This window comes from Lactuca saligna, chromosome 3 (genome assembly GCF_052625555.1).
Source record: "Lactuca saligna cultivar CGN05327 chromosome 3, ASM5262555v1, whole genome shotgun sequence".
NCBI classification, from domain to species: Eukaryota; Viridiplantae; Streptophyta; class Magnoliopsida; order Asterales; family Asteraceae; genus Lactuca; species Lactuca saligna.
This window is the reverse complement of record NC_136419.1, coordinates 6,103,182-6,170,356: the sequence shown is the minus strand read 5'-3', so window position 1 is coordinate 6,170,356 and position 67,175 is coordinate 6,103,182. Positions and strand designations below refer to the sequence as shown.

The following is a 67,175-nucleotide window of genomic DNA, read 5'->3' as shown; positions in this document are numbered from 1 at the left end:
TAAGCTTGGTGCTTATAGTTTTTAGTTTTGGGTTTCAGGTACTTCCACTAGCAAAGGGAAGGACTCGGGATGATCGCATAACACACACCACAGTTTCAGCCTGGGATCGTTTTAGACTTTGATATTTTCTAATATGATTTTGATATTGTATTTGACATGATGTTTTGAGATACATGGTTCTTGATTTTCTTTATGATGATGGATGGATTATGGTTTTAATAATGACTTTAAAAACGAAAATTTTGGGCTGTATTTTTGGGACGTTTCACAATCGGTTGTGTTAGTCGGGGATGATTAATATCGGTAAATGTTAGTAGTAAATAATCTGGCTTGACGCTCATTGATCGGGTTAGTCTGGGATGATCAATATTTATTTTTAATGAACTTTTTTATCCCTAAAAAATCATTGTCTAAATCGATTAATCCAACCTCAATCGACCGACTAGCTACCACTAATGGCTACCAAAATGTGATATATAAAGAAGTGTTGCGCGATTAATTATGCACAATCAATCATGTGTTATGTGTATTTTAAAGAATCCAAACTTTTCATTTTTTATTTTTACTAATTTAGTTTCTGTTAACATGACTCTTATTCATAATTGTATAAATGTAAAATATTTGCACAAAAGAACTAATCGCCTCTAGAAACTAATTTCTGAAAAAAAAATATTCACACCCGACGCTTGGCGCGGGTAAACGACTATATATATATATATATATATATATATATATATATATATATATATATATATATATATATATATATATATATATATATATATATATATATATTGAGAGAGAGAGAGAGAGAGAAAGAGAGAGATGAAGGTTCAATTGAGAAAAAAAAAGGTTGAGAATGACATGATTATTCTCAGCCACACATTTACTTTGCCGCAAAAAACTTATACGTACCGGCAGAATGGGTAACAGATACACATGCGTTTTTCAACCAAGCATGTTTCCTTAAAGTATGGTAATCATTACCTTAATATACACAAAAACATGTTTGTTTGTTTGTTTGTTTGTTTGTTTTTTAGAATGTTATTTTTATCGAAAATTTATTTTAATTATATCAAAATTCATATTTTTTTATTTTCTATAAATAGACAACTATGTTGATATAGTTTTGAGATAAAAAAAATTTATTTTTTTAAAATTTCAGCTATCGTTATTTATAAGTGAATCAAAACGCATCAGGTTTTTATTACAGTACATTCGTTATTCACTTATAAATAAAACATATGCTTAACTTTTTTACAGTTTAAATATCGTAATATATGAATATAACACGTTATAAAGTTTTGTTATCTAAAATATATTTTTTTACATCATCTTTCGTCACATGTTATATTAATATATAAATAAAGCGTGTATTAGTTATCGCCATATGTTATATTCATATATTAATAAAACATGTATAAGATTTTTGTTAGAGTTCATTAGTTATTTATATATAAATAAGTAGTATGTTAAAAAAGATGAAGTGTTTTGAAAATTTAGGCTACTTATTCATATAAGAATAACAAATGAACCGTAACAAAATTATGATAAATGTGTTCTTCGTATATTAATATAACTTGTGAGGAAAGTTAATATACGTTCTAAGCTTTGTATATATTATATGTTATATTTATATATGAATGATACTTAATCTGTAAAAAATATTAATCATATTTTTTATTTATAAGTGAATAACGAATGTACTGTACTAAAAATCTGATGTCTTTTTATTCACTTATAAATAACTATAGCTGAAAAAACTAATTTTATTTTATTTTATCTAAACTATATCAATATGGGGTCTATTTGTAGAGAATAAAAAATCATGAATTTTGGTATATTTAAAATCATTTTTCGATAAAAATAGATTTTTAAAATTTAAAAAACGAAAAAAAAAACTATGTTTTTGTATATATTAAGGTAATGATTATCATAGTTTAAATAAACATGTTTTGTTGGAATACACCTGTGTATTTCTTTCTCATTTCCGTTGGTACGACCGAGACTTTTGCGACAAAATAAATGAGTGGTTGTGAATAATTTCCACATTCTCAACATTTTTTATTTTTTTCAATTGAATTTACCTCTTTCTCTCTCTCTCTCTCACACACACACACTCTCTCTCTCTCTCTTTATATATATATATATATATATATATATATATATATATATATATATATATATATATATATATATATATATGAGAAAACTAAATATGTGGCTGTCATGTATATAATGTTAGGTATAAACTATCAAAATCGACTTTATTTTGATTAAAAAACATATTTTTCTTTATTTTTTAGCTTCCTATTGCCTTTAAACTTATATTATATTTTATTTCGTGATTTATCTTCAATATCTATCTATTTCAAATGTGTTTTTTATTAGACCTTTAATAGGTTTCATAACTTCCTTCGATACCTATCTTATATATACTTGTATGGGTTTTTTTTATGATGTCTTATGGAAAGCGATTTATTGAGTTTTTTTAATGAATAATTCCAATCTTTCAACGTATTTTCTATATTAAATTTAAATTAGAAGACCTACAAATAGTTGGTAAAATATTTTTATATATGGTTTGTGGTGCTCTTATATATGGTTTGTGGTGCAAAATCAAACTTATAAAATTCCATAAAAATATATACAAAGCTTAGCATAAGTTCTAATAGAGGATACAAGAAAGATGGTAGAGAGATTCGATAGCATTTTGTTAAAAATATATAGTTTTTTGATGGTTTTATACCTACCATCAGGTACATGACAGCCACATATTCCCTAAGCCTATATATATATATATATATATATATATATATATATATATATATATATATATATATATATATATATATATATATCCTTAACGGTATATAAGCTTAGGTACCCAAACCCACCATAATACATTGTTTTGTTTGATATATTCATTATATTGTTCTTAAACATTAATTCCTAACTTGATTTACTTTCAAGATTTTAAAATTTCACTATTATATTCCTTTTACATCACATCTTTTTGCCGAACACCTTATATGCTATATATATTATAGTTCAAAATGAAATTATGTAATAGAAAGATAAATGTGAAATTTATAAAAATATTGGAAGTAAATCAAGTTAGAAGTTGAATTATAAGAATATTGGACAATTACAGTTTATATATATGATACAAAACGTTGTAGTATGATGAGTTTGGGTACCTAAGCTTATATACCCTTAAAGGTATATTCACTTTTCCCCATATATATATAGAGGAGGGTTCAATTGAGAAAAAAAAGGTTGAGAATGGGGGAATCATTCTCAGCCACTCATTTATTTTTGCCGCAAAAGCCTCCGTCGTACCAGCAGAAATGGGAAAAGAATAGACATGTGTTTTCGAACAAAACATGTTTCCTTAAACTATGCTAATCATTACCTTAATCTATACAAAAACATAGTTTTTTCGATTTTTTTAATTTTTAAGAAGCTATTTTTATCGAAAAATGATTTTAAATATACCAAAATTCATGATTTTTTTATTCTCTACAAATAGACATCCATATTGATATAGTTTTAAGATAAAAAAAAAAAAATTTATATGTTCAGCTATCGTTATTCATAAGTGAATAAAAATGAATCAGATTTTTACTATATTATATTCGTTATTCAGTTATGAATAAAAACTATGATTATTTTTTTATTTTTATTTTTTTTACAGTTTAAGTATCATTCATATATGAATATAGCATATAATAAACATATTATATTCATATTTAAATATTAGACAATGCATTCACTTATGAATATTACATAGTATATTCACTTGTGAATATTAGATGATATATTCACTTATGAATATTAGATAATATTTTCATATCTGAATATTACATAGTATTACATGGTATATCACATGTGAATATTACATAGTATATTCATCTGTGAATATTAGATGATATATTCATTTATGAATATTACATAGTATATTCACATATGAATATTACAAGGTATTTTTACAAATATATATAATTTTTATATGTTATTCATATATGAATAACATACAGACTTGCATATTTGGTTTTTTGTTTTAATAATCATATACTGAGAAAACACATTCATATATGAATATAACGTGCTAATTTAGTTCATGCATTTCATCAAACAGTTGGAGTGCATACAATTTAACTTTTTTTAAAAATCTTACAAACATGATTTTTTGACTATTTAAGTTTACAAAAGAGTAGATTGATAGAGAATTATATGAAATTTTTCAAAAAAAAAAAAAAACGATTTGATATTTTTCTAACCTCAATTTTCAAGTTTTATTTGATAATCGATGTTGAATGAATGATATGAAGAGGATTTTTGTTGATTATCGATGATTTTGATCTAATAACGTTGGAAGTATAATTAATCATAGATGTTGAAGATCTGATCGTATTCAAGCACAATTGAAGGTTGAATTAAAAGAACCAAAAACGAATTTTTGTTGTTAACTGTTGAATCGTGTTGATTATTGACGAAGATCGATGATTGATTAACACTGGATGATGTTGATTATGGTTTAATTGAAGAAATCTGGATGATTGTTGAAAGTTAGAGAAGAAATTTGGATGATGAACGATGAATGAGTTTGAACTACAGATACGTATTTGAGATTGAAGGTTGTTCTCATATTTACAAGTTTGTCACCGTGTTTTTTTTATGCTTGAATAAAATGAGTGGCTGAGAATGATTCCCCCATTCTCAACCTTTTTTATTTTCTCAATTGAACCCACCTCTCTCTCTCTCTCTCTCTCTATATATATATATATATATATATATATATATATATATATATATATATATATATATATATATATTAACACTATCCATTATAGATAGTATTTGAAGTCAAAATTAAAATAATAAAAAAAAAAAAAGGCTCATGTGGCATTTATTTTAACTTAAAGTCGTAAAAGTGATAATCGACTGTAACTAACTTGTGTGATATGGCAGAGTCTAGCAACATTCTATCAACATGTTCATAAATTTTGAACAAACTAAAGAAAGTTATTATAAAACTTATTTTATTTTATTTATCACAATCTCGATGAATTTTTTATAAAACTTACAATTTCTCTTTTGATTACTCTCACTCTCTGCGGATATATATACATATTCTCCGCGCTTATCCCAAAAACAAACCGCCTTCTTCGATTTGCTCTCTCTCTCTCTCTCTCTCTCTCTCTCTCTCTCTCTCTAGTTTCCTCTGAACTCTATTTTATAAACCCTCTTTGCGCTTGTTCTTCCATCTCTGCGATGGATTCATCGATTTTAGTCACCGGTGGTGCTGGTTTCATAGGCACTCACACTGTTGTGCAACTTCTTAATCAAGGATTCAGGGTTACGATCATCGACAATCTTGATAATTCCGTCGAAGAAGCAGTTCATAGAGTCAGAGAATTAGTCGGTCCCGAGCTCTCACGTAATCTTCAATTTCATTTGGTAAATGTTCTCCACTTGTTCGTGATTTATTTTTCGACTGACTGTGTGTGTCGTTAACGAAAATGTCAGAACTATCAGGAAACGAAACTACATTAAGACTCGAATTTTTTTCTAGTTACGTAGGTTTACGGATTTCTTTATGGTGATGAACTCTTGGAATACAAGTGAGGGTTATAAACATTCTTAAAAATCAATTTAAATAAAAGAGTTATTTGTTGCTTTAAAAGTTTGAAGCGTTAAGCATGTAATTCTGCGTGATTCACCTTATGATCGTGAGTTTAGGTTTAACCGTGTATGAATTTTATGTTTTATTGGTAATTGGAACTGGTCGGTAGGGTTTACCCTAAAAGCTGCAACCATCTGTATTCAAGGATTCTACTGATTGCAACTGTTTGCTAGTAAGGTCTGAATTCATACGTTTTTACTAGTATCTGGAAATATCCGATCAGTAAAACATATTACAGGAGTCGGTACACATTAGGTCTTAATCACTAGTTTCACGAAATTGTTAATCTAATTTATAATATATAAACATGTAATTTTGTAGCGTATGGCCTATGCTTCTAATCCAATCCTATATCTATATTATCTGCAAAACAGAGATGAACATCTGATAGAATCAGATATGAATATTGAAGATCATATTTATTAAGGAATGTTGATTATATTTTGGTGGTATTTGTTGGTTGCAGGGCGATATCAGGAATCAGCAGGATTTGGAGAAGCTGTTTTCCCAAGCTAAGTATGTAAAATTTGACATAAATGTGTTTAGTGGTATAATAAGGTTTGTGTAATTCCTAATAAGAGTAGTAAATGGACTGTGTTGTAATTATAGGTTTGATGCTGTGGTACACTTTGCTGGGCTGAAAGCTGTGGGTGAAAGCGTGGCCCACCCATTCCGTTACTTTGATAATAATTTGATCGGGTCCATCACTTTGTACAAAGTCATGGCCAAATACAATTGTAAGAAGGTACGTATCTTTTTCACTGATCTTGTATTCAAGATATATTCGCCTAATTTTAAATGTTGGCATGCAATGCAGTTGGTTTTCTCATCATCTGCAACAGTTTATGGACAGCCGAAGAAAATTCCATGTGTTGAGGACTTTGAACTCAAGGCAATGAACCCATATGGGCGCACAAAGGTAGTAGCCAATGAAGAGTTTATATAATTGATACAAATGTTTGAAATTTGATTGTTTATACTTTGTACTTGTTATGTATGTGTGTTGGTTAGCTGTTCCTTGAAGAGATAGCTCGAGATATTCATAATGCAGATGGGGAGTGGAAAATAATACTGCTGAGATACTTCAATCCTGTTGGAGCTCATGAGAGTGGGAAACTCGGTGAAGATCCTATTGGGATCCCAAATAATCTGATGCCTTACATACAACAAGTAGCTGTTGGAAGATTACCAGAGTTGAATGTTTATGGTCATGATTACCCCACAAAGGATGGCAGTGCTGTATATCTATCTATCTATTCTTGTTAATTGTTATAGCTTGCTACTTCCATTCCATTGATTTTTCTTAATCTTTACAGATCCGGGATTACATCCATGTGATGGATTTGGCTGATGGCCATGTTGCAGCACTGAAAAAGCTTTTCACAAAACAGGATATAGGTGAGAGAAAACAGTCGCTAGTTATATTTCAATTTATTGTGTTGCTGACGTGGATTGTTGTTTAGGTTGTTTTGCCTGCAACCTGGGGACCGGTAGGGGGACCTCTGTGCTTGAAATGGTGACTGCGTTTGAGAAAGCATCTGGAAAGGTTGTTCTGGTTTTTATATATAAATATAAATATATATATTCCTACATGACTAGGAAGGAATATTAATAATTTGTACAGTTATTATGAAATGACATACGCCTGCTGATATTTTTAGAAAATCCCAATTAAACTGTGTCCAAGAAGAGCTGGAGATGCTACAGAAGTTTATGCGTCGACTGATAAAGCTGCAAAAGAGCTTAATTGGAAGTAATTTCTTTGCTCTAAACTGTGCAAATATGTTTTTTTTGGTAAAAGGTAGAGTTGGATGAATTATGTTATATATATTTTTTGTTGGTTGTAGGGCAAAATATGGGATTGAGGAGATGTGCAGGGATCAATGGAATTGGGCAAGACAGAACCCATGGGGATACCAGAAGCCGCCCACCAAAAAAGGAGGCTGATGAAGAATGGTTGAGAATTGCTGGAAACTACTTAATAATCAAGGTCTTTTAGCGTATATTAGTACGAGTCAAAATGGTCAAAGCAGGTAATCTGAAGATGGATTAATTGCAAGAATAGTTTTGTGAATACGTTGGTTGGTTTCAACTTTCAAGCAAATCAAATGACATGACGCAAGTCCATATACTATATCAAAAGAGTCAAAGTGTGCATTGCGATTACGTGGTTTTAAGTTTTATGTTTTAATTAGTTGTGGAGGATTAATAAAATTTGGGTTAATGAAAAGTTCAAAACTTTACTTCACCATTATATATATATATATATATATATATATATATATATATATATATATATATATATATATATATATATATATATATATATCCAACTTGGCACATGTATCTGTCTCTTTAATAATTAAGGTTATACAGTGTGGTCGCTATTATGAATTATCTAGTTTGTTTGGCGTATCACGACTCCTTGTTTTTCAGTTAGGCAAGGCAAAGGCTATTTTGGCGCAAGCGTAAAAACCTAACGATATTTGATCTTATCCATTCTTTCTGCATTCATTATACTAAGCGGTGATGGAACTTTCCACGTTTTTCTTTGTTTAATCATTTTACAAATAATTGAGTTGTTTAAGATGATGATTAAAAGAGAGATCCATGGTTTTTTCAATAATAATAATAGTAATACTTTATTTATTTATTTATTTATTTATCAAGCGCTACATATTTGATTTTTTTGTTTGATATGCTTTTATATTAGCTCAACTATTTAACCTGTTAATTAAAAATCAAAGTATATCCTAAATCTATTCATCGCACGCCTAGCTATGAATTGGTCGAAATTGTTATGTTAGATTAAAGGCTGAAACTGTAGGAAGTGCTTTATACGTCTCCATGTTCATATTCACATTAGTTTTCATCATTATCTTATCAAATTGAAGGTAATAATGTCAAATTTGTCTGAATCCACCTTCATCGTTATCTCATATTCATTTCAATTGTTTCTTTTTATTCTTTTACCGAAAAAAAAGTTATAAAAGGTACACCACACATAGACTGCGACTCAAACAGATATACGTAACTTTAAATTACAAAAAAAAAAAAAAAAAAAAAAAGGTATCGCCGATAAAATACATCATACTTCTCACTATTTGGTGATTATGATTTTTTTTTTTTTTTCCAAATCCACGGATTCTTGAAACTTCTTTAAAGTATAATAGGGATTTTTTAGAACTTTTTAAAAGTACAAATATGTATATTTTATAGGTAGGTAAAACCGCAAAATTTCATAATATCTACCACCGTTTGTTTTTCAATTTTTTTTAACAAACCATATTTTTTGGTTTAATCATTGAGAGTGATTTTTTTAAACCACCGTCTTTTTCCGGCAATGAATTGTAACAAAAGAAACCATACGAAAAAAAAACCTATAAAAACGTGTAAAAACATAATTTTCCAACATCATCATCTGAGGATTAAAAGATTGGTGGTTTTCCTGTATTTACATAGAAACCTCACTACAATAATTCTAAACTACTCTAAAAAACGAAACTCTCAGCCTAATCTAACATAACTACAAGAACATATGAAAACTTGTTACAATCCCTAGAACAAACCCTAATCTGAATAAAACTGAGAGAGAACGAGAGTGACAAACTGATCGAGTGAATAATGAACCCAACATCAGTCATCCAAGCCTTAAGTACCCGGGTCACACCGGATCCTGAGATCCGCGTGTAAACCCGGACGGATTCGTAATATATACATCCAACCCCCTCAACACTTTATAAATAAACTTGCATAACCTTACAACAACAAACACTACAAAATATATCAGATTTATAAATGATAACAAAATGTTAGTTTGATTATGAAAAATATTATTTAATTTAGCAACCCCCTCATTAACCATTTTGAAAAACAATTACTTTGAAGAAAAATGATCAATCAAACATAGTTTATCACTAAGAATCTCATGTTGTGAAGAGATAAGAGACTTAATGAACATATCTACAACCTGATTAAAAGACTAATCTTAACCAATTTAACAATTCATTTTACAATTTTCTTTCTTATGAAATGAACATCAATTTCGAAATGTTTGGTCTTATCATGAAAAACATGATTCATAGCCAATTTAATGACAAAATCATTATCACAAAAAATATTTACTGGAACAACATTCTTAAAATCAATATCATATAAAACTTTTAAAACCTAAATTAATTCACAAGACAATGAACCCAAAGCCCGATATTCAGACTTTGTAGATGAACGAGATATAGTAGACAACTTCTTGCTTCTCCAAGAGATAGGAGAATCACCAAAATAAACCACATAACCACTCACAAACTTTCTAGAGAAAAGTTTCTTAGCCTAATCAACATCTGAATAACGTTTTAACAAAAAAGAATATGACTGAGACTTCAAATAACTAATACCTTTACCAGGGCTGAGTTTAAGATACCTTAACAATCTCATTGCAACTTGCAGATGAGCTGTAACATCCATAAAATTCAGGTCAATTTTAAACATTTTAAATCATTCAAAAACCAATAATTTCTACAGACATGTTTTCAAAATGGTTTAATGTCAGAGTATCCCATAATTAAATCATAAAAACATAAGGAGGTGCACGATCACACCTTCTCTTTTCCGCGATCATCAGAAATAGCTGAAACAAAATCAACAATTGTAAGCCCGTAGCTTAGTGAGTTTCCCCAATATACCAACGCCATACAATCATAATCATATCATATAAACAAACAACATGCATAATAAGCCATCATTTTGACTGGACCGCCTCGCAGGCCTTCAGTCTATCTGGACCACTCTCTGAGCCTTCGACATGTCCAGACCGCCTATCAGGGCCTTCAGCCTATTCGAACCACTTGTCGGGCCTTCAGCCTGACTAATATGCCCTCCCAGGTCTGTAGTCTATCCGGTCCGCCCAGGGTATGTTGGCCTTCAGCACAAAGCTTGTCCGCCTCAACCCAACCCCAATCAAACAATCATGTGCACATAAATATCATACGCTAGCATGTATATAATAGTCAAACCGATCTAACAGATCACTAATCATAACAACATCTTATAACTAGGATACCGACCTAACCGGTCACTAACATAACATTATCCTATATACTAGGATACCGACCTAACCGGTCACTAACATAGCATTATCCTATATACTAGGATACCGACCTAACCAGTCACTAACATAGCATTATCCTATATACTAGGATACCGACCTAACCAGGTCACTAAGCATATCACCATCCTAACTACCAGGATGTAAATCAATAAGCATATCATGCAAAAAAACCCGAATACAAATCCGAAAAGGGCTGACATTAGTGCCTTCGACCCTGTTAGCATAGTGAGGACAACTCACCTCATAAGTAGCTCGGAATGATAATCTCAAACTCCTCCAAATACAATTTCTAACTCCAACACTTATATCCACCAATGATCTGATGGGTTTTGAGCACTCTAACAACCTTAAGGTGCACATACAATCCTAAATGCTTTGGATCTAGATTTTCTCTAATTATACATGCGATTTGATTTTCCAAATCATTATCCTAACCAGCATAAAAGACATGGGTATTTGTATAACAAAACTAGTTAGATGACATACCTTTTCTTGTAGCTTGATACCTTGGACCTTTAAGAGCCTAACACCCCACATGTGATTCCTCAAATGCTTCACAAAACACCACCAACAATGGAGGAATTGAGAGAGAATAACTTGCACACAAAACGGCTATGACTCTTCCAAAGATCACTAGTAGTCGATTTCATGAGCTAAGGTTACACCCATGTAAACCCTAATGTGCATGACCTTTCATCTTACTTAGACTCCATGGGTTAAACCTCCATGGACTATCCATGGACTACCATGTTCGTTTAGTCTAACCTAAATAACCATAGACCCACACCATAAGAATCATTGATTTACCAAATCAATCCCCTTACATTTAATTAGTCTCTTTTGATTACTAAATTAATTCCAAATTAATTCTTGACCAATACTAATTAAATAATATAATTTCATATTAATATATTAGAACTTATAATATATTAATAAATTATAAATAACATTTTTTCAAAAGTCCATCCTTACAAATTGTTCCAGTGAAATGTAACCGAAATGGACCATACTACTTTCGGATCAAGTACATACCAAATATAGTTATGGACTTAGACACATTATCCAACAGTCTCCCACTTAGATAAGTCTAATAACTATAGTTGCAAGTATGACTTTAGGAACCGACTAGTGCGGACAACTCACCTCACAAGTAGCTGGAAATGATAATGTCAAACTCCTCCAAATACAGCTTCTAAGGCCAACACCTACATCCACCAATGATCTAATGGGTTTTGAGCACTCTAACAACCTTACGGTGCACATACAAGCACATACAACCCTAAATGCTTTGGATCTATGTTTTCTCTAATTATACATGCCATTTGATTTTCTAAAGCATTATCCTAACTAGCATACAAAACATGGGTACTTGTATAACAAAACTTGTTAGATGACATACCTTTTCTTGTAGCTTGATACATTTGACCTTTAAGAGCCTAGCACCCCAAATGTGATGCCTTATATGCTTTAAAAAAACACCACCAACAATGGAGGAATTGAGAGAGAATAACTTGCACACAAAAATTGTATGACTCTTACAAAGATCACTAGTAGTCGATTTCATGAGCTAAGAGACTCCTTTTATAGTGAGGCAAGGATTAGGGTTACACCCATGTAAACGCTAATGTGCATGACCTTTCATCTTACTTAAGTTCCATGGGATAAACCTCCACGGACTATCCATGGGCTACCATGTTGGTTTAGCCCAACCTAAATAACCATAGGCCCACACTATAAGAATCATTGATTTACCAATCAATCCCCATACATTTAATTAGTCTCTTTTGATCATTAAATTAATTCCAAATTAATTCTTAACCAATATTAATTAAATAATATGGTTTCATATTAATACATTAGAACTTATAATATATTAATCAATCATAAATAACCTCTTCTCAAAAGTCCATCCTTACAAATTGTTTCGGTGAAATGCAACCCAAATGGACCATGCTGCTTTCGGGTCAAGTACATACCAAATATAGTTATGGACTTAGACACCTTATCCAACATGATTCACTTCCATAAATTCCCAAATTACCAAAATACCCCCAGAAGTCAAACTAGTCAACCCTTGGTCAAAGTCAACAGTTAAGGTCAACAATCCATGTTGACCCAACTCGTCGAGTGCAGCCCATTGACTCGTCGAGTCCTTCCAGATCTCGAGAAATCGTAAAAACCCTAGTTGACTCGACGAGTTTCCAAACAACTCGTCGAGTCCATGCATGTCAAAATGTTGGGAAAACCCAAACTGACTCGTCGAGTCCAATGCAGAAACCCACAACGGCCAATCTTCATCCGACTAGTCAAGTTGATCATGTAACTCGTCGAGTCCCTTCAGTTGATTTCTCATTTAGACGTTTTTAAGCTACCCTAAAGCTCCAAAATATAGATCTAAATTCCTAGGACATGGTTTCCACATAAAGTTGCAAACTTTACGTGCATGCATGGTCCTAGATGCCAAAACCAAGGTAAAGGAAAGGTTTAACCCAAAGAGAAGGGCCAAGCTTGCTAAATCTAATAGCTTTATGGTTATAGGGACTTAGAGGAGTCCAGATCTAATAGCTTTAGGACCCTAAGCCTATGCATGAAGAGATCTAGCTAGAGAGGAGTCAAGGTAATGACTTGTTACCTTCAAAATGATGCCAAGATGAAATAGAGTCAAATCTACAAGCTTCACTTTGCCCCAAGCTCCTTAGACTTTAAGCCTTCTTCACAAAAACCACTTTCCAAGCTTTTTTACACACAAAAATGAAGAGTATTCGAGATTAGGGTTTTCTGAGCTCAAGAGGAACGGTATGGGAGGCTAATAACCCATTAAATAGGGTGCAAAACACTGGAAATTAGGGTTTCGTCTTCCAGCTCCTACTTGTCAAGTTGGGGTCCTCTAACTCATCGAGTAGACCCCTTAAATGCATGCGGTCTAAATCATTTCTACACGACGAGTTGGGGAATCTAACTCGCCGAGTAGGTCTAAGAACATGACTATAAACTTTAAACTTTATAGCTGGGAGTCGGGATTTTACATGAGCTTTAGTGGGTTTATGCATATAGTGGCTTAAGATTTGAACAAAGTATGCAATATCTCGTCTAGTAATCATAAGGTAAATAAGTTTTCCAACAAGTTTCTAAAAGTCAGTTATAATCTCCAATAAAACACCATTATTATTATCATAAATAATATTTAACTCAAGAGGAGTCTTAACAACTTTGCAATCTAGCATACAAAAGTCATGAAGTAACTCCAAACAATATTTTCTTTGAGACAAAGAAACACCATTTGGAACATCCAAAACTTCAATACCTAAAAAATATTTTAATTTTCCCAAATCCTTTATAATTTACTGAGACTTCAGAAAAACTTTTACTTTAGTTATTTCATACTCACAATTTCCAGTAACAATGATATCATCTACATATACCAACAATATTATAACTACTTTTCCATAAACTTTAACAAACATAGAGTAATCATTATAACTCTGTTTAAAACCAAAACTAACTAAAGAATTACTCAACTTTTCATTCCACTTACCTGGAGCCTTTTATAACTATACAAAGACTTTACCAACTTACAAACTCTATTATCATTTTTACTATGATATTCAGGAGGTAAAACCATATAGACATCCTCTTCAAGAGAACCATATAGAAAACATTCAAATTGATATAAATTCCAACCATAGTTAATAACTAAGGTAATAACCACATAAATAGTAACAATTTTGACTACAGGCGTAAAAGTCTCCTCATAGTCAAGGCCAGCCCTTTGGTTATAACCTTTAGTTGCAAGACAAGCTTTATACCTCTCTATTTCACTATGGTCCTTATATTTAATTTTGTAAATCCAAAGACAACCAATAGGCTTTATATTTTTGGGTAAATCAGTTATTATCCATCTATTATTCTTATACAATGCTTCCATTTCTTGATTCATAGCCTTAACCCATTTATAATTAAGGGAAATCTCATATTAGATTGAGGTTCAACAATTTTACCAAGATCGGAAACAAAACACTTATTATCAGAAGTCAAATTAGATTAATTAAGAGTTTTTTCAATGCCATATTTATATTTACCTTCTATAACATAATCATTAAACCTAGATGGAAGACGAGTTTCTCTCACAGTACGTGTGAGACCAATAGATTGAGTATTAAGAGATTTAGATTCTAAATGACTACTTTCCTCAGTTCTGATAAGAGAACCAGGAGAGCCAGGAGAATCATCAGAACTAGGACCATACCCATTAGATAAAGGCACATCCCTTCAAACCCTAACCTAGTATCTATAATTCCTTTTGTAGGACTTGTTCTATTAAGGTTCAAAGGAGAACTAGCACCATCTAACTAATGATCCGGTATCTGAGTTCTATTAGAAAACCATCATCAACAAGGTTTTCAGAATGTAAAGGTTCATCATAGGAAAACGGATCAATCCCACTAGAATCATCACTAGCCTTACAAAAACAAAACTTTGCATTATGAACGAAAAAACAGTCTCATAGAATTTAACATCCCTGGGAAAAAAACAAGGAATTAGAATCAAGACTTACACCTTTATAACCTTTCTTTTATAAAAAGTAGCCCATAAAAACACACTTTGCAGAAAAGTTATCATTATTATTTAAGTTAGTCGAAAAACACAAACAACCAAAATCACGAAGATTATCAAAATTAGGAGACTTTTTATAAACCAATTCATAAAGAAAAGAGCCTTTCAAAACAAAAGAAAAAGTTCTATTAATCAAAAACACTGATGTAAGAATAGCATCAAACCAATACTTTAATGGAACTTCTGATTGAAACATTAGAGATCTTGAAACATTAAGAATGTGTTTGTGTTTCCTTTCCACAACCCTGGAGTGTAAACATAAGAAGTCTGATGAACAACACATTTTTATCGTTAAATGTTTTAAAACGAAAATTTATAAATTCAGTTCCATTATCTGTCCTTATGGTTTTAATAACAACTTGAAATTGATTTTTTAACATGTTAAAAATGTAGCATAATTTTGAAAAACTTTTTCCTTAGGCTTAAGGAGAAAAACCCAAATAGCCATAGTGAAATCATCGATAATAGTCAAGAAGAACCTAAAACCACCTATACACTCAATCTGATATGGTCCCCACATGTCTAGATGAATAAGCTCACCAAGAACCTTAGTAAGATGAAGACCATTATGAAAAACATCTCTATTCTTCTTAGATTTATGACAAACCTCACAAGGAGGTAAAGAAAAATTATTAAAATTAAGTTTATTTTTTAGTATGTTTAAGGCTTGATCAACAGGATGACCAAGTCTACTATGCCAAGTAAACTTAGAGACACAACAAACATTTTTTGAAATCGATGACTTATTACCTGAAATATAGGGATCAAGATAATAAAGCCCCCCACCCCCAGATTGATTACTAGTCTCCACTGTCCCCTTGGAATATGAATCTTGAATATGAAAGTTATGTTCATTAAAAATAACTTCACATTTGCTGTCTTTGCACAACTTATAAACAGATAGCAAATTAATATTGAAATTAGGAACATCAAATACATCAAACAGAGTAAGGGAATTTGACAGTTGCATGTTCCTAATTTAATTAATTTGAGCAGATGAACCATTTAGATGACTAATCTAGACACATCAACAAAATCTTGAAGACGTGACTCAAAACTAATCATATGTTGAGTAGCTCCAGAATCAACAACCCAATTTGAAAACTAGTATTAAGAAAAGAGTTACATGAAATACCTGTTATGTCGGCATTGACAGACGTCTCATCCAACCCTTGCTTATTTTCTCCAATGAGACTGAGAAACTTATCATATTGCTCATTAGTTAAAAAAAACGAGAATCATTACTGTTGTTATTAGTTCTAGACCCAAGGGATTCAATCTGTAAAACAAAAGTTGAATTACTAGAATTTTTTTTACTATTAATTTCAGACCTTGGCTTAAAGTCCTTAGGATATCCTATTATCTTGAAACATTTGTCTTTAGAGTGACCTTTAATACCATAATTTTTACACTGCGGTATTTGACCTTTAGATTTAGATATTTTCTGATCAAAAAAGTTTAGACACAAAGAAGACAAAGTGTCAATGAACAATCACTAACAATAATCGGAGCCTTACAGCTCTAATACCGTGTAAAAACTTGTAAAAACACAATTTTCCAACATCATCATCTATTATGTCATTTGAGGATTAACAGATAAGTGGTTTTCCTGTACTTACATAGAAACCTCACTATAATAGTCCTATACTACTCTCAAATTGAAACTCTCAACCTAATGTAACATATTTACAAGAACAGATGAAAGCTTGTTACAAACCCTAGAATAAACCTTAATTTGAATATGTGAACCGAGAGAGAACGAGAGTGATAGCAAACTGACCGAGTGAATAATGAACCCAACATCAGTCATCCAAGCCTTAAGTACCAGGGTCACACTGAATCCTAAGATCTGCGTGTAAACCCGGAGGAATTCGTGATATATACATCCAACCCCCTCAACACTTCATAAATAAACATGCACAACTTACAACCACAAACACTACAAAATATATCCAATTTATAAAAGATAACAAAATGTTAGTTTGGTTATAAAAATATTATTTATTTTAACAAAAACTATGGTAAGATTTGTGTTTTCTTGAAGGGAAAATGGTAAAATTATGTAATATAATTTTTATTTTGTATATATATTTAGTCATTAATGTAACACCCGGCTAAAAATAAAATATACTGATTTTTTTAAAACCTGTGTACTTCATACAAGCTAACATAGAAGTTGTTATCATTTACATTAAAAGATAATTTTACAAGATTGGGTTCGAGCCGGGTTTATAAGTTTTATACAAAACATTCAAAAGTTTAGTCATTAGAAGAAATACACTAACAATTTTTTTATAAAAAACATTCAAAAGTTTATTTATTAAAAGAAACACACTATGGCTACTCCATTAAGTTCTTTCTCTTATACATAATGTGTGTACATGCAATCAATAAGCAATCTACAATAATAAACTTAAGGTTTAGTGAGTAACATTTCATATAATTTAGGAATTTCGATCATAAAATCATCTCTTGCATCAACTGGACTCACATACCCCTCATTGGTATAATACATAAATCTCATATATTTTATACTAATATGATTTAGTAGTAATGTCTCATATCAAGAGTTTATTTATCTAAATCAATCACATCTTGCATATCATCTCAACTATATCAAGATCATCTCAATGAATTTCTCATCTATAAGTAATCAAATCACCCTTCATGGGTTTACTAATCTTAACTTGTAATTTATGTTAGTCTCTATCTTTTGCAATTAACATATATTTTCAACATAATTAACACAACAATATAAACTTGAAATCTATTTAAACATGCCAACAATCACGAAGTCAATATATAGTGAAATTAAAGTTTACTCACCTTGTCCCTTATGGCTTATTTGGATGATATCCTAACTTTGGAACCTCCTTGCTCGATCATTCCTCTCCATTTCCTAATCACATAATTATCTCATAAACTTCATTAACATGATCAATTACACATTTTAACTCATAAACATTAATTCTCATTTGTAAAACCATCTCATTAATTCATCATAAACGGAATTTATAAATATACCAATCAATAAACACTCATATCAAGTTTAATTTACCTATTATATCATTACATACATCATAATCTAACATTTAGAGACTTAATTCATTAAGTTCTATTTCTTCAAGAGTCATAGTCTTCACTATGAAACCTAATCATCATGAATCAAATTTAACATACAAGGTTCAATAACATTATATTAAATTATAATCAAGTCATAATATATTAAATAACATCCTAATTTCATCAATTGAACTCAAACTCTTCATTTAGGGTTTCAACCAAAACCTTCAAACTTTGCCCTAATTTCACAACAAAAGTGTTATAAATGATTATCCATACCTTGATTCAACAGATTGGAGTTCTATGCCTTCAATCTCTTCAAAATTGGAATTAGGAGGGTTAACTAGGTGTAAATCACTCCTTAGTGTAACTTTAAAGAGAGTTAAAATCGAAATCTATTGTTTAAACGCGCAACTCACTTTTACGTGTGTCACGTCGTGAACATCTTTTTGTGACACTTCATTCTTACGACTAAAACAAAATTAGTCGCTAATAATATAAGGTAACATACTTTCTCACGTCATGGTTTATCTCTTCTCACGCCGTGACATCTTGAAAGTAGTTTGTTGTCAATACTCGCTTACATAATTCTCATTACCGTAGTGAGCCACGTCGTGACAGACATCCTATCACATCTTGAGTTTGATAAAATGCGTTTCTTCTCATTTTGTTCACTAAGCTTGACCACATGTACCCTTAAACTAAATTACTTATTTTAAGCTATTAAAACACAATACATATCTACAAAATCATAGTCATAGATTGAATCACAGTTTACAAAAACAGGTATTATAATTAATATTTTTTTTCTATAATTGACTATTTAATTTTTTGTTTACATTTAGTCCTTATAACTGACTATGCCAGATTAAACCGACAAGAATAATATAACTGACTAATATAACTCTCAGTTTGTATATATTTAATCATTAATGTTTTTTTTTGTTACAAAGTAAGTCTTTGTTGAGTTTGTACATATTTAATCTTTATAACTGGTTTCTTCAGGTTTTACATGCGACATCGTATGTGGAAAAATCATTAATTATGTGCTCTCATACGTGGATCAAACTATAATGGTGAAATAATATACATTTTTGAGACTGGAGGGTATCGGTGGGGAGTAGTGGTGAGCATTTGGACCGACCCGGACCGGACCGGCTCTTGGACCGGACCGGTTATGGAGAATTTTGTGGACCATGGACCGGACCGGATGAGTCGTGTCCGTGTCCGTGTCCGTGTCCGGGTCCAAGTCCGGGTTTTCCGGTTTTTGGACATGTTTGGACCGGTACAACTTTAATTGCATAGAGTATATGTAATCTAAATTGATGTATAATATTATAACTTGCAAAATTAATATGTTTCCGTTTCATGCCTAACTAATCTACATTGATGTATAATATTATAACTTGCAATTTGCAAAAATTAAATTTCCAAATAAAAACAAGTAACATATAAATCAAGTTCACCAACAAAAGTTAAACAATTTTAAGACAAACATATAAAAGTATTATCGTAACAACAAAAATCATAGTTTAAACTTTATAATCAATCAAACTAACAAACTTTATAAACTAATAATCTAATCTTCCACTAGCCTCTTCCCCATATCATTATCATCCATATTTTTTTCTCTATATAAACACAAATGAAAATGTTGTTAGTATTTAATAAAAAATAATAATTGTATAAAAAAAGAATAAAGATTGTAATTTTTTTACCCACAGCTATATAATCATCGTTCAAGATGTCATCAACGTTGTCAACTATCGGATTTGTAGACTTTATCACCCAATCTTGGGTGCATAACAAAGCTTCAACTATCAATGTCGATATACTAGTCTGATACTCACTTACAACTCTACCACATGTGCTAAACGCGGATTCGGAATTATAGTATAAAATAATACTAAAAAGCTGAAATATTTCAGCTTTGATAGCTCTATTTTGAAGGATTGTAACTCAGTGAATAAAATACCAAAATAAACAAAATTATAGTCTAAATTCATCTACAAACTGTAAACTAAATGTTGGAAAAAACTGGAGGTCAATCCGACTTAAAACGAATGAGTTATTGGTGTTTAAAAAACGTCACAGATTACAAAATCTTGCTGAAAAGTTGAATTTTTTCAACTTTGATAGCTCTACTTTGAAGAATTGTAACTCAGTGAATATGATACAAAAATAAACAAAATTATAGTCTAAACTCATCTACAAATTGTAAACTAAATGTTGGAAAAGATCTCTGGTCAATCCGACTTAAAAGGAATGAGTTATGGGTGTTTTAAAAATGTCACAGATTACAAAATCTTGCTGAAAAGCTGAATTTTTTCAGCTTTGATAGCTCTACTTTGAAGGATCGTAATGCGGTGAATATAATACCAAAATAAACAAAATTATAGTCTAAATTCATCTACAAACTGTAAACTAAATGTTGTAAAAAACCGCATATCAATCCGACATAAAACGAATGAGTTATGAGTGTTTAAAAAACATCACAAAAATCTTAATCGTGTCCAACCGGTTCTAAACCCGGTAAAAACCGGACCGAACCGGGAAAAAAACCGGACCGGACCGGAGAGAAATCTGAGAACCGAGAACCGGCCCGGGGGTCCAAAAAAACGGTCCGGTCCGGTCCGGTCCACCGGTCCAAATGCTCACCCCTAGTGGGGAGTTCCTTCACTTTTTGTGGGCCACACCATCATTTTCCTCACTTTCCTTTCCCTCACCTAAAACCCAATGAATGGGTGGAAAGCTCCTCTCACTATTTTAAAAAATATATATATTTTAGATATATATTATACTCATTCTGTAGGGAATTAAAAACCATAAATTTTGATATATTTTTATATTTTTTTTAGTAGGTATACAATTTTGTGAATATTAAAAAAAATAAATAAATAAAAACTGACCAATAAAATCAAGAGAGAGAGTACGACACCCCTCCCCCACCTCTTTTCCACGGGTGGCTCCCCTGACCCACCATATGGTATTCCAATGAGAGGGAAGCCCTCCCACTCCCCTTTTCCGCTCCATATCCTCCGGCCTTATAGTGAAATTCATATAGAATTTAAAGTTTATATAGTAATTTAAAACAATCAAAGTCTTAAGGGTTGATGGAATTCATACCTCCCACACAAAAACCTGATCCTTAGTACGGATCCGGTCAAAACCAATGTTTGATCAAACTAGATCAAATAGAATCGGAATGAGATTAAACCAGTAAAAAAAGGATCAAACATTTTCAAAACTACCAGGAAAACCAGATAGGATTATCATTAGACTGGATCATGGATGACGTAATCTGAACTAAATCGATTAAGATATGATTCACAATATGTTCACCTCAACCTCCCACCATCCTAACGTACATGTCATCTCATTGTCAGATCAATTTTTTTCTATTCTCTCACTTTCATCTCTCCAATCCTAAAGGCCAAAACCCATAGAAAATTCATCCCTCCCAACCCGAGCTCGTGTGCTACTGGTATCACCCATAACTCGAGCTCCATCTAAAGCTACTATGTGCTCCCTAATAGTTAAATTAGAAAAAAAATATTATTTTTAACAACTAAAAAAATTCAAATTACATTAACATTTATAGAATTTCGCCTTATTATTATTACCAATAGTTTGAATTATTACACCATTGTACGACTATACAATCATTTTTAAGTTGTTCAAAAAAAAAGTATAAATAAGCAAATGTTATAAATAATAGTTGAAATTAGAGTTTACGTCATATTTGTCACATAGACCATGAATGCCTCCGTGATATCTATAACAAATGATCATTTAAATTTTGATTTTATGCTCATTTGGTCAAACAAAAGTGCTCTTCACTGGTTAAACAAGTGAAACGTATCTTTGGCTTCACACATATCGAAGTGCAATAAGTGGACGACATAAAATAATCCAACTCAATATCAAAACAAATAAAATATCATTGCAATTTAGACCATTTGTTATAGATATCACGGAGGCATTCATGGTCTATGTGGCAACTAACCACGACCACGAACACCATCCCGGTTTCTCATTGTGGCTCGTGGTCGTTGTCCATTGTGGTGTAGACAACGGCATATCACAACCAATCAAAACCATTTGCACTTTGACTCGCTGCTTGACCCTTGTAACGCCTGTTTTTTTTTTTAAATTTAATTTTTACCTATATAAATACCACTCCGAACTTTCTTATTTTTCATACAAATTTTCTCTTATTTTATTCACATTGACACATTTGTATCGTTATAAAATTTAAAAACCATGGCTCCCAAAATGATGAATTAGTCGGAAGAGGAGAAGTTAGCACTAGCATCAGTGTCGGTTTCCGAATAAGAAGATAGTCAAATCTTTAGAAATTTTTAGGAAAAAGTTCGAAGAATTTTCTATGGTTTAATGGGTTGTGCAAGTCGAAATCCCAACAAAATATGTTTGAAGTGGTGCGATATGAAAGTAAAATATTGTCAATTCAATGAAATTTACGATATGGTAAACAATCAACACGAAATGATATCAATGTGGTTAGTGTAGCCCTGCATCAATATGAAAACACAACTCATACACCTTTTTCACATGTCAAAGTTTGACTAAAGTTGAAAGATTGTCCAAAATAAAAGAGTAGTTTAAAAAATAAACTAGGATTGTAGGCTTAGTTTATTTTATGTTTGATATTTTTATGTTTTCTTGCATCCTATTTTAAATCGTTGTTGTTGTTGTTGTTGTTTTATTTATTTTTTTAATTTTTTTTTAAAGTTAGTGTAACTTATTTTTTTACTGAATGAAAAATAGTTTTTTTTTTTTTAAATATATGTTTTATTATATTTATTATTTAAATTTAATTAAAAAATAATATTGAGTGGTGTATAAATGATATGCATCCTATGTTTATAGTGGTTGGATGTGGTGATAAAATGATACCTACGGTTTTAATAGTTAGAGCATCTCCAATATGAACTTAAATTCTATTATTGAAGTTTTAATAGTTAGAGCATCTCCAATATTTATTATTTAAATTTTATTTTCTTCCTTATTTATATTTTTATTTATTTATTTATTTATTTATTGACTAGTTAAATAATTCTATCAAACAGTTAATAACATTTTATTTATGAAATATAAATTTATAATGATAATATTTATTAGAATAGTTTGTATTAAAATATGATGTATATATAGAAATGACAAACATTTAAATAGATAAAGATAGATCTGTTAAAATTTATAGAAAAGGTTACAAAAAGAAGTTAACATTGAAGAAGTCATTTAAATAGATGTTAAAATTAATAGATGATAATGTTACAATAATAATAAGTCATCTTATCCATTTAAGATGTATAACGGATGTATGTCATGAATCAATAATATGCGAAACAAAGATAACTTGAAATAAAGAGGAAAACGAATCAATTTATAACGAGCAATCCGGCGTATGGCCTGACCCGGAGGCAAAAGAGCACGACCCAGGATTTGACCTGGTCAACGATTCCTGCAGAAGACCCGGCCCAAACTATTTATCTAGAAATCAGGTCCAGTGAGGCCCGCAGGCTTTTCCTGTGCAGCCCTTGGGCCAAAATGCTCATTTTTGTCAAGCAAATTTTATTTTACGTTTTTTCGTTCATTGAAGTGTCATAATTAAGTCTCCTACAAGTTAGTTAAAGGTAGCACGAATAAACAATGCATTAAAATGATTCATATCAATTAATTTTAAGAAAAAATTATAAATATAGAATCAGAAATATGTATAAAATAAATTAAATATACTCGGGATTAAATTAAAAAGTATATACTGCTTTTTTTTTCCTTCGGAAATTCATCGAAAAAAGTTTGTAAATCAGCGTAGCGATTAAAGTAGTATGCCTTATTTGACGAAAACTAGGTAGTAATGCATTTTCAATAAAGTTAATCGTTTGGCGGCCTGCTAAAGAAATCAAACATGCACCATGTATTTGGGCATGTCCTAGTAAATTACTGGTATTTTTATTTTACATGCACCCTTATTACTTGAAAAAAGTAATATTTAATGTATTTATATTCCATTAAATTTTATCAAAACAAAACAAAAATACTTGATCCTAACGTCATTAAATCGTCATATCATCATGTATTGTAAACAATACATTTACGACATTGAACATATTTTGTGCAATCTTATATTTGATGTACACAAAATTCTCCTAAACCTTGGATTTTTAATTTATGCCTTGGTTACTACTTTATAGTAATTTAACATTTGTAACCATAAAATTGTGTATTGTAGCTTATAAATTAGTTTATAAACTAACTTAAGATAACTTATTGATAAACTAGTTTATAACAAATCTCATACCTGGTCTTATAGCAATGCATATGGCTCAAAAATCGTCACAAAAGTTACGAATTGAGATTTTACCATCGAGTTCGGGTATTTGTGCCATCACTATTAAAAACTTCAGAGGATATTTGGATATGCTTTTTTTTTTTTTTTGCAAAGTGAAATAACAAGAATCAAATAATTTGATAATTTGTGGTTAATTTTATATTTATTTTTAAAATTGGTTTTTTTTTTTTTCCAACAACTCCTTATTTATAAAATGCATTTTTTTGGACCGACAAAAGATTTACAAAATAAATATAGCAAGGTGCTAGACAAAAAAAAAAAAAAAAAAAAAAAAAAAAAAAAAAAAAAAGGAGAAATACATAGTGTTAATGACACAGGTTAAGTTTTGAAGCTCACACCTTCTTACGTCTATTCATAAACCAAAAAACATCGAGTCGCAAAGAAGAAATAGTAGTCTTTTGTGGTTTGACCGTTTCGAAAGTTGATCGTTGCGAAACTTCAAAATAGCTAAATACATTGTAAGTATGACAAATTGACTCTTTCCTTCAACATACAATTATTACAAATTCAAATTATAATGACACTTAGGCTTGAGGGAGTGGACTCGCCGGCCCTCTCGCCAAAACACTCGCTGTCAATATTTACACCATCACTATGAGTCGCTAAGAGACTCACTAGTGACGAATCGTTACTTTAGTAGCGAGAAGAGAGAAGAAAAAAGATTGACTGTGATTGGTTGAGGCTGTTTTCTTTTATTATTATTATTATTATTTTAAAAACAAAATCTAATAAATTCCTCTCAGTACAATTCCTTACATTTTTTAACCTATACATGCTAACCTTACTAGACAATATAAAAACTTATGTGACTACAAGATTTTACATGATAAGATGTTAGGAGTATTACTATTTTCCTTAACCTTATTAGATAGGAAAATGATACAAATGCCTTACAAACTTTTTAAGATTTACCTGTTGAGTCCCTAAAGTTTTTGCTGGGTTTTATGGGTCCCTAAACTAGGATATGACATGCTCTTTTAGTCTCTATGAACCTATAATAGTCAGTTCACTAACCTTTTAGATAAAAAAAAAACATATATTGTGCCCCTATAAAGCCAAAAAAATAAGTTCGGGGATCAATACAAATTGAATTTGAATCAACTTTAGAAGAAAATTAAAGGGTTTTTTTTTTTTTTTTTGGTACAAATTGATCCCTAACTTATTATTTTGGTTTTATAGGGGCACAATATAAGTTTTTTTTGATCTAAAATGTCACTAAACCAACTATTACAGATTAACAAAGACTAAAATAGCAGATCATATCCTAGTATAGAGACCATAAAACCCGACAAACATTTTAAGGACTCAACAGGTAAACTTTATAAAATTCGTAGGGCATTTATGTCATTTTCCTTTCCCTATTAGATATACATTCAAACACTTCAATTTTTTGAATACGTAATTGTAACATAGAAAGTTTACTAACCTTTTAGATAAAAAAAAAACATATATTGTGCCCCTATAAAGCCAAAAAAATAAATTCGGGGATCAATACAAATTGAATTTGAATCAACTTTAGAAGAAAATTAAAGGGTTTTTTTTTTTTTTGGTACGAATTGATCCCTAACTTATTATTTTGGTTTTATAGGGGCACAATATAAGTTTTTTTTTTATCTAAAATGTCACTAAATCAACTATTACAGATTGACAAAGACTAAAATAGCATATCATATCCTAGTATAGAGACCATAAAACCCGACAAACATTTTAAGGACTCAACAGGTAAACTTTATAAAATTCGTAGGGCATTTATGTCATTTTCCTTTCCCTATTAGATATACATTCAAACACTTCAATTTTTTGAATACGTAATTGTAACATAGAAAGTTTACTAACCTTTTAGATAAAAAAAAAACATATATTGTGCCCCTATAAAGCCAAAAAAATAAATTCGGGGATCAATACAAATTGAATTTGAATCAACTTTAGAAGAAAATTAAAGGGTTTTTTTTTTTTTTTTTGGTACGAATTGATCCCTAACTTATTATTTTGGTTTTATAGGGGCACAATATAAGTTTTTTTTTTATCTAAAATGTCACTAAATCAACTATTACAGATTGACAAAGACTAAAATAGCATATCATATCCTAGTATAGAGACCATAAAACCCGACAAACATTTTAAGGACTCAACAGGTAAACTTTATAAAATTCGTAGGGCATTTATGTCATTTTCCTTTCCCTATTAGATATACATTCAAACACTTCAATTTTTTGAATACGTAATTGTAACATAGAAAGTTTACTAACCTTTTAGATAAAAAAAAAACATATATTGTGCCCCTATAAAGCCAAAAAAATAAGTTCGGGGATCAATACAAATTGAATTTGAATCAACTTTAGAAGAAAATTAAAGGGTTTTTTTTTTTTTTGGTACGAATTGATCCCTAACTTATTATTTTGGTTTTATAGGGGCACAATATAAGTTTTTTTTTTATCTAAAATGTCACTAAACCAACTATTACAGATTGACAAAGACTAAAATAGCAGATCATATCCTAGTATAGAGACCATAAAACCCGACAAACATTTTAAGGACTCAACAGGTAAACTTTATAAAATTTGTAGGACATTTATGTCATTTTCCTTTCCCTATTAGATATACATTCAAACACTTCAATTTTTTGAATACGTAATTGTAACATAGAAAGTTTACTAACCTTTTAGATAAAAAAAAAACATATATTGTGCCCCTATAAAACCAAAAAAATAAGTTCGGGATCAATACAAATTGAATTTGAATCAACTTTAGAAGAAAATTAAAGGGTTTTTTTTTTTTTTTTTTTTTTTGGTACGAATTGATCCCTAACTTATTATTTTGGTTTTATAGGGGCACAATATAAGTTTTTTTTTGATCTAAAATGTCACTAAACCAACTATTACAGATTAACAAAGACTAAAATAGCAGATCATATCCTAGTATAGAGACCATAAAACCCGACAAACATTTTAAAGACTCAACAGGTAAACTTTATAAAATTTGTAGGACATTTATATCATTTTCCTTTCCCTATTAGATATACATTCAAACACTTCAATTTTTTGAATACGTAATTGTAACATAGAAAGTTTAAGAAAATGGCACTTGTATGTCCAAACTTTTTGAAAAAATGTCTTACAACTTTATAAAATGACACGTGTTCTTGTTTTGTGTAACCATAAATCATAATATATCATCTTGCGTTCTAAAAAGTTGGTATGATTTTTATAAAATCGACTAAGAAAATAGAAAGACAATTAATTGCTCATCGAGTTGACTAGTTTTTGGTGTTATTATATTGAATAAAAACATTTAGCAATTTTATAAAAACCAATACGATTCAAATAAACATTTCGAATGTGAAAAGAATTGTTTTAAGCCTATAAACATTTGACATTTGAGTTTAGATTAGATTTTTAAGGGGTAAAAGTGAAAGGGATCCACCTTCTTCTCCTCAAAACTCTCTTTCAAAATAATTATCACCCTCTCTGTAACAACCAGTAAACGACCTCCTGCAAACACCATCCTCCGCCCAATGTCATCCGAACAAAAAGTATCATGGTCGGATTCTTTCTCCGAAGCCCAAACCGCCATCCAAACCCTCTCCACCATCCTCCCCTCCATTCCTTCCACCATCTCCTCCTCCGACACCCCCTCCTTAGCCCTCCTCACCGACCAAGAACTCGCCACCCAAGTCTCTGACCATCTCCGGCAACCCGACTCCGGCGCCGGAGACAATCAACTCTGCCGCTGGCTATACGACACCTTCAACACCTCCAAAGTCGACCTCCAACTCGTCGTCCTCCGCTTCCTTCCCATCATCGCTGGAATCTACCTCTCCAGGATCCCCCTCCGGAAACCACTCGCCGGATTCGAAGCGGTTTTGTTGGCCATTTACGCACACGAAACCACCGCCCGTAACGGCCAGGCAATCACCATAAACCTCCCGGATCTCTCTCATCCGAGCATTTACCATGAAAGCAAACCACAGCTCCATAAGAGCTCGTCAACCGATCTTAACCTAGTCGTGATCTCCCCTGGTCTGGATCCTCAAGGAACAATCCGGTCAACCAAACGAGCCCGGATCATCGGAGTTGGTCTCGAACTATATAATAGCAAAATCGTTGACATGCCGATCCAATCGAAACTCGATTTCTGTGAATTTTGTATCATTTGGGCAGGCCAAGATGGAGAATTCTATAAAAATTTCCCAAACGACAATCGAGAAGAAAAGGGGAAAGAAGACGACACCAAGAACGAAAAGCAAGAAGGGAGGGTTTTGCTGCCATGGGAGATGCTTCAACCAATGCTGAGAATATTATCGCATTGTTTAATGGGTACTTACAAGAACAAGAACCACGAGTTGCATGAGGCTGCATGTCGTGCTTGCAGGAGTCTTTATGCTAGGGCATTACACGATATAAATCCGAAAGCGATTTTGGCTATTGGGAGTCTCCTTAAACTTATTAATTTTCGGAAAACGGGTGTTGATCATACTGAGTTACCCGTTACTAATGTCATCAATCTTTAATTCTTACACTAATTAACTTGTTAATAATTCAAACATTTGTATAATCTCAAGTAGTTCGTACAATAATATTATACTACAAGAATGTCATTTTCTGTAACCTGTTCCCTTATCCTACATTAGACATAGATTAATTATACTTCTTGCAAAGACCATATAATTCATTGACTGCATTCTTTATAATTATTAGGTTTATAGTCTTACTCGATTGTTCTTAAACAATAAGAAGGTTGAGTTGATACTTACAGAAGGAATTGAAAAAGGTTAGATGAAAGAAGGCAGTGGCGTTTCGGTAATTCCACGGCAACCAGCGGCGGCTGTTTCTCCTGGTGCCGCCTACTTGTCTCCGGCGATGGGTGTTCTGACACCATCACCATTCTCGTTTTCAGTCGCTTCTTCTCGATGGAGTTCTTCTAGACCTTCGATTCATATTTCCATTCTCGTTCTCAGGGCAATGGTGATGGTTTTTTCTTTTGCTTCTTCTCTGGCGCTCGCTGCCACCATGTCTGATAACAATCAGGATGGATTCCAAGAACACACAGAATTCATGTAAGTTTTAATTTATAATCTTCGCAAATTGTAAATTAAAAGGGTAAGAACAATGGACGTATAATCGATTGCAGATACAGCTTTGTGGTGACCACTGTGATTTTCTTCTATTCTGCATATCAACTGTTCAAAGGTATCAGTGACATTTCCTATAGATGCGTTCTTATATCGGACAAGATCTCAGACTACTTAAGCTTCGTTCTGGATCAGGTAAATAAGTCTTAAAACACTTGAAAACTCTCTTCAATGGTGCCTGTTGCTTCTGCGCTATAAACTAAAGCATATTACTATATGAAAACCAGTTGTCTGGGTACCTCCTTGTTTCATCTTCTTCAGTGACAGCAGTAGCTCTCCAAAATACATCATCATCGCTAAAGAAAGCAGCAATAGTTTCTGTTTCCATGTCAGTTGCTGCACTTTTGACAACCGCAGTTTCTGCAATTCTCTCCGGATACAAGCTCAGCAAAAGAATTATGTGGTGATGCCAAAGTTTGAGCGATCATATAAGTACTCCTTTGATTCTAAATAATTGGAGATGGATTGTGAATTCTTTTTCCTCTTAACTATTGATCCATTATTTGTTTTCAATGGATTAATAATGTAAAACTGGATTCTGCATATCGAAGTGCATTAATCAATATGGGATTTGTCTCTAATTTAATCCACCTCATCATTTCACCTGTCCTGTTTTAAACAAAAGATTCTCAAAGTTCTAACAACAATAAACAAACGAGGATGTTAAGGCTAGCTAGTAGCTACCTAAGGATATTTTATTTTTATTTATTTATTTATTTTTAAGAAAGATTATAAGTTTAAAACTACTTGGACTTACCACTAAAGGTGAACGGCATCGGCTCGGGAATGGTTGAGGGATGCTCTAGGTACCTAAGGTAACAAGAACCCTATGGGTTGTGTCCCACTATCGAGACTTTTGAGCCCACTTCGGGTTATGCTTCCCGTTTTTAATTACGTCTTCAACTTCTTGTAATATGTGTTGTTTTATTTGTACCAAAATGTAATCGTTTTAATGTGGATTAGGCAGTCTCTAATGGTCACAACGAGAAGGATTGTGGTCTATGTGGCCATGATCATGGTTCGTGAACACCACCACGAAACTTTGAGATCGGGCGTGATCGTGGTGGTTCGTTGTGCATTCGACAAGTGCAACGGCCTATAAAGAGATGTTTGAACATTTTCCTCTTTGATTTGCTTTGATCATTTTTTTGAAAAGTTTATTTATCTATTTATTTATTAAAAAACAACCATTTACATATATAACTACCACAATACCAAGGTTCTAAAAAGTTTGTCATGACACGTCATGACTCCAAGGCTTGTACTTGTCACCAAACTTTAACAAAGTACCGCCATAAGTGATATATTTATATAAAAATGAATAATAGTATATATATATATATATATATATATATATATATATATATATATATATATATATATATATATATATATATATATATATATAGTAACATCCCAAAGTTCAACAAATTTGAAACTTTTCAAAACAACCATTTTGTCTAGTAAGTGTTATAAAACCATTGTTTCAAAACATTATTTAAAATCAGAGTTTCCTAAGATCCAATTAGTTGTAAAACCAAGGATGTGTACGGTCACCCATTCGTCTTGCCACGGTCCACTGAAGTACCTGAAACCATAAACCAAAATTGTAAGCACAAAGTTTAGTGAGTTGCCCCCAAAGTATCATTGTTAGGTGCATTTTGTGCATATTTTTTGCACCTTTTAGTCCAGTTTGTGCATTCGTTTAGCATAGTTATCTTCCATTTTTCTTGCATTTCATCAAAGTCGTGTTAGTCTCTAGAACAACCTTATTTGCACGCTTTTACAGGCTTTTCAGGTAAACTTGAGGTTGAAACGTGTTTGGGAGGTGCCAGGAAGCACAAGTGAATATTCCAGGATGATTGGATGCAAAACGGAAAAGTTTCAAAAATCAAGATTGACCCTGGAAGCAGGAGTGTACACGGGGCGTGTTCGATTTGCACTGAAAAACGGACACGGAGCGTGTTTAACCAAAAAGGAGTCGTTAACCATGTTGAACACGACCGGTGTTATTTTAGTCTATTTCGACACGGGGCGTGTTTGACCAAAAAGGAGTTGTTGACCATGTTGAACACGACTCGTATCAGTTTAGCCTATTTCGACACAGGCTTTGTTCGATACAAAAGCTGCCTTTTGATAGTTTTTTCTATCTTTCATATTACGGGATTAGGGTTAGTTTTAGAGACACGCATCATATCAAAGCATTATTGTTGAGAGGATTTCAAAGGCTTTTGTAAGGATTTGATAAATTTTCATTTGGAAACTCTATTTCTCTTAGAGTAAATTATTGAAATTGTCCCTATGGTTTGGTCAAAATTGCACGTTTGGTCACTAACTTTTTTTTTGCACTTGAATCGTCCCTATGGTTTGATTTTATTGCGTTTTTCGTCCCTATGGTTTGGTCAAAATTGCACATTTGGTCCCTAACCTTATGTATGTAAGGAACAAAAAACGCAACAAAATAAAACCATAGGGACGATCCGAGTGCAAAAAAAAAAGTTAGGGACCAAACGTGCAATTTTGACCAAACCATAGGGATGATTTCAGTAATTTACTATTTCTCTTATTTGTAAGTTGTAATTGCATACTATTTCCATCTTTCGACTTGTGATCTTGTTCTAGCCATGTGTGGCTAGAACCCTAGTTTCTCTAACCTTTTGTTTTGACTTCTTAGTTGTGATTTCAATCATATGACTTGATGTTTGCTTTTAATTTCTATCTAGTGAATTTGATTTTGCTTTAATCGAATGTTTGATTCTAATTGTGATTCGTATTGGTCATTTGAATTAGGGTTAGGTCATTCAAGTTATCTAATTGCAAAATCCGTAATTGTTTTATGAAATGGACTAAATAACAAGCACTAAACCGATTTCCATTGAATGAATTTAGTGTAAATCTTATTCATACACCCTTACGCTCCCAAGCTTGTGAGGAGTATTAGGTGTTATTGGGAGCATTCACATAAAGTTTAATGCAATCTTTTAATATAATTCTAAGAGCTTGTTTAGATTAGGTTAGTAAGGTTAGGGTTAATCAAAGAGCTTGTTTTGGTTAATTAATGTAGTGAATGGGAAGTGTTAGAGCTTGTTAACACTTTCAAGTACTAGCTTAGATAGAATTAAGCAAGTATCTAGTCACCTTTGAATCACATTGCTAAATTCTCATACATAGAGTTGGAGTCCCTACAATTTCTGAATTTAATTCACTCATTTAGTCGATTAATTGTGTCTTTAATTATTTGTTCTAATAATTTCATTCAAAACCCTCCTCTTCACTGGCCTATAGTCTATCTGGTACGCTCACAGAACCTTCAACATGACTGCTACGCCTCATTGGGCCTTCAGCCTATCTGGAACGTTCTTCGGGCCTTCGGCCTGACAAGTACGCCCCACTAGCCTTCAATTTATCCGGGACACCCTGAGTCTATTGACCTTCAGCACAAAGCAGGGTCGCCTCAACCCAACTACAAACCAATCGTGTCGACACACACACACATACACACACAAACACACATACACACACACACACATATATATATATATATATATATATATATATATATATATATATATATATATATATATAACAGACAAGCATACAAATAACCAGTAACAACATATCGATATAAACATTTATTGGTTTGTTGACTAACATCACTAAGCAGTACAATCTCAACTTAACCACACTACATCAACATATGCAACCGGTAAACACAGAGCCATAATAGATAACAGGAAGATCTAACAGATCACTAAGCATAACACCATTCTACATACATGGATATAGATCTAACAGATCACTACAACATGCCAACATACGATAAACCAGGATAACAATCCAATGGGTCGGCCTTGGTGCCTTCAACCCAAAAGTACAGTGAGGAAAACTTACCTCTCGTTCTGATCCATAGCTGATGAGGACCGACTCTGAATCTCAACTCTTTTACCGATATATGTTTCCACCGAGTGATCAATTCCATCAAAATCCCAAAATACCCTCATGGTCCAACTTGGTCAAAGTCAACAGTCCATGTTGACTTAGAAAACACGTCGTGTTCTGCATGCACCCAAACAGTCGGGAAAATCTTGACTAACACGCCATGTCGACTTAGAAAAAACACCATGTTTGCCGAAGATCAAACAACTTAATACGTTACGCCGTTTTCCTTGCTTCCAAGAGCTCTAAAGCTCAAATCTAGTCTGAAACGTGATCCATAAGGATAAAGATTCCAACTTTATCCATTGGGACTACCCATTAAGGTACAACACCCAATCCATAAAGCTTAAAAATGCAAGGGCTTAACCAATAAGCACTTAATCCTTAAGGTCCAAAATCCATCCTTTCCATAAGTGATTCTAACACCAAAACCATCCCAAAGGTTGGTGCTTTATAGACATACATATGTCTAATGTATGTCTTGAACCCATATTAGTCAAAAATAAGGATTTGTGAGCTAATCTCTATGCATGGTATCAAAACTTAATTAAAGACTAGATCCAAGACACTACTAGGTCACTTTGACATAGAGATTCATAAAGTTGCAAACTTTATGAGATCTAACCATTCCAACATCCAAGAACAAGAAGAAAAAGGGAAAAAACCCAAGATCTAACAACTTCAAATGATAAAAATCGAGTCTTGGTCACTTAAAAAGGTCCAGAAGAGTGACAAACTGTAGAATGGGGGTTTGCTTGTTGGATCTTTGCTTCCTTCTTCCACCTTGTTCCTTCTTTAACTTCAAAAACATCAAACTAGCTCAAAAATAGGAGGGAAAGATGATTAGGGTTTCTTTCAGGGCTTGAGGGTTGATGGGGGCTGAGGGTAAACAAACCCTAGCCTCCGTATTCCTTTAAATAGGGAGAAAAACCCAAAAGATTAGGGTTTCATTACCAGCCATCAACACGTCGTGTTCCAAGGGGAAACACACCATTTTTTCCTTGATAAAATCTGTGTTTCCTCATATTTGGCCACGCTGTGTCAAATCCTCAAAAGGTGATTCATTCCCAAAATTGCTTCTCAAATTTCCGACTGATATATATATATATATATATATATATATATATATATATATATATATATATATATATATATATATAATATAAAAAATTGTCGCCTTAAGTCACGCCTTACAAACGACATGACTCGTTGCGACTTGAAAAGTTTGAGGTTTGATATTGCCGCCAAGTCACATCTAACGTTATTTCAGAATCTCACACAATACACAGCCTCGTTTTTACACCATTCTTCTTTTTCTCTATTAATATTTACACACACAACTTTCTTTACAACAAAAAAAACATGGATCCCAAATTCCCAATCAAAATACCCCCCCCCCCCCCCCTAAATTATCGAAACCACAAATCCGATAACGTTTTTATGTGAGATACAACTCCCTGCCATTACCCAAAATTGGATCTCCTCAAGGTGGTTTTATGAATTTTCTCCTACCCGGTTCCCATATCCAAGAAACACAACCTTTTCCAACCACAATACCAACCTTTCTTGCCCTATCAACAACAATTTCAACTTGGTTTCATATACCAACAACCATTCCATCCAAAACCATTATAGCCACAAAGTTCACCCCCCCTATTCATCATATTTTGTGTCGGAAACACAACCTTTAACACCACCCCAAACAAAAAAATAAAGGAAAAAAACTCGTTCGAACCAATATAACCGATAGGTTTCCATGGACAAAATATGAAGAAGAAAAGTTAGCAGAGGCGTGGATATCTGCTTCCCAAAATCCAGTTGAAGGAGATAGTCAAACTGTAACATCCCAAAAACCATAGTAAAAAAATTCATTTTAAAAACCTTTAATAATCCATAAACCATACAAAAAATAGTTTCCCAAAAGCCATGATGTAAATCAGAGTATCCCAAAATCATAAGTCAACAAATATCCAGGGATGATGTGCACAATCATGCCTTCGCCTTGCCCCGATCATCCAATGTGCCTAAAACCATAAAATCAAATTGTAAGCATGAAACTTAATGAGTTCCCCAAAATTACCACATACAACCAAACAAATATACATATTGCATTATAGGTGCACAACCTCCCGGTTGTATTACCCTTGCCCACAACCTCCTGATTGGATTGCCATACATTTTGCATGTTGGGTCCATAACCTCCCGGTTGGATTACACTGGCCCACAAACTCTCAATTGGATTACCATACATATTGCATACTTGGTCCACAACCTCCCGGTTGGATTGCCATACATATTGCATGCTAGGTCCAAAACCTCCTGGTTGGATTACCCTGGCCCACAACCTCCTAATTGGATTGTCATACATATTTCATGTTGGGTCCACAACCTCCCAGATGGAATACCTTGTCCCACAACTTCCTGGTTGAATTCCCACTCTGGCCCACATCATCTCGATTGGATTTCCTTGGGTTTGTTGGCTTACAACACAAAGCAGTATAACCTCAACCAACCACACTATGTTGACATATGTAACAGATAAACATATCAATATCAAGTATAGGTAAACATACATATCTACCAATCTAACATATAATCAGCATAACATCATCATATATACCAGGATACATAACGTACTGGACCAATATTGGTGCCTTCAACCCATGAGTATAGTGAGAAGATACTTACCTGAACAACTCAACAAATGCTCCACAGCTACCTCATTAACAACACAGCCACCCCAAGCTTCCTAAGACCAAGCCAAGACCAATCCTTAGCTAAATATTCAATTATACCCAAGTTTGACCAAAAGTTAAACTTGTCAATAAGTCAATGATTAAAGCTAAGGTCAAAATTGCCAACAATAGCTTTCCATGTCATGGCCTTCCTTGGCCATGTCATAGGCACTAAATGCCAAAATATACATTGATTCCCCAATCGCCACGTTATGTCAGCCAAAGGCCACACCGTGGGGACTAGTCTTAATCTATTTTCTTCCAATTTCAAGAATTCTAAAGCTCATATATGATCTTTTCCAATGTCTTAATAGATAAAGTTAAGTCTCAAAGGGACCTAAAAATGCATCTTTCTCAACTTAATCCATTAAATCCAAGTCTCCAGATCTGAATCAACATGATGTATAGATGAATAAAGTTTCCAAATTTATCCTTAATAACGTCTCAAGCATTCACGATCTAAACTTTAATACTCCAAAATAACCTAAATGACCAAGATAACTTGCATGGATGAAAGGGAAGGCAAAAGATCAAAACTTTCCTAGTTCAAGAGGTCCAAAAAACATTCTAAAATGATCAAAAGGGTGCATGAATCCAGATATGAGACATACAATGCTCTTGGGACCTTGGAAGTTGCAGACTTTATTCCCAGCTCTCGCTAAAAACTCATTAAAATAGACAAAAACACCAAATACACTTAGATCCAAGATAAATATGCAATAAATTATAGAACTTTATAACTTACAAAGGCCTAGAAGAGATAAAGGATGCTCAAATATTGAAAATAAAGGCTAGGGTTTCTCCCAAGAGGTTCTAGATATGACGGAGGCTAAGAAAATACCCTAAAACATGAATCCTTACCTTTAAATACCTTGAAAATCCTAAAAATTTTGTGGGCTTTAGGCTGTATAGTTCTCATGTTGTGAGGATGTATTCTTACCTTGTGAGAACTCTCATGTCGTGAGAATTACTTCTCACCTCGTGAGAATAGGTTTTCACCTAATTTCACTCCAACTTCAAACAATCATAACTTCTTTGTTTCAACTCCTTTTTCAGCGATATTTATATCCACGGAAAGGTATCGATGAGCCTTAAACTTCTACCAAGTAAATTTAAAATATGTCAAAATAAAAACCAGAATTCATGAAAGAAATCTAAAACATTATTTTCCCATTTTACCCTTTGACCCCAAGACACAAACCAAGGCTTTAATTACTTATCCAGCGTTGTCATCATCCAATAAGGTGTAACTCCTCAAATTTTAGACCAAAATTTTCATTTTCAAATTACCAAAAACATAGTTTTAAAACCAATTGTTAAATACATGTCATCCCCAAAACCATAAATATCATAGTCATCAGAGTACATAGAAGTTCATCTCCCAGTAATAAAGTCCCCAACGCATGTGTACAATCAGACCTTCGCATTCCTACGGTCCTACGAAGTACCTGTCACATATAAAATCACAACCATAGGCACAAAGCTTAGTGAGTTCCCCATGATACCACATATAACATAGCATAAGTAAACATCTATGGGTTATCCACAACCCTGGGGCTATCAGCAGTCCCGGTGAGCTAACAACACGCTTGTAGGGTTATCAGCAACCCCGACTAGCTATAAGTAGCCTCAGTTATATATAATTATCATATCATAACATAAAATAGTAGCTAGAACTAGTTGGTCATCATAATACAAGTAGCCTACCATACATGTAAGAGTGAGTGAGACAACTCACCTGATACTGATGACCCGAAAAATCTAGCACTTGAACTATCGGATCTAGACTCCGCCTAGTCAACAAAATAATTAACCTTAGTTAATAATTAAGGTCCAAAACAACTCATGAGTCCAAAATATCCACGGCTAAACCTACTAAGGGGAAAAGGACCATGTTGCCCTTCGCTTGGTCCCCAAACCCCAAACTTTGACCAAAGGTAGAAGTCAACAGAAAGTCAACACCTAGCTAGTACGCTGGGCATACTACACCTAATGATGGGAGTACAACTAAATAAGCATGTGACAGGGGAAAGCTAGACTACGCTTTGTGTAGTCAAGAGTACGCATGACGTACTCCCGAGATCTCCAAATCCTCCAATAAATGTCTTAATCCATTAAGACATTCAACCTAACTTTAGATTTGACTAACTTGAAGCTTCATATTCCATAAAGTCATGGGCATTAACCCATTACATGGCTTGGAGAGGCTAAAACATCATTTTACCCATTCTAGTCTACTTTACTCATGCATGAGTTAAAAGGGAAGATCCAACAGACATTTTTATCAATCTAGATGTCTTAATATGTATGAAAGGGCAACTTAAACTCTCTGGAGATCCCCAAACTCCAAAAAAAAGTCCAAAATTGGGGACTTTAGCTCATAAATCTTAACTAGCAAGATCTAGAAAGACACTATGTCACACCCCAAAACCGGGACGACGGAAACGTTATGGGGTGGAGGACGTCATGTACAGTATCATAACAATGCATAATAGTAAACAAGCAACAACATCATCCATTGCATTAATAATATAATTTAATACAAGTGTATTCTGTATAGTTTTAAGATACCAAAAACATGTAATCAAAATAAAGGCGAGTCTTGAGTATGCTCCGTCTTCTCAAAAACCTGGTCATCGGTACCTGTCTACTGGTGACCTGAGAATACAAGTCATTTTAAAAGAGTAGGTCAGCATTTAAGCTGGTGAGTTCATAAGTATTTTAGTGATAATTTTTTGTATGGTTTGATGAAATGTGTTTGCAAATGTTTGATGTAAAAGTTTTTGAAAGTGTTTGTATGCATTTGAAATCTTCTAGAAAATCCTATATTTTCTACTAATATGGAAAGTAGTCTTTTACCAAGACCCAACTGTTTGTATGTTTAGTTCTCTTAAAATGATGTAATGTAGTCTTCTACCAAGACCCGACTGTTTTGTATGTTTGTACTTGAAATAGTATGTAATGTGTGTTTTCCCAATGTTTATTACTATCTTTTCTAGAAAGTAGTTTCATTACCTTTTATGTGAGAATATCACTATATAAATGAAATGAGAAAAATGAAAGTGTACAATAATGTTGTATAAAATACCTACTGAAACACTAATTACCTTAAAACCAGCTTGTTAATTAGGGTTTGGATGTGATGTGGTTATAACCATGCTAAATTGACAAGTAGTTAACACGACAACCTGCTGGTGCCGGAAGTAATTGTGACATTTGTCACCCCTGGCCTTTCGGCCAACTGTAGTGAAAATTCGGGATGCGGGCTTGTCAGTCCTGTATATATCTATACACACAATATCCGCTCTCCCTCCAGGAGACTATGGTTACAAAACGTGACACAATAAATTTGTTGTTGTTCCATGAAGTAGACTCACATTAAAGTTATCTTGTTCTTGTAAAGGATGTATGTTGCTTTTTGTTCTTGTTACTGTTTGTTTAAACTGACTCATGTAAGAACTGATTCATGTATGAATTGAATTTTGTAAGTACTGATTTATGTAAGTTTCAATGTTCTAGAAACATTAAGTAGTAATTCTCTAAACTATACCTATTATAGTTTACTAGTAACTTCTGTAGTTTGAATGAATGATCATGAATGTATACCTTTGCCACCCAAAGGCATCGAACTGATTGGTAGTACTTTTTATATCTACATACATACACATAATATATAACTAAGATTTAAACGACATTCGGACAGATTACCGATACCCTAAGTCCACATCCAAACAAGGAAAAGGAAATAAAGCGGGTTGTTAGTCCTAAGCCCTTTAAACATTATTTATATAACTATATCTACAGAGACATGCTTTTGACAATATTTATAAGTTTAGAAAGGAATTTTTTGAAATATGAAAAGATTTTAACATTTGGAAAGTATTAATGAATTGATGTCAGTTTATAAAGTGATTTGAAGCAATTTGGTTGATAATACATTTGAAATATAAAATTCTTTACTTTGTAGTTATAAATCACTTGTGATTTATTATATAACTAACATGTTTTCTACTTGTATCCCCCCTAAAAGCATTTAAAATCATTTAATAGGTAAGTTAATTGGTATGAACTCACCTGTAGTGAGTGATGCGAATGTAAGATCAATATAGGATGCTAAGTGTCAAGTGAAGCCTCAAGCACACACGGATCCTGTTTAGCATATCATGACACATATATGTATATAATTAGTGTTTATACAACTAATCATGCAAGGAAACCACCTTATGGACTAGGAGACACTTGAAACTAAGTGTTACAATCACATGTGATTGTATTAAGGGGGTTTACGGCCACACATCGGTGTTTATGACCATGATGTTAACGATCTAGGGTCTTTACGGCCAAGAGGTTTATGACCAAGGGAGTTTATGACCAAGGGAGTTTACGATCGTAAACTCCTGGAGATCACCCTCAAATCGTTTGCTCCATGTTTTTAGGCTAATGATTCTACTAGGTAGTAAGTGTATGGAACGAATAATCACAATTTAGAAGCCTTAAAAGGGTGTTTTCGGCCACCAAGAACAAGTGTGTGTTCTTGGTGAAAGATGATGATCTTGAAGATCTAACAAAAAGAAGTGATTTCATGGATGAATCAAGAGGTGATTACAAGGCCAAGAAGGAATAATAAGAAGGATAGATGAATCACTTACAATTTTTGAAGATCGAGACGGAGATCCTTATGATACTTGAGAGAGAATTCAAGAGTTCTTGAGGTGAAAGTGTAAGAAATGAAGAAAAGTGAAGAAATATGATACTTATGGACATGAGTTCATGGCTGGCAAGAGTTTACGGCTATAAACTCCTTGTTTGCGGACGTAAACTCCTTGCGATGGAGTTTATGGTTTGAATGATGTATAGTGAACTCAAGTAGATACTTCCTAACACTCATTCCTTTGATGTACTAGGGTTAGAACACTCAAACATACCCTTAACAAAGCTAAAAGATAGCAGAAAGAAGTCTGACTTTTGATTGAATTGGATGGCTTTACAAAATAGAAATTTCGGGTTGTCACACACTAGCGAGGTATAAGATTTATACCTGAAAATGATGCACAAAAGTGGGAAGTTTATGGATCTCTAAGCTTGCTAGAACCTTCTGCTTCTTCTCTAACATCCTTCTTTAACTAAAATAACCAAGAACACTCAAAACTTGCAATAACACACCCACAAGCTATACACATCAGATTAGGGTTTATGAGAGGGTTGGAAGTTGATAAGGTGGTTACAAATGAATCCATAATGTTCTTTATATAGGTATTAACTCCAAATTAGGGTTTTGCACCTAAGCCTAGTACGCCCATCATATTAGGTGGTACTCCGTGATTATGCATGGCACATGAGTACATTGCACATACTCATGTGTACGCCCCGCGTACTACTCTTGCCAACTTTTTGTTAGGTTTTATGTACTCTAACATTCCTATGGTGCACATACAACCCTAATGTGTTGTATCTAAGTTTTCTCTAATTATATATGAATTAAACATTTTCCAAAGCATGAATCCTGAACTAGCATGTAAGGGGATATTTGAATCATAAAAACTAGTTAGAATATTACCTTGTGTAGTAGCTTGAATGGATTGGCCTCAAGAAAACTGAGCACCCCAAGTGTGATGCTTCAAATGTAATCAAAAAATACCAAGAACAATTAGGATGAATATGGAGAGGTTATGGAGACTCTAAAATCGGTTCTTACTCTTCAAAAATACAAGTGGTATATGTGTGTAATCGATTTTTTAGCTTATGAATATATATATATATATATTATAGAATATAAAGGCTCATGTGTAACCCTAATCCATACCCATAAGCTTATGTTCCACCCATTTGATTTGGATAACCACTTCATGGACTAACCTATAAGCCCATCACAAATCAATCATGGATCATTAACCCAATCCATTTATATCAATTTAATTAGTCTCTTTTGATCACTAAATTAATTCTTAAATTAGTTTTTGATCAATACTAATTAAATAATGTGACTCCTCAATTAATATATTATACTTATAATATATCAATAAATCATAATTAATCTCTTACTCAAATATATTTCCTAACATATTGCTTTGATGAAAGTAACCCAAATGGACCATGCTACTATTGGGTCAAGTACATACAAATTATAGTTATGGGCTTAGACACCTTTTCCAACACTTTTCTCTATTAGGGACTAATTGTTGGGTTAGGTGTTTAAGCCCATAACTATAATTGGGATGTACTTGATCTGATAGTAGCATGGTCCTTTTGGGTTGCCTTCATCATAGCAACTTGACAGGATGAATTATGAGAAAGAGGTTGATGTAAGATTTATTAATATATTATAAGAATAATATATTAATTGAGAAATCATATTATTTAATTAGTATTGATCAGAAATTAATTTAGAATTAATTTGTTGATCAAAAGAGACTAATTAAAAGAACAGGGACTGATTATGTAAATCAATGATAGTTGTAGTTTGGGCTAATGAACCCTATTGATAAGGGATGGACGAAAATCTATGGGATCCCATAAAGATTTCGTCCAAGGCCTATCATATGGGGGTTTGTGGATTTCTTAGGGCCTAAGCAAGGGAATTAGGGTTTCCAATTGAAAACCCTAGTAACAACTCAACTATAAAAGGAATCCTAGGCTAGAGGTTTTCGGACCTATGCTTTCATAAAGAACCCCAACCGAAATTGATAGCCTCCATCCTCACTCTCTTGTTCACCCTTTGCTAAGTGGTGTTTGTGACTCCATTAGAGGTTCATCACTTGAGGCACTAAGCCCTTGAAGATCAAGATCAAGCTATTAACAAGAAAGGTATTCTTCAAACTCTAATATGATTAGATTTTGGTTTTATGTATGCTAGATTAGGTTTTTGCTTTGGAAAATTATTTTGCATGTATAACTTGAGAAAAAACTAGATCCAAAGCAAATAGGGTTGCATGTACACCATAGGAATGTTGTAATGCTCAAAACCCATCACTAAATTTGACACTTTAGGAAACGATTCAATAATGATAAACATACCTTATTTCGGGATGTTACATAAGGTGTAAAACCAATTACCTTAAAGCCCAAGACCTTTACTTGATCCATTTATTGTCCATTATCCTGAAATAAGAAACTTCTCGAAACAAGATGTTACACAAACCTTTAATTGTTTTTGGGAGAAAGTGTGAAACGTGTTCTATGAGTTAATGGGAAGTGAAGCTCGAAATCCCAACCAAATTAGTTAGAAGTGGTACGATTTGAGGCTAAAATGTACCAAATTAAGAGGAATTTACAATAACCTCAACAACTACACAGAAGCAGATCAAGCGATTTTGATGTGTTCCATATACCCCTGGATAAATATGAAAACACAATGGAAACTGACAAAGCTTTTCCATATCTCCAACCATGGCTAAAATTGAAAGATGTTCCAAAAAAGAAAATGCAAACCGAAGGAACTTCACAAACAGCTTCCGCTTCATAGCATTCAAGAAACCCTGATGCAACATCCTAACAATTAGACAGGTGAAAACACATCGACATCGACGATGATCCAATTGATCTTAAAGGCAAGGAACCTCTTCACCAGACCGTTGGATGAAGTAAAGCAAAAAACGGGTTCGTCAGCTTCGAGATCTAGCATTATCGAAAGTTTTGGAGACAATTTTGATTGATATGTTTGTAACACCTGTTTCCAAAGTGATTCGGTTTAGGGCATTAAGGAGTTAAGAGTTTGGTTTTTAGGGAAAACCGAGTATCACGACGTGACCATAGGTTAGTCATGACGTGACAAGCCAAAGTGAGGAACACATATTTTAAAGGTCTAGTATGCTCAAAAGTCATATTAAAGTGATATTGCTAATTAACATATGATACTAATGGGTCACACTAACAACAACTTGATATAATTGATTGTTTATTAGAAATTGATTTTAATAAATATTCAATAAAACTCTTATAATTAAATTGGAAATTATTTATTTCATGGAAACAATAATTTTCATTAGCAAGTAATATAACATATTATTTCATAACGTATGAATTAATAAGTCATATTTTGAACTGAGTGTGTTCACTAGGTATTTCTGAACTAAGTATGTTCACTAGTTATTTTTGAACTAAGTGTTTACCAGATATTTTGGACTACGTGTTCACTAGTTGTAATCTATAAACCTTGGTAATGATGGACTTCGTGCCAACTCCTTAGGATGATCCTTAGGAATAAATGAACGAGGAATAGTTGATTCTTAGGGTAGTTCCTTAAGAGTAAAGAAGACAACGAGGATGGGTAATTGGGTTGATTAATTGTTTGAAGATTAAACATAATAATTGAATTATTGTGGGTTGAAAACCCTATGTACTCAACAGGTTTCTCAATCTGACCACTCAGTTTATTTATATCACAGGTGTTGATATGAAGTCAAATTACACTGAGAGATTAAGGAGATATAAATCACTAGTGATAATGAATGTAAGTTTTGTTTATGTTTATGTTTTTGTATTGATGATAACATCCCAAATGTTTTAAAATGAATAAAAATACTTTTCTTCGGAAATGTGTTGATAACGTATTTATCATGTTTTACTGGGAACAAATTTCGCAACATTTTTATTAAAAGAGGTACTCTGATTTTTATAAAGCATAAACAAAATCGGTCTTTTCTAGCCGTGAAAATGGGGATGTAACATATCCTCAAAGTCAACTCTGGTCAAAGTCAATGTCAACTGTCAAGGTCAACAGTTCATGTTGACCTCAATATGTCGAGTACATCCAACAACACATCGAGTTACCTGAGTAACTCGTCAACTCGTCGAGTTACCTGTGTAACTCGTCGAGTTCCTCCATGTCCAGAAGACCTAAAACTCATGTAGACCGAAAACTCCAATCCTTCATTGAAATCACTTGGAATCTCGAAAACGGGTAAACCGTACCCGACTCATCAAGTTGGCTAAGGGACTCGACGAGTTCCTTTAGTCCTTTTTGTGTTCAGACATTTTTAAGCTACCCCAAAGCTCCAAATTGCAGATTTAGCCTCCTAAGGCATGGTTTGCATGTAAAGTTGCAAACTTTACGTGCATGCAAGCTCTTAAGTACCAACACCAAGCTAAGGGAGGAGTTTTAGCCAAAGAGAATGGACAATGCTTGATAAATTCAGTGACTTTATAACTCTAAGGGCATAAAGGAGTCCAGATCTGAAGTTGCAACTCCAAATCTTACCCAACACCCGAAATGCTTCACAAATATACTAAAAACGACCTAAAACCCAAGAAAAGATGGGATCTAATGATAGAATGATCAAGTTAACAGGTTGTTACCTTCAAATGGGTGCCCAAACGTTGTAGATGCTGGGTCTACAATCTCCTTCCCATTCCAAGCTTTTCAACCTTCAAACCCCTTCAACAAAATCCACCAAAAACCCTCTCTTAGCCTCTCAAGCATAAGGAAGCAGCAAAGAACGACTTAGGGTTTCTTCTTTGGGTAGTGAAGTAGTAAGAAAGGCCACAAGAGGCGGATTAAGTCCTTTATATAGGGTGGAAACCCTAAAAATTAGGGTTTCCTTTACAACGCCTACTCGTCGAGTCGGGGCCTTCCGACTCGTCGAGTAGGATCTAATTCCCGTGTCATCATAAATGATCTCTACTCGATGAGTTGGAGCTCCCAAATAATCGAGTCCTAACATAAAACCCTAAAACTTGAAAATTTAAATGATACCTAGAACTGGTGTTACAAATCTCCCCCACTTGAACTATCCTTCGTTCACGAAGTCTGCTGACGTGAACAAGTTTGGATAGTGATCTCGCATCTCATCTTCCGGCTCCCATGTCCATTCGGAGCCCCTTTTGGTGCTGCCATTGCACCTTTACTAGCTTCACTTCCTTGTTTCGCAGAACCTTGATCTTCCTATCCAAAATCGCAACGGGCCTCTGAATGTAGTTCAGGCTCTCATCCACCTGAATGTTGGGATGGGCCCATTTGTATGTCGGACTGGGCCTGTTGTATGCAAAACACTCATTAAAAGTTTCAATTTGCCTAAAATATTGCATTATTAGAGTTGACACCAAGTCTAGCTTGCAACCAACCACGACCGTATGTGCCTTCACCTGTAGATATATAGAAAAACGCTAAAGTCTCACAATATCAACCACGTTTGTATGTGCCTTCATTTGTAGATATAGAAAACACTAAAGTCTCACAATATCCTTTTCAAAAAAATTACATGGTAAAATATTGATGGAGTGGATGAAAATCTTCAAGCAACCAACTTCAGAAATCTAGAAATTCTGACGACGATCGACTGTTTCAACTTTATAACACTACAAGAAAAAAGACCATTTTACGATGCGAAAACCACAACACTCGTTGATTTATGCTACGCAAAAGAGAGTGACATTAAAAAATATAATCTCTTCAAAAAATTGAAGGATTTAGGTCACGCATTAGTAGGTGCCTTTAAACTAGTGTCGCATGTAAAAAAATTAAAAACACGGAGGGCACTTTATCTAAAATTTGCGTCCTCTCTCAGTGTCGCTTTATAATTTCTACTCAAAACGCGCGTTACTTAAAAGGGGGAAACGAAATTCTCTTAAAATTCTAAAAAAATTAAACACCCGCTTCAAGATCTCCATTCATTCTCTTCTCCCCTTCTCTTGCAAACCCTAATCACTATATCATCTCTACTACAACTCATATAACCATTCTAGATTTTTTTTTTCTTAAAAACTCGCGTTCATTCCTGAAGATCACAAAATGGCGACCATCAATTATACGTATATTGTTAGCCCAATACTTTTGTGTGTTTTTTGACGGCAACTACAAGGTTCTAGTCAGGAACTTCAATCGATTTCCTGTGGGTTAGCTCGACACCCTTGATTCGTCTGGTTGTACCGCATGGGTAAAGTATCCCGCCCTATCGTACTGCTATACATCTCCGCTTCAAGATATCCCATCTCAATGAAAGCGATTCAGGCCTCACTCCTCTCTCATAGCGATTTAGGGTTTTTTGGTACAAGTTATCGACTAAGACATCGACGACTTAGGGTTTTAACTTTCACCACTGCTGCTGCTTCGCCACCTAAGCGAATCGACACTCATAACGCACCTTCCACTGCGACGAAGCACTAGGATGCTTTATGATTGGCCTCACATCAAGGTTCCACAGAGCCCAAATCATTCGAACTAGAAACCTTCAGGTACTATCACTACAAGATATGTCGACTCTCGAACGAAGATCTCACCTCGCCTCCCCTTGACGACAACATCAGGTCCGAAGACCTTAGGATTACTTCTATTGCTGTAATTTACAAGCCCTATGTCTTATTAAGGTGTGTTTCGGTTGATTTTTTCCCCTATGTTTCGTTCTTCCACCAGAACCCTGCTAAATCCTTTTTTCTTCCCGGCTTAATTTTTCTCCATTTGATTTATGATCGAAGGAACAAACTTCCATTCTTGTTAAATCCTTTTTTCTTCACGACTGCGTCTTTAACTCCCCTACTCTATCAAAGCTCTCTCTATATATCAATTGAAGGCACAGTCCCTAATTGTCAAGAACTTCATCCCAAAGAAGCCTAACCGTCAAGAACTTCATCCCAATTACTCCCATCAGGGCATCGTTTGAGGTATATGTTATTAAAATTCATTCAATTTGAATATTTTTATCGTAAAGTTGGGTTTATTTGGAACTGCATCTTACTAACTTTTGATTAAAAAAGGTTTTCTGTTGGAATCAGTAAACTGCAAATAAAGATCCACGTTGTAGAATGTTTAAATTCCTGTATGCTTCTTCTTACTTCCTATTCTTTTCTTGAAATAATTTAATTATAGGTTGTGTTTGTATGAAGGAATGGAATGGTTTGTTCCATTGCCGATGGAATGGAACAGACCATTCTTAAGAAATGTGATTCCTTCCAATTTTTTCATGATTTTAATAAAGTTATATATTTTTATCTAAAAGCGACTAGATTTTTTTGATCATAAATCTTATTTGAATTTTAGTGAGCTTGTATAATGTTTAAATTTTGTATTTTTTGTATAATGGAATTGAGGGAGTAATGGAATTGTGTATTCCATTAGAATGAAAAAAAAGTTGTTTTTTTTGCTAGACGGAATAGAATGGTTCGTTCTTTTGGAATAGAATAGTGAGCTTAATTTTCTATTTTCAGAAAAGGCTTCAACAGTTTCGTGTCCTGTTGTCAAATTGTGAGCAATTTTCAACATCTGATGGGAATAATACGTTCAGCAATTTTCAGAGATAAAGTATCGTGTATGCAATTGCTGACAAGTTTACATATAAGTATGTAGAATGTTGTATGTTTTATCGTAGCCGTTCATATGTTAGGATCATCAAATCTTAGTCATTTAATTTGATTCTGGTCTATACTCTTTCATTTGAGGAGGAACTGCTTAAGCTTGATTTCTTCTTGTATTGACATTATCCATTTATTATCTTCCTGATTTTAATTTTGAATCTGTTTGATAAATTTCTGCTAATTAGTGGTCTACGTGCTTTATAAAGCTCTTTTGGGCAGGCAAGGCAAGATATGATAGAACATGTTCACTATATATATATATATATATATATATATATATATATATATATATATATATATATATATATTGTAATAAATTTTTATTATTGTTTTCGGGTATCTATAGATAAATGATTAAACATCAATTTTTATCTGTTTTCATGAAAGAACCTTACATTTACTGTTTTCTGAAATTATTTATGATGTTTGTAGATGCTAAAGCAAAAAATGGGTCAAGTATTCAACAAAGTGGGGAGACAAAATTCTACCAGATTCTCTTCTGAACTTGTCTAATGAAGATGATATTCTTTTCATGGATGTAGATGTGAAGGATGATATGAAAGATACAATGGATGATGTTCCTAATCAAGAAGTTGATTTATGCAATGTTTTTGTAATTCCTGGTGTTCAAGATGATGCGGCATCAACATCAGTATCACAGATAGAATCTGTTCAGCTTACAGAAGGGCAAATTATTTGCACTTCGAAGAGGGAAGATCCAGACATACCATGTAATGATGATATCTTTTTACTGTTTCACCCTTCTACTCCTTTTCCTCCTTGTATTGGACAAGTTGCTACAACAGATTCCATGTGTCCATTATCTCCTTCATCTCATGAGAAAGATGAATACGGGGATAATCACAGTAAGAAAAGGGAAAGATCTTACTCCACCATGTTTCCCAAGGCCAAGTGCTTTGCATGAATTTGGGTCTGTTTTCAAACGCAAGCCATCTGAGGTTGAATATCGGTCCCTACTTCCTGTGAAGCCAAATAATCATAGTAAGAGAACCAGTTAGCTTTAAATTCCTAAATACTATTTGTATACACTATACAATACAATGTTTTTGACTATTTCTTGGTAAAAATGTATTTTTAATTCCACTTGTGTTTTTTTTCAGGGTAACGCCCGACAAAGGACCAGATCAAAGCACTTCAAAAGGAAGATGAGAACCCAAAGGTACTCCACTGTTAGTTTTCATATTTAAAGTTTTATGTTTTGAAATGTCTCAATTTTCAAATTGGTTTGTGCATTTCTGTTCATGTTGTTGTAGAATAATTTTCACGTACTAAACAGATTTAAAATAGTGCAAAATTAATTTTAATATGTTTAACATTATGTTATTGAAGCATACTAAATTTTTTTTAAGCACTGAAAACATCTGATAAGAACACGAAACAAATAAGAAGGAATCCTGCTTGTATAATCAATAATGTGAGACATGATGCTATGAGTTACATGCGTAGTTCATCTGTAGTTGGTTTGTTAATTATTATATTTCTAACACATAGTGTTACTTAGACTGTAATCTTATTTAACAAAACTATTTTGGACAGGAGATAAAACTGGAATGGGGCAAGGGTTTGGCTCAAAAACGGGAAGCAGAGGCAAGGCTGCAGGAATTGGAACTTGAGAAGGCTAAACCATTTGCGAGAGCAAGGTAAAAAATGTCTATTTTTAAAAGCTTTAATTATATTTCATGTAGAAGATCTTAAAGATTCTTATTGGAGATCTCTACATCTTTTATAATCATAAGATGATAACATAGATATCAATGGACTGAACAACATATCTGAAAATCATGTCTGACTGTTAAGACTAGTAAGATTAAGGATGTTCTCATATTCTTATTTATCGATTTAGCTCTATTATATTTTGAGATATTTCACATTTTACTAAATTACAAGAGAAAAAGAAAAGAAACCTTACCAAGTCTATATAAATAAGTCGTTTTTAAGAAAAAACTAATCAGATTAATTGTCAATTAAACATTAGAGTTCCAATATAAAAAACATACACACCCTTACAGGATGTATCTTTTTTTTTTCTTCAGAGATGATCCGGATCTTGATAATATGCTTAAGGACAGAGTTAGATGGGGTGACCCCATGGCACATCTAGTGAAGGTAGTAATGAAGTTAAACCCTAAACCCTAATTCAAATTCAACTGACTGTTATTATTTGTGTAATGTTTCAGAAGAAGCAATCAGAAGTGATTCTTCCAGATATAGGAGACAACGAGAGGATGAGAGAATCAGGGTTTATAGTTCCTCAACAAGTCCCTAATCACATATTCTTTTTTTGTTTTTTACTTATATCAGCCATGTACTTTATTTGTTACATAATACATGTCATGTCAGTGGACAGGAGTCATGTGCAACAACAAAACAGGTCATGTCAGAGAGCATGATATGAGCTTATGTGGCCTTGATGGTGAGATTAGCCATTCATTGGCTAACTTAATTAGTATTTTCCTAGTTTTGCAATGCATATGGAATTGCTATGGTTTAAATATCAATAACCTAAATTAGTATTTTCCTTGATCTGTTGTTTTATAGTTCTCATGGGTATAGTTTACTGTTGTTTTTCCATAATCTCTTTCTATCATTGTGTAATTATCATCACATCTTATTAAGTTGTATCTTATTAAATAAAGTTTTTTCAAGGCAGGAAGTCATTGTTACGTGCAACTTTGCGGTGCCGACAATTCAACTGATCTGTGATACCTTCTGAACGTAAGCTCTATTCCCATTTCCTTTCATATTTCAAAATAAAGAAAAATAACATTACAACCTTAATTGGTTACCTTCTATCTTATAAACTGTCAAATCTCTGAACCTAGTGATGATTCTGATGTTGAATGGAATATGATAGGGACAAAAGATGAATATGTTGTTGAATGGGATCAGGTGGTTTGCAAAAGAATTGGGGAAGTTGGATTTCAATATGGAATTCAATACTAATGAAGGAGAAGATGATGCTACTGGAGGTATTGGATTCTTTGAAGCATTTGATGAGTTTCTTAGCAGCTTGCTAATATTACCTCCTGTCAATGAAGAAAAGGTTTAGGCTGCTTAGTGATGAAGTGATGGAGCCTTTAACAAAATCTTATCCTCAGGCATCCAATTAACCTAGAGCCCATAAGGACAATGATCATAAGACAGAACATACATTTTTTTTTTTCTCTTTGATTGTTTAAAGTTGTGGCTGTTTTCAATAGTATTGGGGCATGTTCATCATGTAGGGTTCTGAAGGAGAAACCAAACTTGAGAAAGAGAAAGTGGGAGATGTATGTTAGTTGTGGCCAATGGTTGTTTATTTATATACTAAGTCTGATTTATAATTATCTTGTTTAAATCATACCTATAATCTGTTCTTTCAGGGTAAAGGGGATGATGGCATTGAAAGAAATAATAATGATACAGATGTTAAACACACTGAAAAGGTTGAGGATGCTTCCCAGAAAGAAAGTGAATCCAGTGTGATTAAGGAGGACATGTCTGAAGCTGAAGCACTTCCTGTGATTACAGTAAGCCAAAATTTCCTTGTTGAGTTTCTCAGTTTATGTTTCTTGTTTTCCCATTATAATATCTTAGCACCTAAAATTATGTTCAGGTTTGGCTGGTGATTTTTATGGCAATTCATTCGTTCTCATGTAGATACACATTCTTATCTTAATACAAACTACCATATAATATAGTAATATATCTCTTTGACTTTGACTTTTGGGTTATTTTGCAGGACTTACTGTAGGCTTGAAAAACTGGATTCGTGTAACTTTTGCTGCAGACCCATCTTCTCTTGAAGAAGCTCTTGATAGAGTGAAGTCTCTTTGCCAAAAGCATTCTCATCAGCAAAAGGTTAATATTCTCTTGGAAAGGAAATTGTCAAAGAATAATTTAGTCATGAGTTTCTTTTAATGTTGTACATGTTTTCTTTTCTATAATAAATATTATGCAATATTAGCAATGTGTTACATTTACTTACTATTGGAATGATTATTTGTATTTGACATATTAATGCAATGAGTTATCTTTATTGTTTATGGTATTTTATTTTGTATTATGAGACTTTTAATGTGTGTTATTCAATTTGAAAATTAGTAAATCTATCAAAAATATATAATTTTAAAAACATTTAAAATTATAACATGCAAAAATACGTGTCGTATTCCTTTATGACAGGGCTTTCTTGATACGCATTGCGTGTCATCAACACGCGTGTCCTAAGGTTACGACACACAAATGTGTTTCGTTTTCTTTATGACAGGGTCTTCCTTGATATGCATTAAGTGTCATAACTGTGCGTTGTAAATGTGTGTCATAAATGCACGTTGTAAATAGATGATGCGCAAAAACACATCGTCTTTCGATATGACAGGACCTTCCTTGACACGCATTTGCACGTCGTCTGAGCGTTTTACAATACACATTGCACGTCGTAAAAGGCTGTTTTTCTAGTAGTGTAACAAGCATAGGTCAAGATCACGACATCAACTTGCTTAAATTCTTCCTCTAGCTTCGCTTTTCCATTGAAACCACATTAATAAATCCAAAGTAAATCATAAAAAGAAATCACAAAATTAAAACATAAATCTTAATACAAACCAATATCCCATAATTAATGAAAAGTAACAATTGCAAAAACAAATATAAGTAAAAATCAATTAAACTTGAACTAATGAGTAATTTCACATAAATAGGAAGAAAACTAACATGTATTCTTTTAGTTGTGGCTTAGTGATAAAGGAACTGAAATGGAACTAACGATCACTAACCAATATGATGTTAAATCATTACCTTCACGACTCAATTTCAATAATTTCATCACGAGAATCCAAGTTAAATGCATCATATATCTATAAGTTCTGCAAATATGTAAAAATTTGAACTGATTAATCCCAAAATTAAAAAAAAAAACATCAATTTGGGGATGAAATCAACCATAGTTAGATTTGATACAAAGCAGATAATGAAGAAATCAGAAACATCATATATTCCTGATTTACCTTAATATGAGCAAACATGTTTCAAAGGAGAAGCAACATGAGGCATCATCTTATAATGACTTTAGTTGCCTTCCATATCCAATACATATTCTCTTTCGGTGGATGCAAAATAGAAATAGAAGAACAAAGAAGGAAGTGGAAGCAAAGTGGGTGGAGGAGACTGATTATAAAATAATGTCGTCACTTTGAAACAAACTGACTCAAAACCAACCCTATATAGAAAGATGTGTATGGATAATGAACTAATGGATGGAAATGAGAAGAAAAAGTTTTATTTAAGGCTTAATGGATTCATGGCTTCAATACCCATTCACTCAAAACACAACAATCAACTATTTTTTGTGCAATCTCTTCCTCTCTACCTCTTATCAACAAAGGCGAGGCGAACTACGTATGGCAAAGGATGTCGACGACTTCTAAACTTAGCAAGACAACAAAGGGATGTCGATGGTGGTGCGTTGGTGGTCTCAATAGAGGAAAAGAGGGTCTCCGTTCGCCTTTAACCAAGAAACCGATGGGTCAATTGTGGAAACCAGCGCTGCAGTTAGCAGGCCGTGAGATTTCTTTATGTGACCGTGGTGTGTCATCGACTCCAAATAGAAAGAAAACCCAAGTTTTTTTTTTTGTTTAAAAGCTATCGAGATATTGAGGTGGTGGATCATCTATTATTTGCATCTGATTGGAAGCAGTATGAGGTGCAGGTCGCGAAATTTCTTTATGTGACCTTGGTGTGTCATCGACTCCAAACAGAAAAAAAACCCGAGTTTTATTTGTTTAAAAGCTATTGAGCTACTGAGGCGTTGGATCATCTATTATCTGCATCTGATTGGAAGCAGTATGAGGTGGGAGCATACATGGACTAAACTTGCCAACCCTACAAAATATTGTGGCCAAATTCTAAAATAGCAGAAGTTCACCATTCATAAGATCATCCAAAATTAATGTTATATATAATTATAAATATATATTAAAAAATAGAAAGAAAAATTGAAAATAAATACACAAGGATATTATAATAATTTTATTTTTTGGAAGGACCAAAACAAAATACAAAAATAATCAAAATGGCCACAACCACAGTGAGAGTTTTGTCAAAAACATTTAAATAAAGTTAAAATCTAAAAATTAAGTTTTTTATACAAAAAATTGTAGTTCAAATTATTCTCGCATGGTCCTCTGAAAAAAATACCTAATTCCAACGAAAAATTGCATGGACCCCTGAAAAAAAAAACCTAAATTCCAACGGAAAAAATAAAAAATAAAAACAAAAACAAAACACAATGTTTGTTTTATATTTTTTGCATGAATTTTGTTATTTTAATATTTTCGCAAGCATACTGCAAAAATAATATTCTTTCCGTCCTATATTAATAGTTCATGTTTTCTTTTTGATTTGTCTAAAAATAATAGTATATACTTCTAAAAGTAAATATATTTTTTACCAAAATATCTTTTATTATTAGTTAAATTACCATGAAATTAAATGCATTTATAATAAAATTAAATGCATTAAAAAGATAAAACTATCATTACATTTACTAAAGTTAATGTTAATTAATATTTTTTAATCTGTATATTTTTTTTTATCCGTGATAATAATTTTAACTTAAATTTTAATCTGTATGATTATAAATATTTTTTTTTTCGATCAAATACTTGATTTTTACTTAAATTTTGAATTTCTTTTGAAGAAAAATTATAGGCAAATTTATTTTTTCTTTATTCAAAATGCTATTAAATATTGTCACTTTTCTAGATTTTTGTAATACGCTTTTTCTTTGGTGGACCACAACTATCGTTTCAGCATTTATTACTTGACATGTTATATTTCCATATCCTTCTCAAACCCACGACAGGCTGCACCCTTCTTTTAACTCGTTTACTTCCACCATCAAGAACCTTCTAGAAGTCGCGCCAATCTTCCTTCCTATTCCGCTGTGTTTCTACCGTTTTCCGGCAAATACACCGGTGATTTTGCTAGGAATCCTTTACAATCCAGGTAGAGCACACAACTCTTTCGTTCCTAGTTTTTTCTTTTTGTAAAAGAATTTAAGATAATGTCATGGAGTTCCAGTTTTTGTGCCTGAAATACGATTTGATTCGTTTGAGATTTTCTTCTTATACATGCAGATCTGTAATCGGGTTCAATGGCGACGTCAACGGTAGAAAAAACTTGTGAATTGACAGGAGAGTCGCTGAGAACTATTCCGACGCCTTTTTTGACTAAGACATACCAACTTGTTGACGATTCATCATCAAACGAAATGATTTCATGGAACGAACATGGAAGCGCGTTCGTCATTTGGCGACCAGCTGAATTTGCTAGAGACCTGCTTCCCAAATACTTCAAACACAACAATTTCTCAAGCTTCATTCGACAGCTAAACACATATGTAACGTTTATCGACAAAAAATCGAATTAGATTCACCGGTTATGAGCTCCGCTTACTGATTTTTGCGTTTGAATGTAGGGATTTAGGAAAATCGTATCGGATCGATGGGAGTTCGCGAATGATTACTTCCGTAGAGGTGAGAAATTACTCCTCCGAGAGATACACCGTCGGAAAATCTCAATCACTCCGACTACTACGCCTGCCTCAGCGGTAACAACATCAATCCCCTTGGCAGCTATGCCGATATCGACCTACTCTCCGGCAAATTCAAATGAAGAACTTGCCGGATCATCGAATTCATCACCGACGATGATCCATATCCAGACTTGTACCACTAACCCGGAACAGCTCCTAGAAGAAAATGAACGATTGAAGGAACAGAATTCCAAGTTGAGATGTGAACTCGATCATATACGAAGTTTGTATAGGAATGTCTGTACATTGATGTCTAATTTCCTATCGAGTCAACCGGAGAAGGTGAACGGTGGATCAGAAGAGAAAGCGGTTGGAGGTGGCGGTGGCGGTGCATATGTGGAAGAAGAGATGTCTCCGTGTCCACGGTTGTTTGGCGTCCCAATAGGCGTAAAACGTGTGAGGAGGTCCGAGGAAAACGCCATTAGATATGAAATGCTAGAATAGCAATTAGCAACAATTTAATGTAAAATAAGAGTTGTACCTTATTGTACTCACTTTTTAGGTTGATATACAAACATCAAACCACAAATCAAAAAATAAAAAATAAATCTAACATCAACAAGGCTACATATAACCTACACAAACAAGTAAGACCAATAATGGAAATGGTCTTTGCTAGTTCCACCTTCAGAGTTCATAATCATCGATGATTGTGTCAAACGCAATAAAATTAGTCTTCATGTATAAATTTTGTATCAGTCGATTCATTCCTCACCATTTGATAGAGAGGGATATGGAGTCAAGCCTCTATTTTGTATTTGTTTGAATCATTGTTTCAACTGCTTGTTCAACACTTGTGTAACATCTTTGTTGTCTGTTCTTCTTAAAAGTTTCTAAATATATTAATGCTTCTTGGCCTTTATAAGATATACATGTTATTTGTTTGTTGTGTTTGTGTTTGTTACACTGAACATGTCAAGATGTGACTTTAATGCATAAAGTATTTGATTTTGGGCTATTTTTATGACAATAATGATAAGAGCATCTATGTTTCATGCACATACAACAAATCAAGAGTAAGTCTTCTGTCCAATCTTCTTTATTCCTAGATTGTAATGTAATTTTTATTGGATTAACATTGGTCTTAATTTCACTCTAAGACATTTTTAAATAGCTTATTGATATATTTTCAGATCTTGTCACTATTCAACCCGATGATCATGGAGGTTTGTCTTAAGTGACTCCAAAACATAATATATAGTCTCATGTTAACAACAAAGATTAATATGTGATAACACTCCCTTAAAAAATGATTATTATCATTAGTTTTGTTTTTTTATAATAACAAAAGATATTAGATTAAGTTTGGGCCAGCCAAAGCCCAGGGCAAGAATTCATAATGGGACATTAGTCTTTCAATCTCTCTAGGTTAAATGTTTTTTTAGGTGGATGTTTTGGTGCTATATTTAAATAGTTTGTCCAATAGCTTTGCAATTGGGTTTTAGACTTTTAGCCTCCAATCAATTAATATCCCTACTCATCAATTTGGTTTCACTGATTAGAGGTACCTCGAATGTAAATTGGTTTTTCATAATAAACCATTACAAATGTTTTAAGTTGCCAGAAGCATTTGGGTCTGTATTATCATGGATGAAAAACTTAAAAACATAGGTCCTGGTTCGGATGTTGTTAATGTCAAGCTTGTGGATGCATTCAAATGTGGTCGAAAGCCAGTATAGTTAGCTCGAACAATTTTTTATTTCCGTCTTGAAAGTTTAGCTACTATTGTGTTTTTCTAAAGTTTGTTGCCACAAGTTATACTGTTAAAAGTAATTATCCTTAGAGCTTGTAGTTAAAAATGATTTTATTCATAGTGAATTCTTCATCAGGCTTGCTTCTCAGTTTCCATGTTGTTCTTAAGAATTGTTATAAAGTTTGTTGTTATAATTGTTTCATCATTTTACAATAAAATTAATTGGAAACTTCACATTTAATTACTCAATAATAGAAATAGATTTGCCCGACATCTTTTTATTTGGGCTCAAAGTATATTAAAATTTTCCATTTTCGCCATGGGTTAGGTCGATGTGAAGCCCAATCATATGCTTAAACAGCCCATCAACGGTTACGGAGAAACTGAGAAATGAGCGATCTGTCTTTGAAAACAGATTGAATACAGACTTTGACGAACTAGGGTTTTTGTCGTTTGATTCCACAATGAAGAAGAAGAAAGTCAAAGATTCATCCCGATTATCGAAGGAGAGTGATTTGGAATCGTCGGATTTCAACACGGCAGTCATGAGAATCGCCGTCGCACAGATGTGTCAGTCCGTCGGGTATCAAGGCGCTCAAATCTCAGCACTCAAAACCCTAACGGACGTTGCCGTCAGGTACCTTCGAGCACTGGCGAGGTACTCTACTACCTCCGCTAATTCCACCGGCCGAACACAGTGTAACCTTTTCGACATCGTCCGTGCATTGGAAGAGCTTCATTCCAACATTGGATTCCATGGAAACTCAGAGCCTAAAAGAAGATTAAATATACTCACCAATTCATCGATCCTCCGCGACACGATGAAATTTGTCTATAGGAGTCGCGAAATTCCATTTGCAAATCCCTTGCCTCGCCGTAGTCCTACACTTCCATCAAATCCACCATGTTTTTCCAATCAGAATACAAAATGGAATCACGTTCCGAGTTGGTTGCCGGATTTCCCTAAAATCAGTGACGCTGGGGAAAAACCGATCTTTACTGCATCAAATGAGGGTGAAACCGCATGGGAGAAGAAGATGCGAACGACCGAATCAAATAAGCAAATCAGCAAGTTACCAGAGAAAAGGAAAAAGATAAGTTTTAAGATTGGTGGTGGTAAGAATGAATTTGAGATGGCGTATGGGGTTGATTTGAAGAGCGGGGTTTGTAAAGGTGGAAAGAGAATTTCGTGCCAAATCTATGATGATGACAGGTTTTCAGATGCTAGCAGCAGTAGCAAGAAGAAATTAGAAGAATCTTCTTCAAGAACAAAGATGAATGTGATGTTTTCATGTTGAATCACAATTGCCGAAATTCTCAAGAGGGATTCTTATAAAGTATAGTAGTCAGTTGGGGGGGATAAATTTGATTGGTTATTTGATCTGTGCCGATATTGTTTGTAAGTTTTAAATATATAGTGTAAATGGGATGCAAGCTTCATATAATTGTTATGGATCGTTGGTTGTTAAGATGTCTGAGATTTATGTCTTTCAAGAAGGTCTCGCGTTCAAGTCTGCTTGCTTACCTGTTATTAATAAAGGTTGTAAATGATTAACTTCCGAGATTTAATATGCTTAATTTTTATAATATTATGATTATTCAAAGAGCTATTCGTTAAAAGGACCATATTTTATGGCTTTTTCAAATATCATTAAAAAAAATAATAATAAATAAATAAATAAAACCCTACAAACTTATGTGAGATATTCTTTGTGGGTCTGTAACCGCCCAAAACATCTCAGCCGTTCAAACTTCTAACCGCCCAAAACATCTCAGCCGTTCAAACTTCTGTAACTTTCAATCTCAGCCACTCAAATTCCATATTTTATAATTACTATACGGCTGTTCTTCTCGCGTTGGAATTGGTAGTTTCCCCTCCCTAGTAATCAGCCAGCCGTTTTCAGCTTCTCCCTCATGTTCTTACAGTCGATCGCTTTTCATCCATATTCAATCGCTTTCCAGGTTCCGTCAATCATGGTAGTTCTCCTTCAATCATCACGATACCAAGTCTTCTTAGTTGGTAACCGCCCTAACCACGACCTAGAAATCGGGCCTATATGATGTCCCAACTATGTTTATTGTTTCTATCTTTCACTCAGTATATTGAATTGCTTCATTTGATGTCAACAATTATGGATTCAAGTTCGGTTGAAAATATTTCACTTAAGGTAAATCTATCGACTTCTGCTTCATTTTTCATTGTTTCAATGAGTTTATTCAATTGATTCCTTTTGTGAAACTACTTTAGTTCCCGATAATTGTCCTTCCAGATTTTACTTCGTTTCTTCAACCCTAATTTTTTTATATATAATTGATTGAATCGCTAAATTAGTTTGTTAATTATCTTTTTCATCTCTTTTTCTCACTTTCTAGCTAGAGTTTTTTATTCTTAATTTTGTGTTGATTATGATTGTACATGTTTTATGCTATTAGGTTTGCTTTTGACTCTCATTGTGTCTTTCAATTTATTTTCTCACACTCATAAGGTGTTTGTGCGTGTTCTTTACACCAATTCCAGGTGGCTTTCAAGAATAGGCGAGTAAAAGGAAATAATTGAAGATGCATTTTTAAACGTTTCAACTTTCCTCTCATGATGTCATACATTTTTTTGATTCACTTTACGTGATTGGTTAGACCAGGTATGTGGAACTAATGAGTGATGAATAACCTTTCTTCCTTCTTCAAATCATTATAATATATAAGAGAATGACTTCAGTAACATTATATATATACCTTTTTAAAAGAGATTGTTAGGTTTCTTCATAGGAACCTAAATGATTCTGTGCTATTTAACCATGAAATGTGAAGAACTCTTCTGTTTCAGAGATCTATATGCCCAAAAAAAGATAACCAAATCAGTAGGTCTGAAGATATCGAGCATGTAGCTTTTAGAAGTTGTAGTACCTAGCATTGATATTCCTTTATCAACTTCAATTATTTCAATAAGAAAGTTCAAAGAGTTTGAATTTCGAGAAATAAAGATAAGCCACAAATATATATATATATATATATATATATATATATATATATATATATATATATATATATATATATATATATATATATATCTCAAAGCTATTAGGAGTAATTGGATTCTTTGTTTTAATGAGAATGTTCAAGGAGTTTGAATTTCGAGAAACATAGATAAGCCATATATGTCAGTGCTAGTGGGAGCACTGTAGTCGCCTGTGTATTGTGCATAGATAATGTACAATTCATAAGAAACTATATTCTAACTTAGCAAGTGTAAAAGCTTGGCTTAGTATGAGAACTGTTTCGCTATGATATACATGGGAGATACAAAACACGTACATAATAAGGATCTATGGAGATAGATCAAAGTGATTCATTTGATTAAACCAAAGTTCATGAAATCTTGAGGAAATGCAGAACTTGGAAAGGTTCGTGCTTAATGAAATATGGCATGACATTGAGCTATGCTAATGTCCTAGTTCTACTAGAGGTTATGAGTCGTGTCCCACATGCTTCTACTATGGGATCGATCATATATGCCATGACATGTACCAGATCTAATAACTAGTATGCCTTGAGCATAACAATTTGGATTAGATCAATTAGGCAAGAATCAACGAATCAAGTTCAAGAACATTCTTAAGTGTCCTTGGAGGACAGAAGATATAATCTTGATAGTATGGAATGATGGGTTTTGGTCATAAGACATCCTATGTGCTCATACAAACCCTAATGCTTGGATCTAGGTTTCTCTATTGTACATGCTTTGAATCCAAGACTATAAACCCTAATTCTAGCATATGGAAATCGATATTAACCTATAATTAGGTTTAAGATATTACCTTGATTGTTATGTAGCAACAACAATCCTAATTCCTCCTTGAATTGACTTTGGAAGGCTTAGAGTCACAAGTGTCACTCCTTTAATGGCTTACAAACACCAAGAGCAAATGGAGAAGTTATAAAGAGAGAGGAGAGGTATAAGAATTCGTCTCTAGGACCTCTTGGGAAGGCATAGACGAATTCATGATCCTTAGGGGGTTTATATAGGTGTAAAGATTAGGGTTTTAGTCCTTATCCTTATCTAGTTGCTTGCCCACCAAGTAACCCTAAGATAAGTCTTAGAAACCCTTATCCTAGTCGAATTCTAAGGCATTATCTCCTTAAATTCGTTCACCCTATATTTAAGATAATCCTTACCTTATTTTGTAACTATCACATAATTACAAATCAGCCCCTCTAGTTTAATTAATTACACTTGATCACAAAATTAATTCCTAATTAATTATTGACCAATATTAATTAAACAAATATGATTTCTCCTTTAATATATTATTCTTATAACATATTAATAAATCATAATAACATCTCTCTCTTTATTTATTTCTCCAATCAAGTTACTTTGGTGAAGGCAACCCAAAAGGACCATGCACCATCGGGTCAAGTACATACCAAAATAGTTATGGACTTAGACACTAATCCAACATGGAAGAGATCATTGTAAGAGTTACATTGATGCAAACTTCCATACTAATAAATGTAATTCTGTTCGCAGTCGGAATTCATGGTTTTACTGAATGGTGATATATTAGCTAGAAAGAGTACCATGTCATCCACCATAGTGGATTTATATTCCAGTTGGTAAAATTGCAAAGTGAACAATGTGGCTAAAAGAGATACATTAATGACATCTTTGTTGAAATTCAATCATTGATGGCCCTTATGAAGTTTCTTTGTGAATTTAGGGGATAACTTACCTCGAGTATGGATCATAAGTCACACAAGTTCACATGAAACATACACAGTAAGTACCAACACATTTGATAGTGAGTCAAATGTAAAGACATCATTGTTAATGATTCATATCGAAAAATAATCTTGTCGATCCATTCCTAAGCCAATGTCACTGACCAAGTCTGACAGTCAGACAAAGTTAAGAGGCATTAGATTTGCAAATGAATTGGCTTAAAAACTCTTAGTTTAGTTTGTTTTAAAACCTAAGAACTTACAGCAGTATAAGTGTTAATTCGATTTGGTGATTATTAAATGGATATCTTAATATGGTGGGGTGTTATTCAATTTGGTGTTATTCAATTTATGACCTGAGGGATGGAGGACCCGCAGATAGGGCACTCCCTGTCATGTTAAGGCTATTGAGGGACACTGGCAACTTGGCCCAGATGTGACATCCCCAATTTCACGGCCAGAAAAGACCGGTTTGTTTATGCTTCGTTTTAAAATCAGAGTAATCTTTTTAAAGAAAATAATTGCGGAACTTTTTCCCAAAACAAAATATGATAAGATTCTATCAAAACTTTTCTTAAAGAAATTTATTTTCATTAAATAACAAAATATCGGGATGTCATGTTCCGATACAGACCAAAAGCATAAATAGTAGAATACAGACCTTACAACATTTATTTATAACTACTGGTCTATAATCCAAAATCTCTCGTCAAGTCATCCGACTTATACTCTTGTGCCATTAAAACTGAGTGGGTCGGGCTTGGGAGCCTGGTGAGCATATAGGGTTTTCAACCCACAATAATATAATTATTATATTCAATCATCAAACAATCAACCAAATTACTCATCCCCATTGTCTCCTTTATTTCTTAAGGATTTACCCTAAAAATCATCTATCCTTCATTCATTCATTCCTAAAGATTGACTTTAAGGAATAGACACAAATTCCATTGTTACTTAAGGCGCGGCTACCAATGATATCTATTAGGCGCATATACAAATATTATCATTTAGGCGCATCTGCCAGGATTATGTCATTTAACTATTAAACGCATCTGCTAGGATTATGACATTCACTATTAAGCGCATCTGCTAGGATTATAACATTTAACTATTAAGCGCATCTGCTAGGATTATGACATTCACTATTAAGCATATCTGCTAGGATTATGACATTCACTATTAAATGCATCTGCTAGGATTATGACATTCACTATTAAGCGCATCTGTTAGGATTATGACACTCTACATTAGACGCATCTGCCAGGATTATCTATAACATCTTTCATACCACATCACTTATCTACCCATGTTTTACCCGACATATTCGTAGATATAAAATACATATACAGTTTAAAACCTGTATATAAAACATTCATTCAACATCCATCTCAAGTAAGCAAACAATGTATAAACATATAACATGTATTTCATAGCAAATACTTTATATCTATGTGTTAGAAGAAAGTAACTACACACTTAATCATATTATATATATCTAATACATTCATCGATACTTGTATTAAAATCGTGTTAATGAAAGGGACTATACACTCACTTGATCAGAAGATGATCGGGCAGCACTACGGCTCTAAGAGGAGTATTTCTTCGGTGAAACCCATATATCTTTTCACACCGGGCTTCTCACAAGCAGAGCTTCGACTCGGAAACACTTTTCTTCTCGGGATCTTCGAGCCTCGGGTCTCGGGATGATACCCGGGCTTCGGGAGTACATCAAGACAGCTAGAGAGGGTATCAAGAGTGAGAGAGTGAAGGAATTAGCAACCAAAACCCGACTACCCTTCGAATCTATTTATAGGGCTGATTTTTCGATTTTCACGTCCTGAACAGTGTTTTCACGTCGTGGGCTTGAACGTCATTGCATGCGTCATCGTCCACTTGCTCTGTCAGACTCCAGAAGGTGTCAGAAGTCAGTTCACATCGTGAACACTGTTTTCACATCGTGGTCTCTGACAGTTTTGGGGTTTCGCTCCCCGAACTTTAGAAATTCATAACTTTCACATACAAACTCCGTTTTCGACGTTCTTTATATCGACATGTAGGTAAAAATAAGATCTGCATCTTTCATTTAGACTCCGTTGGCTAATTTTGAATTTATTTTTATTATATTATTTTTAGTAGGCCGGGACAAGAAAACTCCGCTAGAAATTCATAACTCCTTTATCTGAACTCCGTTTTCATATGTATTTTTACTGTTGCACTAATATTAACGAGATCTTTGATTCTCATTTAGATTGTTTTGAACAAAAATCACTCGATCTCAAATTCGAGTTTCGGGCTGCATACTGCTAAGCTGAAACTTAGAAAAATCATAACTTCCTCATACAAAGTCAGATTTGGGCATTCTTTTTATGCACGCTCTCAGTTTAACAAACTCTACGACTTTATTTTAGATCCCTAAGGCTATATATCGCTCTATCTTAAATCCATATTTTACGTCACTCAGCGTCGTGTCGGTTCTATCACGAAACTTCGACAGATCATAACTTCTTCGTTATAACTCGGATTTCGGCATTCTTTATATATTCGGAAACCTTGTCACAACCACTACAACTTAGTTAATATTATTCATTCTAAATAATATTCTATCAAAAAGTTGTTTTCGACACTTATTATCTCTTAATTGACTAGCCCTGATCTACGGGTGTTACACCAGAGCACTGTTGACCAGGTACATCAGATGCAAGAAAGAGTTGCTAGAGTAGATCAAGAGACACAGGAGGTGATCAAGGAATTTCACATAATACGGGATATATGGGAGGCCCGACTCCGAAACGCTGAGAGACAGGTGGCTCGACTTCAGGGAGCATCTACCTCTACAGCCCCACCACCTGATGCACATCACCGTGATTAGGAGCAGTCCTACCACTCATCAGCATTGTTGTAATGTCCATTGTATTTCTATTATGTGTACTATGTTGTATGTACTCTATGATTAAGTGACTACACTACTCATAGAGTTGTCATGCTATTAGATTCTAATAACAATTATGCAGATGGACCCTACTACATCCAAGTTGTTGTGACAGCTTCCGTAACCGCTGCTATGGCACAACTCAATGCAAGCAACACCAACAAAGGTGGAAATAGTGTTAACAACTCGAGTCAAAGTGAAAACCCCGAAAGTCAACAAGTGATAGCTTATCGAAGCACTCCAAATCCCAAGCTTAAGAGTAGGAAGCGAAAGTTTGGGAATAAAAGAAAGGGACAACCAACTCAAGGGTTCTCAAAAAGGCAACATGTCGTTGTTGTCCATGCGACCATGACACCTACTACATCAAAACTAGCAAGATCATATGCTGGAAGCCTTCCAAAATGCAACCAGTGCAATTTCCATCATAAGGGAGCCTACCGGGAGCCGTACTGTAAGAGATGCAACCGAAAGAGTCACACCACCAAATATTGTAGAGCTTATCCACGACAGTATCAATAGCTAAACAAAAACAACAACAATCACAACAACCTTAACAACAACACCAATGATGGTATCAATCACACCTGCTATGGGTGGGGAAGAACCGATCATTTCAGACGCAAAAGGTCTAATGTTAACAACCAAGGAACGGGAGGATTAGGAAGGGTTTTGAGCCTAAGTTAAGGCGAAGTAATTCAAAAACTTACTAAATCAACAACCTCAGAAGCTCAACAAAGCCTTTACGGTGGAAATGGCTAATGGAAAAATAGAATCAACTAAAGATATCTATATAGGATGCACGTTAACCTTAAACAACCACACATTCCAAATAAATTTGATGCCTGTAAATATTAGGAGTTTTAATGTGATAGTTGGCATGGATCGGTTGAGCCCCCATCATGATATTATGTGCCACGAGAAGGTCGTTCGCCTATGGATATAAACCCGACGTCAATCTTCGTCTCATACCGTGCATCGAGTCACAGACGTGCCTACAAAAGAAGAACTATGCATTCCTGGCCCACATTGTGGACAAGACTAAAGAAGAAGCAAATATCCAAGATATACCAGTGGCATGCGATTTCCCGAATGTATTTTCTAAAGATCTTCCGGGAATACCCCCAGAAAGGCAGGTTGAATTCCGAATTGAACTTGTACCTGGAGCCACTCCAATTGTCAAATCACCCTATAGGTTGGCTCCCGCCGAGATGCAAGAGCTATTAAGCCAACTGAGCGAGCTTTTGAATAAAGGATTCATCAGACCCAGTTTTTCACACTGGGGAGCTTCAATTCTT

General features: G+C 33.5%; 6 protein-coding genes across 15 annotated transcripts; all 6 read left to right on the top strand.

Annotated features, from left to right (window-relative positions):
• Positions 1 to 5,150: 5,150 nt before the first annotated feature.
• LOC145034317 (bifunctional UDP-glucose 4-epimerase and UDP-xylose 4-epimerase 3-like) lies at positions 5,151 to 7,937 on the top strand. The gene is made up of 9 exons (XM_078982706.1): positions 5,151 to 5,463; positions 6,156 to 6,205; positions 6,299 to 6,434; positions 6,507 to 6,608; positions 6,701 to 6,928; positions 7,006 to 7,087; positions 7,153 to 7,235; positions 7,351 to 7,442; positions 7,537 to 7,937. Exons 1-9 carry the CDS (start codon positions 5,278 to 5,280, stop codon positions 7,634 to 7,636), a joined length of 1,059 nt encoding a protein of 352 aa, XP_078838832.1. The 5' UTR covers positions 5,151 to 5,277; the 3' UTR covers positions 7,637 to 7,937.
• Positions 7,938 to 28,263: 20,326 nt separating this feature from the next.
• LOC145033382 (hyccin) lies at positions 28,264 to 29,441 on the top strand. Its single transcript, XM_078982018.1, has one exon. The coding sequence runs from the start codon at positions 28,364 to 28,366 to the stop codon at positions 29,357 to 29,359; it is 996 nt and encodes a 331-aa protein (XP_078838144.1). The 5' UTR covers positions 28,264 to 28,363; the 3' UTR covers positions 29,360 to 29,441.
• Positions 29,442 to 29,554: 113 nt separating this feature from the next.
• LOC145033381 (CASP-like protein 4A4) lies at positions 29,555 to 30,523 on the top strand. The gene is made up of 3 exons (XM_078982017.1): positions 29,555 to 29,905; positions 29,980 to 30,115; positions 30,208 to 30,523. The coding sequence occupies exons 1-3, from the start codon at positions 29,625 to 29,627 to the stop codon at positions 30,385 to 30,387; spliced, it is 597 nt and encodes a 198-aa protein (XP_078838143.1). The 5' UTR covers positions 29,555 to 29,624; the 3' UTR covers positions 30,388 to 30,523.
• Positions 30,524 to 47,243: 16,720 nt separating this feature from the next.
• On the top strand, positions 47,244 to 52,987 carry LOC145034316 (uncharacterized). 10 transcript variants are annotated; one of them, XR_013678014.1, is made up of 13 exons: positions 47,244 to 47,952; positions 48,061 to 48,246; positions 49,369 to 49,938; positions 50,058 to 50,116; positions 50,494 to 50,597; positions 50,991 to 51,063; positions 51,135 to 51,370; positions 51,604 to 51,672; positions 51,812 to 51,926; positions 52,182 to 52,226; positions 52,320 to 52,466; positions 52,553 to 52,592; positions 52,679 to 52,987. XR_013678014.1 is itself a non-coding variant. In XM_078982702.1 (12 exons), coding segments are annotated over exons 8-12 (324 nt in total). In that variant the 5' UTR covers positions 47,244 to 48,246; positions 49,369 to 49,938; positions 50,058 to 50,116; positions 50,494 to 50,597; positions 50,991 to 51,063; positions 51,135 to 51,370; positions 51,608 to 51,672; positions 51,812 to 51,836; the 3' UTR covers positions 52,681 to 52,987. The 10 variants fall into 10 exon arrangements, 4 of the variants coding, with proteins under 4 accessions (XP_078838828.1, XP_078838830.1, XP_078838827.1 ...); XR_013678017.1 differs by having other exon boundaries at positions 47,244 to 48,246; positions 51,135 to 51,196; positions 51,298 to 51,370; positions 51,608 to 51,672; XR_013678016.1 differs by having other exon boundaries at positions 47,244 to 48,246; positions 51,135 to 51,196; positions 51,298 to 51,370.
• Positions 52,988 to 55,804: 2,817 nt separating this feature from the next.
• Positions 55,805 to 57,261, top strand: AT-HSFB2B (winged-helix DNA-binding transcription factor family protein). The gene is made up of 3 exons (XM_078982016.1): positions 55,805 to 55,944; positions 56,076 to 56,338; positions 56,417 to 57,261. The coding sequence occupies exons 2-3, from the start codon at positions 56,093 to 56,095 to the stop codon at positions 56,975 to 56,977; spliced, it is 807 nt and encodes a 268-aa protein (XP_078838142.1). The 5' UTR covers positions 55,805 to 55,944; positions 56,076 to 56,092; the 3' UTR covers positions 56,978 to 57,261.
• A 1,429-nt stretch (positions 57,262 to 58,690) lies between these two features.
• On the top strand, positions 58,691 to 59,524 carry LOC145035155 (transcription initiation factor TFIID subunit 8-like). Its single transcript, XM_078983748.1, has one exon. The coding sequence runs from the start codon at positions 58,691 to 58,693 to the stop codon at positions 59,522 to 59,524; it is 834 nt and encodes a 277-aa protein (XP_078839874.1).
• The last annotated feature ends 7,651 nt before the right edge of the window (positions 59,525 to 67,175 follow it).

Excerpts from the sequence above, each read along its gene's own strand:
- LOC145034317 (XM_078982706.1), top strand. The coding sequence starts at position 5,278 with ATGGATTCATCGATTTTAGTCACCGGTGGTGCTGGTTTCATAGGCACT. Across the intron at positions 7,088-7,152 it reads TTTCACAAAACAGGATATAG|GTTGTTTTGCCTGCAACCTG; the intron begins GTGAGAGAAAAC and ends ATTGTTGTTTAG. Across the intron at positions 7,236-7,350 it reads TTGAGAAAGCATCTGGAAAG|AAAATCCCAATTAAACTGTG; the intron begins GTTGTTCTGGTT and ends TGATATTTTTAG.
- LOC145033382 (XM_078982018.1), top strand. The coding sequence starts at position 28,364 with ATGTCATCCGAACAAAAAGTATCATGGTCGGATTCTTTCTCCGAAGCC.
- LOC145033381 (XM_078982017.1), top strand. The coding sequence starts at position 29,625 with ATGAAAGAAGGCAGTGGCGTTTCGGTAATTCCACGGCAACCAGCGGCG. Across the intron at positions 29,906-29,979 it reads CAAGAACACACAGAATTCAT|ATACAGCTTTGTGGTGACCA; the intron begins GTAAGTTTTAAT and ends AATCGATTGCAG. Across the intron at positions 30,116-30,207 it reads TAAGCTTCGTTCTGGATCAG|TTGTCTGGGTACCTCCTTGT; the intron begins GTAAATAAGTCT and ends TATGAAAACCAG.
- LOC145034316 (XM_078982702.1), top strand. The coding sequence starts at position 51,837 with ATGGGATCAGGTGGTTTGCAAAAGAATTGGGGAAGTTGGATTTCAATA. Across the intron at positions 51,927-52,181 it reads AGAAGATGATGCTACTGGAG|GGTTCTGAAGGAGAAACCAA; the intron begins GTATTGGATTCT and ends TTCATCATGTAG. Across the intron at positions 52,227-52,319 it reads AGAAAGAGAAAGTGGGAGAT|GGTAAAGGGGATGATGGCAT; the intron begins GTATGTTAGTTG and ends CTGTTCTTTCAG.
- AT-HSFB2B (XM_078982016.1), top strand. The coding sequence starts at position 56,093 with ATGGCGACGTCAACGGTAGAAAAAACTTGTGAATTGACAGGAGAGTCG. Across the intron at positions 56,339-56,416 it reads TTCGACAGCTAAACACATAT|GGATTTAGGAAAATCGTATC; the intron begins GTAACGTTTATC and ends GTTTGAATGTAG.
- LOC145035155 (XM_078983748.1), top strand. The coding sequence starts at position 58,691 with ATGAAGAAGAAGAAAGTCAAAGATTCATCCCGATTATCGAAGGAGAGT.